This window comes from Lygodium microphyllum, chromosome 3, assembly GCF_053477565.2.
Source record: "Lygodium microphyllum isolate KBCC chromosome 3, Lygodium_microphyllum_v1.1.10, whole genome shotgun sequence".
In the NCBI taxonomy this organism is placed as follows: Eukaryota; Viridiplantae; Streptophyta; class Polypodiopsida; order Schizaeales; family Lygodiaceae; genus Lygodium; species Lygodium microphyllum.
This window is the reverse complement of record NC_141137.1, coordinates 110,379,694-110,451,782: the sequence shown is the minus strand read 5'-3', so window position 1 is coordinate 110,451,782 and position 72,089 is coordinate 110,379,694. Positions and strand designations below refer to the sequence as shown.

The window sequence follows — 72,089 nt, the reverse complement described above, 5'->3', positions numbered from 1 at the left end:
TAGACAAATGATGTATGCTCCAAGAAGAGTTGTCCTGAATCCCATATGCACAGTGAGGAGAGTGGAACAACTCAAAGTCTATAAAGCATTGTACTTGACTATGAAATGAACACAATGTCATGATGCTTTGTACTTTCAATTAAGTGTAGTGTCATTGTTGATCTTACACAAGATTGTGTTTATGAGTCCAAGCTAATCTATCTTGGAACCTAACTCACTTGCGTAATAGTTTGTCTCTACTTGTTCATGTCATTATGAGTTTGGTCTCCATCTTTCAACCACCATAGCTTGTGTCATGCCCTAGATCTGTAGCTTGTAACATGGTATCAGAGCCTAGTTAGGCATGGCACTGATTCTCCAACTTCATTTCACTCTTACCTAGCTCAACTTGAGCTCACATTAACTCACGACAAGTCTAGAACCCAGTTCCTACTCCTTCTTCTCAATGCCGTGCTTGGCAGCCATAGCCAAACTGCACCTACCTTCAGTTGAGCATTCAGATCTCACCATATAGGCTGTGTCAGCTCTTGCTTCCTTCACCAAAGTTACTCCTTAACTTAAGGCGCTCCCTGCTATCACATCGGACGGTGAGATTACCATCTACAGAAGGCAGCATTGCGTGATCTTCAAAAACTGCACAGTCTACAGCAGTGTGATGATTCATACAGGTGTGCTCATGATACATATCGCAATTCTTGCTGTCACCATAGGGATTTTGTAGCCCATGAGATAAGCTTCATTGCCATGTAAAAAGTTTTAAGAATGATCAAGTGTGTAGTCCACACAGAGAAAAAAACCATAAATCTCTTCTCTCTCAGGTCACTTAGGTGTTTGATAGTCTGATCTAAGTCTTCAACCAATTCCCAGCATTTTAAATCAGTAAGAAGGGGAGAAATCAAGCATAACAAACTACAAACAAAGTATCTCTTGATACTATTCTTCACTGCCAATGCTTGAGTTTGTTGACATATCAAATCAGCTCAATTCAGCTAGTTCTGAAAGTCCTTGGTACTGATTTACTGCTATACCTTCAATGCAATCCTCACTAAACATCAAGGAAATACTCGTGAATTTTAGAATAGCATCTTGAAATTGCTTCCATTGCTTAGTGGTTCATCTATAAAAGCCTTGTTAATCAAATTTCCTGTAAGCATCTTTACAAAAGGATAGACATTGCCCTGAGTATTCTCTTGGTAAGACCTCCTTTAAAAAAATGACTAAGCTTGAGCAAATAACTAAATTCAATAGTGAAGGATTTCATGCCTGGAAGGAGAAGACCATGTATCACTTGATGCGAAAGGACTTGTGGGACCTACTTGGAGATGATGCAGACAGCAAGGGGGAAGATGATGAAGATAGGTTCGTTGAAGAAGACCAGCTCAAATCCAAAGAATGGAAGAAAATGAATAACAAGGCACTAGGCATCATTGCTTGGGGACTAAGTGATGATGTACTACATCATATATCTGGCATTAAAAATGCTAGAACCGCTTGGGAGGAACTTGACAGAATGTTTGGTACCCAACCAAAGAACTCAAAGGTAAAACTACTCGTGTAGTTTTATAAACTGGATATCAAAGACAGTGCTTCTATGACCACACACATTAACAAGTTCAAGAGCCTAAAAACCCATCTTGCAACTATTAAGAAGAATATTGATGAAGATGAAGCAAAAGTCATACTGCTTGCAAGTGTAAACAAGGATCCATATGAGAACCTTGTGTCCACTCTAAGTAATGTTCCGAGTCTCTCACTCAAAGATATTGAGCACTCGCTGCTTGATGGAGAAAGCAAATTTAAAAGCAAAGATGTAAAAGAGACCAGCTCAAGGAAAAACCTCTTATACACTAGAGGAGCTACTGGACCTAAGGGAAGAGGTCAAGGATTCAACACCGACAATAGGAGTTGGATGACATGTCAGTATTGTGGTAAAACTGGCCATATTGTCAGTGAATGCTTCCAAAAGGAAAGAGCACAGCAGATGTAGAATGACCATCAGCAAAGTCAATTTATGAATGAAGAAGAAGAAAATAATACTTTTGCTACCATCAACAACTTTGACAGGTTGTTCTAAGGAATTTGTTCCCATAGTGGATCTCTATGTTTCCCTTAGTGGATTTGATTTGTAAAACCCTTGCCAAAGATGTAAAGTCTCAAGCTTTAACTTGACTAGGCTGCCTATGAGCTAGTCTTCCAGGCCATGTTATCATGTAGGGGGAGCAAAAGCTAGCAAGTGTAGGGACTCATCATTTGAGGGGGGTTTTTGAGAAATAGACAAATGATGTATGCTCCAAGAAGAGCTATCCTGAATCCCATATGCACAGTGAGGAGAGTGGAACAACTCAAAGTTTAAAAAGCATTGTACTTGACTATGAAATGAGCACAATGTCGTGATGCTTTGTACTTTCAATTAAGTGTAGTGTCATTGTTGATCTTACACAAGATTGTGTTTATGAGTCCAAGCTAATCTATCTTGGAACCTAATTCACTTGTGTAACAATTTGTCTCTACTTGTTCATGTCATTATGAATTTGGTCTCCATCTTTCAACCACCATAGCTTGTGTCATGCTCTAGATCCGCAGCTTGTAACACCCTACCTGCAATCAACATGTCATCCACATACAAAACCAAGATAATCAGGTTGCCATCATCTACTGTCTTCTTGGTATATAAGTAGTGATCCACTTGACTCCTATTAAATCCTTGAGACTACATGAGTGTATTAAACTTATGATACCATTCTCGTGGTGCCTATTTAAGTCCATATAAACTCCTGTTGAGTTTATATACCATCTTCTCTTTTATCATTTCCATAAAACCCTTAGGCTACTACATATAGATATCCTATTGCAAATCAACATGTAAAAAAGCAGTCTTTACATCCATTTGTATGAGTTCCATATCCTTAGATTTAACCAAACCCAAGATGATTTGCAAAGTAGTCATTTTGACTACAAGAGAGAAGATTTCATCAAAATCAATTCCAAATTCCTACTTGTACCCCTTTGCAATAAGTCATGCTTTGTACTTTGGCAAGAAACAAGAAGTGACTTTCATGTTACAAACCCATTTGTATGGTAGTACTTTCTACCATTTAGGCAAATGCACCAAATCTCAAGTGCCATTCTTCATTAGAGATTCCATCTCTAACAGCATAGCCTTATGCCACTTCTTGATGTCATGTCTTTTTTGTCCATTGCTTTCTTGAAGCATGATGGTTTACCATAGTCAATCAACACAACATAATCAACAGCATACTGAGCACCAGGGACAAACCTATCCAGCTACCTTAAGGTCGGGTCGACCTACGGATCAAAGATTCAACATTTGTGGGTTGTGGAGCCTACAAATCTGCATTTACAGCTTGCTATCCAAAAATTTTAACATGCTATCCTACCATTTTTAGCTATCCTAACTGCATGTTTTCCTACTAACACTATGGTACATCATGGGCAACTCCTTGCCAACCATTTTAGCATCACTCCTTGCATTTTTAGGGTCATTTATAGTAGCTATCTACTACTATCCAAAATGGGCATTCTCTGTTGTCCAATAGGTACATCTTCCCTAAATACAACCCTTCTAATCTCCTCTATCTTTTTGGGTTGTTTATGCATGCGATCTTCTCAAAAGATAACATCACTGTTGCATACTACTTTCTTTTTCTTGGGATGCCATAATCGATACCCATTTTCACCCTCGTCACCATGTCCTAGGAAAATGCATTTACAGGACTTTGGCTCAAGTTTGTTGTGTTCTTCCTTTGCGAATATGCACAAATGCCTCATTTAAACACTCTCAAGTGAGCATATGAAGGTGGCTTGGCTGACCACACTTCCTGAGGACTCCCCCCCCCCCCCCCAAGACATATTTGGTGATCGGTTTATCAAGTAAACAATTATCATAACAGCCTCTACCCAAAAACCATGAGGTAATGCAACATGAGACCGCATAGTATGGACCTTATCTTGAATAGTCCTATTCATACGCTCTGCAACTCCATTTTGGGGGGATGGATTATGAGGAGCAGTGAGCTCCCTCTTTATCCCTTTACTATCACAAAAGTCAAAAACGTATTCCCCACCATTGTCAAAGTGAAGACACTTGAGTGTCTTACTAGTCATATTTTCAGCCAATACTAAGAATTTCTTGAATTTATCCAAAGCCTTGTCCTTACAACGGATAGGATACACCCATACTTTGCATGTAGCATCATCAACAAAAGTGATAAAGTACTTCTTTTTCCCTAGAGATAACCCTGGCATTTGACATACATCTGAATGTACAAGGAAAATATTTCAATAAAAAGAGACTTTTTATGTGATGTTTGAGCATGGTTACCATAGACACAATAATCACAATGGTCAAAACCAACATACGTCAAACATGGAAAATAACTACTTTCAATCTAGTTTGAATCATGTGTCCCAATCGGCCATGCCGCAAAAAGAAATACTCGACTGCTCAGTAATGGAAACAACATGGTCATACACACTAGATACATGCAATGGATATAGAATATCACTCTTAGAGCCTCTATCAATGATTCTAGATCCCTTATATATCTTCAATTTGCTATCCCCAAAAGTGGTGTGATAGCCTTCATCATCTAGCTACCCTATGCTTATCAAGCTCTTCTTGAGCTAGGGTACATGCCTCACATGATGCAAGGTAAATACTAAACCATTTCCAACTATACACTGCCAATCCCTGCAATATCACATGCATAGTTGTCCCCCAAGTGGACAACACCATGTCTGCCATCACTATAATCAGTGAACCACTCACGTTGTGGGATTACATGAAATGAAGCACCTAAATCAAGGATCCAAGTGTTCATGTCATCATCGAAATCTACAATCAAAGAATGTATAGTAAAAGAAGAAGCAAAGAGAACATCACTACTACTATCACTCTCATGACTAACTACATTGACTTTCTCTATCTTGACATTGCTCTTCTTTGCAGGATGGCTACCCTTTTTCTCATCCTTGCTATCATAGGCCTTTTTATCCTTGCCTTTCTCTTTCTTCCACTTATAGTAGTCATGCTTAAAGTTTCCTTCCTTGCCACAATGATGGCACTCTACATCTTTCCCACGAGACTTGTTGCATTCTTTATTTTCAAATATTCCCTTCTGTTGGGATCTGCCTTTAGTATGCAATGCATTGGAAGACTTGTTGGCTACATTATGTTGTCAATTCAACTCTTCCATAAGCAAAGAGCTCTCCACATCAGAGCACATCAGCATCACGCTGGAGTTGCTCATGGATGTCCTAAATGTATCCCAACTTTCAAGCAAAGTGCATAGCAAGAAAGTGGCCTTGAACTCGTCGTCTCAATGTTAAATGTCAAAGCAACTAGCTAGCTAAAAATTGAGTTGAGATGTACAAACATGGTTGTACCTCCCTTCATGTGAAGTTCCATCAAATTCTTCAACCAGTAAACCTTGCTAGCATCATTCTTCTAAGCATACAACTCCTCAAGTCTAGTCCACATAGTGTAGGCATAGTCCAACTTCTTTATTTTAAACAACAAAGAGTCTGAAACTAAAAGCTCAATTGTGGAGCATCCAAGCTCATCCAAATCTTCCCAATCCTCTTTCTCAATGTCTTTTGGTCATACCTCCTTTGTCTTAATAGGCTTCACATGTTTCTTCTACACCAAGATATTGTATCACTACTTCTGCCATATGGCAAAGTTATATGCACCCTCAAGCTTATTGATATGCAAAAGAGTTATGCTATCACTGCTTAGCCATGATTATAGCCAAAGATGACTCAAAGGTCAACAAAGATAAGCCCAATCTGTCACACAAATGACCAAGAAGAGATAAAGTGTCAATCAACAAGATATTTCCAAAATCTTTGATTCAGTATTGACTATTGATCATATTCCAACATAGCCATGGCATATGGGGTCAATTGCATACATCAATGCATTACCAAATAGCATTTAACAACTCTATGGATAACCTATTTGCATATGAGCCCTGTTGTTCACAGTGTATAGCATCAAAATGTCTGCAAAAAACTGATTTTTTTATGCCAAATGAGGCATAAAGCATGTGCAATCACTATCCAAGAATATTCCAATGATTTAATACCAAATTAGTACCCAAAGACATCAATGGGAAGTGTAAATCTGTACCAAATGCTCTCCCAAATATGGTACTAGTAGATGAGTGTCTGTTGTAGCAAATGACATACAATGTCAATCAAGAATGAGCTTCAATCATGCTCAAATGCATTCTAGAGTCATGACAATGCATATGACATCAACTATAAGCATCAATGTATCAACCCAAGTGGTCGGGAAACACCCAAGAAATAATAGGCATAGTATAAGCCCTGTAAAGTATGTTTATCCATGTGTATTATAGCACATAAATCTCTATCCAAGCTAAGGAAATGAAGTGCTTGACATCTCACAGCATAGGCATAGCATCCCCAAAGTATCCAACATCAATCATAGCCATTTGGGCATCAAATGAGCATAGCCAAGGAGCATGAAGCATCAAGACAAGGGATTACCTTGTTTTACACAACTAGTAGACTATTGTTCACAGTCCAGAACCAAAGATATGGTGGTCAATCTCAATGCCAAGTGACAATAGTTGATGTCAGGGTTCATTGTGCCACTAACCAAGTGTGTATCCAAGGAGGATAAACTATCATTGAGCTAGAGTAGAAGCAGGAGAGGATTGATCCAAGAAAAAATAGGTATTGGCAACAATTGGCATGAATTTGTGTTTGTTGTTCTTAGGACTGAGCAACAACAAGTGATGGCTCATAAGCCTCAATCAAGGCTATAAGAAGTCTAAGATAAGCCTAGACCAAGTCTAGAGCAAGCCCCCATTGCAAGCCAAGGGAAAAAGGGTTGCCAATCTTCATGTGTAGAATAAGGTGAAATTGCCTTGTAAATTGAGCTGCAAGCTCACTATCCTGAGCTCAACACAAGCTCAAGGAAGCCCTACAAAGCACCCACAAATCCAAGGGACTCGTCCTCCATCTTTAATACTAGTTTGAAGTGCAAGATACACAATGGAGCTCCACTGTGCTTCAATAGAGATGCAAGTTTAAAAAGAGAAGAGCAAACATAGCATGTATGGGTACAATTGGTTGTACCACTTTAGGTTTTTCAAATAGATATATCAAACATGGTACAAGACCCCGAAGGATACGTTCACACCCATACACAAGTGTAGGCACGAAGCCCTTTATTCTCAACATGAGGCACTACATTCCTATTATTCATTCCACATAGATTAGGGGCTGCAACAATGCTTGTTATAAAGGCCATTCTTCTCACCATAAGAAGAATCCAACCCACAAAAAGACTCACTCCACAAAAAAAAGGGGAAACTCAAATGCTATATTTGCAAAAGCTCTCACCATCTAACCAACCAATGTCCTCATCACTGAAAGAAACTCAATGCTCATGAAGTTCACAAATCTAAAAGGCCTCTTTCTCACTCTTCTAATACTAAGGCCATAGCCACTCCAAGGATACTTCTTATGATTCAAATTCTGAATTAGAAGATCTTGAGTCTTCTTCTTCTTCTTCTCTTGGCAAATATCATCTCAATGCTCATCCTTTCTCTCACTCTAGAGGAGGTCATGGTTTCTCCTCTTCCTTCTCTCATTGAGGTGTGTCAACCTTATTCTCTAAAAAAAGATTTGGCCCCCAAGACCTTGGACCTTCTACTCCCCCCCCCCCCCCCAATCATTTGACGAATTAGACACTTCATCTAGTGATCCTACTTCATCCCATCTATCCAAAAGCCCTTATATGTTTTATGGTTGGTGTTTGATAAGATATCGATAAGAGAGAGAGAGAGAGAGAGAGAGAGAGAGAGAGAGAGAGAGAGAGAGAGAGAGAGAGAGAGAGAGAGAGAGAGAGAGAGAGAGAGAGAGAGAGAGAGAGAGGTCCTACACATAGGGAATATATGTAGATAGGCTAAGGTAAAGCTCAGGTAAAGTAGCCCATTGCCATGTGCAAGACATGGATATCCCTGTGCCTTGTAGGATTCCCTGACCTCTTACTACTTTGTATATGAGTGATGAAGTTTTCTCTTTTGCTGTAGATGCCTCCACCCCAAAATGCTAACCCTTCTTATTATCTAAAACCCTTGAGGTACATACTCACACATATTTTTTATTCACAAAATGGAGTCATATATTACAAAACACAAAAGATATTAACTTAACCCAAGACTTTTAGGTTTAACGCATGAGAAGGCTATCCACGCATACTTATGTGAGGGTAATTTTTTTACACCATCTCACTTTTGGGTTTCCAAATTGCTTATTAGTTCCTCTGCCCTTTAGGTCCATAAATAGTAAGATCTAAAATCGCCTTATTTTGAGAGAGAGGGAGAGAGAGAGAGAGAGAGAGGAAAAGAGAGAGAGAGCACTATAGATCCTTTACACCATATCACTTTTGGGTTTCCAGGTTGCTTATTAGGTCCCTTACCTTTTGCGTCCCTAAACATCAGCCTCTCAAGTCCCTTAACACACACATACATATGCACACAAACTCTGAGAGAGAGAGAGAGAGAGAGAGAGAGAGAGAGAGAGAGAGAGAGAGAGAGAGAGAGAGAGAGAGAGAGAGAGAGAGAGAGAGAGAGAGAGAGAGAGAGAGAGAGAGAGAGAGAGTGTGTGTGTGTGTGTGTGTGTGTGTGTGAGTGTGTGAGTGAGTGAGAGATCTTAGGATTATTTATTTAAAGAAAATCATAGAATTATTATTCTTGATGTTACCAACAAAATATACTCAATTATGTAATCATCTCTTGGTACCAGATTTTCTTAAATTGCAATCATTATGGGTTGTCATATTGAGCAATTGGTAGAGACAATGTGTTACATGTTCATAGGCATGTGCTCAACTCTACTAGGTATAAACGAAGACAAACTGCTAGACCTAGGTCTCAAACAATTCCACTACAAATAGAGCATGCATTTCTCAATCTACCAGATAGCAGAGGAATCATTCTGATGAGACATGGTGGTTTATTAGACGGGATGCCTTTGGTAGTTCCAAATATAATTACTCACCTACAAGTTGGTTGCCATAACATTTGACAAGGAAGAGAAGCCTTTGTAATGAGGCATAATACATTGGTTGATATGATGCCTTTTGTTATCCGAAATAGGACTTCTCATGTCGAAGTTTCTATTAGGAATGTTGGATCAATTGTTCTTATACATGAACCTTTGGAGTTAGTAGATGGTGGTAATTTTCAAAATGATCAAAGTCTAGAAAATCCAATGATAGGTAAATAACATGTTAATAATGTTTCCAATTTTAATCCCCAAGATGGAGGAATTTGCTCCATCCTACATACACTACCCACAATGGAAATTCATCCTACAACTACAATATTGCTATTTCAAGACCCATATATGCATTCAATTGGGAGTCTTTTTGAGATATATGAGCGATGTTTTACCAAACTATGGAGATGCACAACACAAATGCAATATTCAATTAAATTTGGTAAACATTGCTATTGAAATGGAAAAGTGATGCTACCACCATTGCAATGTCCAACACAACCATTGCATGATCTATTACATGGTGTGCATCCTAAGAGTAGAGAGTTCAAAACTAATATACAAGCTTATAATAGTGCTCTTGCATTTGTATCACTTGGTGCAAACATTGATGAGGTTTTATACAATTCTAGCAATGCTTATACTTTTAGAGTACATGGCTCAATTTATTATTGTATAGGTTCTCTCCCACCTAATATGCAACATTAAGAAAGACCAAGATTTGGTCAAGTTTATGTTTATGAATTGAGCACAAGTTGTCTAGTTGGCTAGGGGTTATGCCAAATCTCTTACTAGACTTACTTAGAGAGCTTCAATCAATGATGCATCACCACAATACGTATGCACAATCTTTTAGATCTATGGGTAGGCAATTGCAACAATCCTCTAATGGAATTGAGGATGACTATTTTTGGAGTTCAATAGAGTAATAAACAATATTCGACTCTAGCGGGAACTGAAGTGGAAGCTATAATGTAGGGTCAAGGTAATGAGGATACTCTCAATCATTGAGACATTCATGTTTATACTCAAGATGGTTGTTGTGTTGCTATTGCAAAATTGCATAGAGCTTACATGCTAATGTTATATATCCTTCTTTTTCCCAGAGGTGATGATGGCTAGCATATTAAAGTACCTTATAGTAATGTCAATGTTCCAATCAATACATATGGATTGCTCAATAAAGATTGTGCCACTCAAATACAATTTTATGTATTTCACCTCCAAGTGTGAGAAGACACCGAAGCAGGCATGTTGTGTGGTGGCCGTCTATTGTAACAATTTATTGTGGATGCCTATTGTATTAGAGAGAAATGTAGATTGGCTTGGTGTTTTCAAAATCAATCATTTTTATGTTCAGAAGTTTTAAAAGGATTGATAGATATGGTTGGAGCAATGGATAATAGATTAGCACAACTCACTAGTGTATTTTGTAGGTAAAAGGGTGGTTTTACCAACGTATTTTATTGGTGGACCAAGATGTATGTATAAATTGTATCACAATGCTATGGCCATAGTGCAAAGCAAGGAAAAACTTGATCTTTTTATAACAATGACATGCAATCCCAAGTGGCTTGAGATAGCCGACGCTTTGTTGCTTGAATAGAGTGCTCATGATTGTCCAGATTTTACAACTGTAGTGTTCCATAAAAAGCATGTTGATATGATGCATATGTCATTGAAGAAAGAATTGTTTGGAAGGATCATAGGTTATGTTAGTATTATTGAGTTTCAAAAGTGAGGGTTGCCACATTCCCAAACTTTGCTCATTTTGGAGTATCCTTTCAAGCCATCTAAGAAGTGAATCACTATGATAGATTGGTTTGTGTTGAGTTGTTGGACAAGTTGAAATTTCTAGTTTTATTTGAGACAATTCAAAAATGTAATATTCATGGTCCTTGTAGTCTAATGAATGCCAAAAGTCCTTGCATGTGAGATGGTTGATGTACTAAAAGATTTCCATGGAAGTTCACGTGTATGACAGTTGATGACAATGGATACCCTATCTATAGAAGCCAGGATGATGACAACACATTGACTATCAAGGGTAATGTTCTTAATATAATCAATGGGTAGTTCCATATATATATAAGGGGCATGATCATGAAACCATTAAATTCACTATTAAGGTACCACAGCACCCTCGTATAGATGTCCACAAGGTGGATGAGATTCAAAGCTACTTAGATGCACAATATATTTTTGTTTTTGAAGCGTGCTAGCAAATATTTGATTTTCCACTACATATGAAAAGCTAGATATACAACACTTGCAAGTGCACTTGGTTGGTGAGAATTGTGTGGTGTTTCAAGATATACACATAATATATCTGATGTCATGCAAAATGAAAATATCCAAAAAAACTACTCTTACCGAATGGTTTGTATGCAATAGAGTTCATGCGAAGGCTAGAATTGTCCCTTATCAAGACTTTCCAATGTTTTGGGTATAGAATGCACATCAAAATATTTGGACTAAGAGAAAGTGTGGAAATACTATTGGTTAGATATACTTTGTGGCGCCTACTACTACTAGTGAATGTTACTACTTACAAAAGCTTTTGAAAATATCTAGGGGGAACACACTTCCTTTGAGCATGTGTGCACTATTCACAATGTGGTGCATAGTACTTTTAAGGATGCTTGCATTGCAAAAGGGATGCTTGAAAGTGACAATGAGTGGACTTAGTGCTTAGAAAAAGTTACAACTATACAAGTTGGTATTCAGTTTTGATTGTTATTTGTTGATATTCTAGTTTTTTGTGAGCTTGCTTGACCTAGCTAGTTGTGGGAAAGGTTTATGTCACCAATAATAGATGAAATACATAAGTTACAACAAGAACATTGGGATTTTTTCCCATTATATTCTACAACAAGATGTATCTAATAGGGCCTTATTGCATCTTTGTGTTAAGATTGATATGTAGGGCTTTTAACAAAAAATTGATAGATGTAGAAATAATTTTAGGGACAAATATAGGTGAAAGGGTTTTATTCCAAGAATCACATTCATTCCAAGCAATGTGCATTTTACATTTACAATGAAACAAAGGCAGTTTCCTATATGACTAGCATTTGCTACGACAATCAATAAGTCACAAAGGCAGACTTTATCTATTGTTGGCCTTTTGAAAGCATTTGTCTTTACTCATGGCCAATTGTATGTGACATTTTCAAGGGTAAAATCATCATTTGGTGTGAAAGTCTTACTAAAGGAAAGTGTAGATTCCACAAATGACACTACCAACATTGTCTATAAGGATGTACTTCAAAAAGTACATTAAGATGAAATGCTTTATTTGTGAGGTTTATTTTGTCGATATCCCCTTACAACCACTTGCCTCATGTATTTTTTTAAAATATTCTATATGAAGTGTTTAAAAATGTTCTTTTGATTTTCCATCTCTATTTTTCTTAAGTTCTTGCTAGACTTTTGTAGATGCCTACTCCAAGTTATGGCTATTATCCAACTTATGAGCATCAAAGGCATCTACAATATACTTTGTGTGCTATTACTAACCATGTACTATTACTAACCATGCTATCATAACAAGGACTCTAGTTAGAGTCATACAACGTGTGGAGTTTGATCCCCACATAGACACTATGTTTCCCCTATTTGTTGAGATCTCACATGTAGGGTATACTTAATGTTTTTGTGTTCACTTGGCTGTCCATGACCAAAACCATAAGTATAAACAATCTCACATAGATAAGATACCCATGGGTTGATTGACGTATGAAACTAAGGATTTAGGTTGCACCATGCATCAAGGGCACATAGCTCCTACCGAGTGATCTAAGAATATTAGGCTATGCATTTTTATTTTGTAATGTGCATGCAATGTAATGATCTTTATTACTTTTATACTATCTTTTTGAATTGTAATGTAATTGTATCTATTCTACATTGTGTTTTTCTGTAATTATCAGTATAAGAACGAGGAAAGAGACAAGCACATCATTTGCCATACTAATGTAATAGCATATTATGGCTTCACTTTGCCCATGTTAGGCATGGAGATCAAAATGTCTCAAATCATTCCCATAGAAAAAAAACTTCACTTTGATTAGCTAAATTAGACAAAGTCTTCTTTTTTCAATGACATTGGAGATCTTTTTGTCGTTTGGACGTACTTTAATCTATGTTATTTTTTGTATCAAGAAATTGGCTATATGTTTTGTATTCTTTCTTTGCTTTTTTTTTTTTGTGTTTGATGACTTACATGCTTCAATTCTCATGTAAAGAAGTGTAAGGCACGCACAATTCTCATGTAAAGAAGTGTAAGGCAGGCACACACACACACACACACACACACACAGAATTGTCCTCATCCCATCTAAGATTTAAGATCTAATTGTAATGGGATTTTAATCCTTGGGCTTAGAAAATCTAACGATCTAGTTTTGTCTTCCTTGGTGGGGTCCTCGATAATAAAGATAGGTCTAGGATTTTTCCCTTCCCTAACTAAATTCACTGCTTTCACATTGGTAGGGTCTTCGATTGGCTCAACATTGTCTCATTCTCATTTAGCTCTTGGCAACATCGCAATACGATCTCCTTTCTTGAATTTTGCAAAGTATTTAATGAGATCTTACAAATTTTAATTGTTATTTCCTAGAGTCCTTTGCCTCCTTCATCTAGCTTTTCTTTTGCCACCTTAAGTTACATGGTAAATCTCTTTTGGTCCACTTGGCTTTGGCTAATTGTGGGATCTTTAGACCACTGCCTATTGTGATTTTTAACTTGAGTTTGACTTTGAAGAGTCGCTTGTAAATTCTTTGTAATTAGGAGCATCATGTGCTCCTACTCAATACAAGTGTTAGCTTTGGTAGCTCTAATTGTTAGAGATTTATTCATCCCTTGGATAGGCATTATTAGGCTATTGGTTCTCTTGGACATAATTATGCATCTCTTTTTTATCATGTCAGACATTTGTGTGCAGTCTACATGTGTTTATCGGCTTTATTGGGAAGTTGAGCAGGCATAGGATGTTGTGTAGAGTGCCAAATGGCAACTACAGAGTTACACAAAAATTTTATTATTAATTTATTCAATGATTACAATTTTGGTATAGTTACCTAGTTTAAAACTTTTTGACTTGATTATTATATTGTCTTTCTTGAGGCCTATTTTTAAGCTACATGCGACTGGTCACTTCACTTGTCTATTTCAAGTAGATAGAGAGTTTGGCTCAAGGAGATACTTCGATAACACATTTGTACATCTACCTTATTCATTTCAACATTCATTTATTGTAGATTTCTACATTCTACTATATGTTCTCTCTCTCTCTCTCTCTCTTCTCTCATGTTCATTGTCTTTCAGTCTTGTCCATATTCTTTCGCGTTCATTGCATTGGGATGATATCAAAGCAATGTCAAAAGGCTGCTTGATAGTAGTAGGGAGACCTAAATGGGAGATTTTAGCATGACAAAATTTTGCATTTTTAACATACGGAGGCTGAGGTGAACATGTGAAGAGCATGAAAGGAGAGAAGCTATTGTTTTTTGCAAGTTTTTGCTATTCATGAAGGAAAAAACGCTACATTTTTAGCCTTTTGGAGTAGATTTGGAGCTTTCATCCCCTTTAGTGATGATTGAAACACATTTGGGACAAATGGAGGAAGCCTTAGCAGGCACAGTTTGTGGAGTTAGAGAGTGCTACCCTTGTTTTTTGTAGGTTATTTAGGTGACAATGTCTTTTGAGATAGACTAGAGTTTCGTGCTATTTTGGACCATAAGGTCCCCTAATATTGATTCTTCCTTCAAATCAAAAGCTCGATGGGAAGAATTATAGCATTTGGTGGGTAATGATGTTTGGCATCCTAGAGTCCTATGATTTGGTGGAGCTCATGATCAAGGGCCATGATGCCTCCAAGCTTTCTACAGATGATAAAGCTGAGTTGCTCAAGGTATATGTACATTGGGATAAACAGAATGCCTACATTCACTCTTTCCTATTTTTATATTGTACTCCAACTATTATTGCTCACATCAAGAACTTAATTGTGGCTTGGGAGATATGGCTAGAGTTGGATCAAATATACAACCGAATGAGCATTATGAAGCAGGTCTTTGGAGGTTCAGATGCATACTTTGAGTCCCAACAAGTCTTCTTCTATGTGGGAGCATGTCAATAAGTTTTGACAATTGCAAATGTAGGTCCAAAATGCAGGGAGGGTGATTAGCTTCAAGAACATAGTGTTAACAATTCATTCAAAGTTACCATCCTGATTTAGTGCATTCTATATCCACCTTGATTGCTTTAGAATACCCTAAAGTGGGATGAGTTGGTTTCGATGGTCTTGGACAAAGAGGAGCAAGCAACAAGTCATTCTTCCCAGTAGAAGGGAAATAATAACAAGAAGAAGAAGAAGGATGAGAAGTCCAAGCAAGATAAAGCTAGGGAGTTTACTTGCCACATCCATGGCAAGATAGGTTATTGGAAGAAATATTGCCCTAACAAGGACAAGAATCAGCACCAAGAAGGAGAAGACTACAAAGGACTCAAGCATAGTGGTTGCTCCTTCATCAGTTGCCTTCCTCCATTTGGAGGTGATTGAGGATGTTCCTTTGGTTGATAAATATGACATATCCTAAGTCATATCCTATGGTTGTATGTATCTAAAGTAGAAGCATATGTAAAGTGTCCTTAAGTTGAGGGTATCTATCACTTTGAGGATATACAATTTGTAGAAGATCGGGAGAATGGAAGAATGAATAGAAAGAAGAAGATGAACATGAAATATGGTTGAGCCTCCATATCCTATGCCATCCACTCTCAGTTGCGCATCTCTCCACCTCTCTTTTTAGTTGGTGTCAAAGCTTGTTCAAGAATCCGTTGTTGTTGTTCGTCTTCTTTTACAGTGTCTTCCACATCCATGTCTAGAGCCAAGGTTATAGCACCTTGCTCCATATTGTCCAACATTAATAAGTGGGTGTAGACAACTGGTGCAAGTCCTCTCCCAATGCATGTGGTGCAATTTTTTCAAAAGGTACGAGTGGTGAAAGAGGATGCCATGTTTGCAGGGTGGACATATGGCACATACAAGGGCCTGTCTCTCGCTTTCTCACTCTATTTGTATCTACATAGGTTGCATAGATCTTTGCAGAAGGGCACATGGTAGTTGGGTTCGGGGCCAACAATAGGCGTGTAGGCATGTGTTGGCGATTGGTTGAACAAGAAGTTTCAGCGGAGCATTCAGGCGGAAAAAGGAAGGACCTTTTATCAAAGGGAGAGATGACAATCGAATGATAGGTGTATCTCTATGCTTGTGGTGTACTTTTGCTGCTGAGTTTCAAAGGAAACAGTGGACGTAAATGGTTCTCACCTCCATCTCTGGTGCATTGTCACAATAGTGAAAGGGTGGGAGCCTGGATGTTACTCAGATGTACGAGCTTCACTATAAAAGGGTATTCATTTGATGGCGATGGTTGTAGCTCTGTTTGACTAGATGATCTCTTCTCAAGATGCCTCATGTCCGGCTCTTGCCATGGCTTTGGTTATGGCTATATGGCTATCCAGTCTTGTTGCCAATCTTCCTCGTGAAATTTCTATGCAACTTATGGGAGGCTATTTGGAGCCCGTTTTTTGTTCAAAAGATTCTGGGAAATTTTCTATAGCATTAGCTTGATATGAACTTCCATCTTGGCACAAAAAACTATAGAAAATTTGTAGGAAAAATTGTCAATTTTAGACCCATGTTTTGATGCATTTTGGGTCATACAGAAATCATTTGGGATCCGATTTGGATGTTTCTTGTTGGAACTAAATGTATGGCATGTTGGCATCATGGATGGATGCATATGACAACTTTTGGACACATGTATGACAATCATATTGCTAGAAGCTATTTTTACATGCATTTTTTGGGCTATTTTTTATGCTTTTTGGTCTCGAATTGGACCATTGATGTTCTTGATTGGGGGGTGTTGCTGAATATCATTTGTGGATAGTTTATTGCTGGTTTTCCTGAATTTGTAGGAGCCATAATGTCTGACACGACACAGATCACTCTAATTGTGGGTGACAAATTGACCAAAGACAATTATAGTGTTTGGTCCTACAAGATGAAGAATTTTTTGATGGTGGGTAGAGGTCTATGGGACCTCATAACAAGTGATGATGAACGTCTCGAAGTTCCTAAACATCAAATTGAAGAGAAAAAGAAAGCGTACAAGGATTGGACAGGGAAGAACATGAAGGTTTTACATTGGATCTCCATACGTATTTTAGAAACCTTGATTCCTCATATAAAAAAGGCAAGTACTTGTAAGGAGGCATGGGAAATCATAGAAAAAATGTATGTAACATGTACACAGGCTCGTAAGATACAACTCAAGTAGAGATTACATGGTGCATGGAGAGGCAATTGCAGTATGAGTGACTATCTGGGAGAAATCAAGCAAATTGCAGAGTACCTTGTATCCATTAATGCACATGTTGATGATGATGATTTAGTGTCAGTGACACTAAATGGACTTGGACTAGCTTTCAAATCTTTGGATACCTCTATTTCAGTTAGAGGAGGCTCTATGTTTGACTTTGAGGAGCTTATTGGATTGCTACTTTTACAGAAGAAATCAAGTTGGGATTGAATGCATCTAGCAGTGGCAAAAATGCAAGTGGAGACAGTGTTTTCTATCACCAGAGAGGTTGTGGCAACTCATCTAGAGCTAGAGGCTCTTCACTTGGTCGTGGTAATGATGGTTTTGCTTGTGGAAGAGGTAACTTTGGTCGTGGTGACTTCATGCATAGAGGTAGGGGGAGATCTTTCCCTAGAGGTAGAAGACGGTCTAGTCCTTCACAGAGAGATGGCACTGGTCATTATTGTGGCTAGTTTGGTCATTTTGAGAGGGATTGTTATCACAAACAAAATGCCATGTCCAGGGGTCATGGAATGACTCAATATGGCCATTATGTAGGCACTTATGGTGGTATAGGTTATGGACCTAGAGGTGGATTACGTAGAGGTCACCTATTTGCTATGGAGCATGTGCTTAGGAGCATGACTCACCCTGCTCATGAGAATGACTAGTTTTTGGATTTAGAAGCTACAAACCACATGAACCATCATGCTGCATGGTTTGATGGTAAGGAGCAGATGCAGAATGAGGAATACGTTGCCACTGGTGATGATACTTTACATAAAATTACTCATATTGGTAGTGTGCCACTTGTTACTAAAGATGGGATCGAGAATACGCTTGGTGATGTATGTTACATGCCCACAATAACTAAGAATTTAGCATCGATTGGTCAAATGACAAATCAAGGATTGCAGGTGAGATTCAATAAGTTTGGATGTTTCATTGAGGAGTTCCATAATGGAAGACCTGGCAAGGTGATTGCTCATGGTAGAAAGAAAGGGAGATTATTTGCTTTGGATGTAGGTACTCCAGTGATTCAAAACTCTATGTATGTTGAGAGAGGACATGGGCAAGATAAGGATGTGGAATTATGGCCTAGAGGGATTGGTCATGTCAATTTGCAAAGATTGAAGCAAATGCAATCAAGATAGATAGTTCGTGGTCTACCGCATTTTGGATATGTGAATTTTGATCATGTATGTGAGGCTTGTCAATTTGGAAAGCAGTCTAGATTGCCATTTCCAAAGAAGGGGAGAATAAGCAGCTATCCTTTGGAAATGGTACACTCAGATATTTGGGACCCATGTCAGAATGTTTTCATGAGCGGAAGACATAGATTCTACTTCACATTATGAATAGAACACCTATAGCCTTGACTTACTTTAGTCTTTGGATGTGTTTATTATGTTCATGTTTCGGATGATTTGAGAAAGAAGATGGAACCAAAAGCTGTAAAATGCATTTTCCTTGGATATCCTGATGAGAAGAAGGGATACAAATGCTATGTTCCAGTGAATAAGGAAGTATACATAAGCAGGATGTCAGATTCAATGAATATGAATCATGGTACAAGCCCAAAATTGCAATGGATGTTGATTCCTATGAAAGCAATGATGATGATGGCTATGGAAGATGGAAACTTCATCAGTCTTTTCTTCTCTTCTTCTTTCTTCTCAAACACAAATTGAGCTATGGTATGCTTGGTTTGGCCACCTTAACTACAAGTACCTTCAAAAGGTAGCTCATAGTTAACTTGTGCATGGATTGCCAAAGATTGGGGTGAGCCACCCATCATGTGTATCTTACATCCATGGCAAGCAACATAGAGATGCTATTCCTAGCAAGGCTTCGCATAGGGCGGAAGCATTGGAGCTTATTTTTGATGGACTTATGTGGACAAATGAGGACAGAGTCCCTTAAGGAGAGCTTATTCTTTATGCTAATTGTTGATTATTTAGCAGGATGACTTGAGCAGATTTCTTGGAGAGCTAAAGTTATAAGCTTTCTCACACTTTAAGGATTGGTCGATTCTCAAGGAGAACAGGTTAGGCAAGAAACTCAAGGCCCTGCATTTTGACAAGGGAGGGGAGTTTGTCTCCCATAAGCTCACTCAGATTTTTGTAGATTATGGCATACACCAAAAGTCTGCCAACATGAATACACCTCGAGAGAATGGCATATTGGAGAGGAAGAATTGTAGGGTGATCAAATTGGCGTGGACTATGATGGAGTATAGACATACACCTTAGTGTTTATGGGTTGAAGCAATGGTCGCCAATGTCCACATCCTTAATCAATTCCCTGCATCAATTGGTTGGTATGACATCTTTTGAGGCTTACTTTGGTTAGAAGTAGAATGTGTCTTATTTTAGGGTGTTTGGGTGTGATGCTTATGTTCACATCTCAAAGAAAAATAAGGATAAGTTCGAGCCAACTTCTGAAAAATAGGTATTCATGGGTTATACCTCATAGTCCTAGGGATATCGGCTTTATGATCCCATTTGATAGGAGGTGTACACGAGTTGAGATGTTTGGTTCATGGAGTTTCTAGTTGCAGAGAGGGGTGTTGAGCATCCTGTAGTACTTAGAGATCTAGGTGACATTTGAGCACCTAATCTAGTGCCTTTGGAGCCTCTGCCTATTAAGGCCCCACCCTCACTGGAGGAGGATATTGCTTCACCACTAGCTTCAATTGTTTTGTTGACACTAGTGGACATTCTAGAGACTTCGGTAGTCACAAAGTAGTGAGGGGAGTATTAGCCTTCTCCTCATTAGGCGCTGACACAATTTGTGATTCAGGGATTGAGGGAGTCCCTAAGGAGTGGCAACCACAAGACGGCCTACAACAATCTTAGAGGAACTAGGCATAATCCATTGAGCTTGTTTATACTAACTATTGTTTGATGTCTCGTGCCATGCAGGATAGGGAGCTTGCCTCCATGAAGGAGGCTTTACATTCACAGCATTGGAAGAAGGTTATGGAGCAGAGCTGGATGCAATGAGTAGAATGGCACTTGGGATATTGTGCCTTAACCTACTCATAAGAAGGTGATTGGAGTCAAATGGGTCTTTAAGACCAAGTACCATAGTGACGGCACTCTGGATAAGCACAAGGCATAGCTCATTGTTGCAAAGGTCTTTAGGTAGTGGCCAAAGGTGGATTTCCATGACACCTTTGCACCTATAGCTCTGATGGCTACCATTAGGGCCATTTTTGCCTTAGCCAACCCTAGGAGATGGCTGGCTTATTAGCTTGAAGTAAAGTCTGCTTTTCTTAATGGAGATTTGAAGGACGAGATCTATGTTAAGCAACCTCCTAGATTTTCCTCATCCAATGGCAAGGTCTATAGGTTAAAGAAGGCCCTTTGTGGCCTTAAATAGGTTCATGTGCTTGGAGCGAGAAGATAAACTCATTTCTCCAAGGGAAGTTAGGGTATTGACATCTCTGTTTTGATCCCTAGTTGTATGTCCACACCTTAGTTGAAGGCTAGTCTTGTCTTGTCTTGCATTATACTCCTACTGTCTTGGCACATTGTAATCTCGTAGTACGAGATCTTGCCTAGTACTGTCTTGTATCTTGTTCATCCTCGTCAAGGGAGATCTTGTCATTCCGATATCTTGTATCCATACCTATAGTCCTGGGTTGTGGGATCCTTCATATCCTATCGAGTCGTATTGTCTATACCCACGGTCTCGGGTTGTGGGATTTTCTGTATCTTGTTAAGTTATCATTGTACTTTGTGCCCCTACGTGGAATTATCTCGAAATCAAAATTCTTGTAACATATCTTGCATCTAGTCTAGTCACTTGAGCATAGTCTAGTACTCCCATAACAATTCCCATGGAATGGCTATTGTTATGGTGGAAATTCCTCTTCCCTCAACGTTAGTATACAATTGCATTTGCAATCCTATTTTTCAAAACAAGTATGTATTTATTCATTGGAAAAACTCTCTCTAAATCAATATAGATTCACAGACTTTGACTGATGTCTTTTCAATCAATAAGCCTTCCATGCTTCAAACCGTCCTTCATGTCTTGTTGTAGCAACTTGCAAGAGGAGGTTGATTGTCATCTTTTGTTGACTTGGACCTTGATATTGATTTTTCCTAGGGACAACCATTGCTCCCTATGTGTATCCTTTTTACACCCAACAACATAGATGAGGGCACACTAGTAAGGGTAGAGTCACATTGGGTGGTAAGAGGCAATGTTCACAGAATTTTTTTTAATTCATGCATTGGTAGATGGGATGAAGATCGTGCATAATGCCAGTGTCATCCATTCAGATTTGCATGCTAACAATATGGTATTGGACTTTACTAGAGATAGCACCCCAAGAATTGGTATCATAGATTGGGGTCTAATGCTTATTTTTGGTATGACAAGACCAGCCCTCAACTGGAAGTGTGGAGGGGGTAGATGATCCCATGCACATTATAGATGAGCATAGACGGAAAGGAGCATTGGAGAGGAAAAGAAGGCCATGGATTGCACCTGAGATCTATGACCCACTATGCCAGTTTGCATATGATAAGGAGTCAGATGTGTATGCAATTGGATGGCTCATCATCTGCCTCATTGAGTTTTGGTGCTTAGGCCAATGCTTGTGGTTACATAGGGAGTCAAGAGATGCTCTACATAAAGAGATCATGCACCTGATAGAGTTCAAGGCAAGGAACCGCATGTTGGCAGATGATAGGGCCATGCGAGTATCATTTGCAGATCTTGATGACTTTTTGAAGACGAAGTGTGGCACTGATCCTACAAAGGCACAAAGACCGCTCATAGAGCTTGGCCCTATCCTAGCTCACCCTTACTAAATAATCCACATCTTGCAATCGCTTCCCATATTTTGTAAAACATCTAATCTAGTTTTACTAGTCTCTATGACTCATGTAAATGACAACCATTGGTCAAAGGCCAAGGGCATTAGATCCACACCTAAAATCACACCATCTACAGCTAAGGTGTGAAATGGAGAGTTCTAAACCTTCTTTTTGAAAATTTGAAGCTTTTATTGGGCAGATTTTGTATTTCATTTTACATCAAACCTTGGTTTTTTGCGAAGCGTAAAGGGGGCGTCTTTTGACTTAATGTGGGGCACACACGAGTCACACAGGTTGAATGGACCTGCCCGTGTCAAAGGCTAGAATCTAACGCACGGTTGTGACTTAACGTGGCGGAGTTGCACTAGTTGTTAGAACTTGACGCGCGATGATTGCCGTGACAACTACAGTCAACTTGCAAACTTTTGATGTTTGACAAGAGAACCCCAAAATTAAATGGAATATAATATTCTTTGGGAGAGCTCAGAGCACTGTAGCTTTTCAGTCTAATCATTTTCCTGTATATATATATATATATAGAGAGAGAGAGAGAGAGAGAGAGAGAGGCTTGCCAGCAGCCAGATTCGAGAGTTCTGCAACAATGCAGCTTGAAGGTGGCTCTCGCACTCATATGGGGTATCAGAATATGGCGTCTTCTTCCTCGGCACTATCTCCGCCTGTGCCCCGGACACCCCCTGATATCTGTGGTAGGCACCGCAAGCGTGCTGAGCTAAGGCGTTTACAGGACGAAATCCGCCTGCTCGAGGTATTCTTATAGCCCTCCTTGCCTAATTCTCAGAATTCCAGGGAAAAGCGAGTTGTGTGGTCCCTTCTTTTCTTGGCCCATCCAGGAATTTGGATAGGAAAAGCTTCAACATAAAAAAATGGCAGGTTTTTTCCAAGGCTCAGAATGGCGTTGCAGAATGAAATGGTCTAGTCTTCACGATTTTCATGCTAATGTCCGCTATGCGAGGATTGGTCATTTGCACCATCTCTTTCAATGTTTCAATATCAAATTTCTTCACATCAAGCGACTACCGAACCATATGGTGTAAGACTTGCTCGCTTGACACTGATACATAACAGTATGTCCCGCCTTCTGAAGATCTTCCATTACAGCATTGCATCTATTGACAATGCTTTGTCTGTCCGAATGCACATGTAAGCAGGATGAACTGGGATGGCAGTGAGGATAGTGAGGGTGAATATCATGCCGCTCCCAAGTTGAATTTCAAGTCCGGGTTGACTGAACAGCTTTCCACACTCATCCTGATCGGTGAGGAGCTTTTTCCAGGCAATCTGAACAATTCACAACGAGTGTGGAAAGCTGTTCAATTGGCTTGGACTTGAGATTCGACTTGGGAGCAGTGTAATAGTGAAGATTGGAAGGATGGATGGCTTAGTGAAAAAAAAAACTGCTTGCAATGACAAGTTGCTCTGATTAGACAAAAAGTCTCATTGACTCTTGGCAGGCACTTTCCTGACTCAAGATCCGCTCTTGAACATAATGGTATTGAATGTCAATGAATATGCACGTGGGATGCTGGAGAACTGTTGGCCACCATTGTGAGAAGCCTATATTTGCTTGCAGTTTGCTCAACTTTATAGCCTTCAGTGCTGTGTAGGTTGCTCCTTGCTCTACTATTGACACTTGATTCCAAAGCAAAACAAAAACATGTAGTGGAGCTTCTAGTGTTGATGTCATCCAATGCAACCCCCTCTTCATACAAAGACATCAGGGTGGTAGGTACATTTGGTTGGATATGTATGAGCTAAAATAGGGACCTTGTAGCCTTCAATACGTGGAGGCATATACCAATGCATTATGTGCTTGTTTTGGGACAACTTGGACTTTGTGTCCATAGGGCAAAGAGATAGCTAGGCACTCAACAAATCCAAAGGCTGAAAGCAACTTTGCAACGTATCATTGTTGTGAGATAGGTTTGCCCTCTAACAATTGAAATACTTCAAGGTGAAGGGAAAAATAAAAAAGCCATGATTGGTTATCTCAAACTTCCTACTTAGTTGCTTCCAAGTTTGAGCTATGTGCTTACTATGACTCCTTTAATGATCAAGTTATCCATATACACGATGAAAAGAGTGACATCCATTTGCCATTGTAATAGTGATTGGGTTTGTTATATGGCCTCTAGAGGGCATGCTCAAGATATCGGACATTGGATTTATTTTTCAATGTTTGGTCTACTTTGTAACTTCTCAACTATTTTTGGCTATTCAAAGCCACCTTTGCTCCCCTCAGTTAGTCAGTCAATTAGATATCATAGCCCTAAAAATCTTTATTTTAGCTCCTTGTGTACTCAATTCAACAAACAAGTCATTAACCATAAATTCATAGAGACATGCCAAAACTTGGGGATGGGGATAGGGAGTGGGAATGTGTGTACAAAATGCAATTTACATAAAATATGGATGTTAAGACAAATTGAAGTGCACTATGAATGGGCTGAAAGATGGACGAGAATGGGTCATGAATAGCAAAAATGGGCTTGACACATGCCATTGATGGGCCAAAAGTGTAATGAAGGAGACCCTCATTTGGTCTCTCAACACCCTAAATACCTCGTCTCAGTATTACCAGGTATTCCTCTGCTAATCCCGTGTCTTACCCATCTATCCCCACTCTTTTACATTCCATCCCAACTTCGAAGGTTTTTGTCCTCAAAAACAAAAAGAGGACTCATTGGTGGGTGTGGCTCATAGAGGGGGGGGGGATTTTGCAAAGTACTACTCTGTTTAACATTTCAAAGGATAATAGAGGTATGGGAAAGTACGATTTCATGTGGAATTGGGGTGTATAGATGTATGTAGGAGGTATGCAACATGTGCAAGTTGACAGCATATGAGTTTGGCCACTAATTCTTGACAATTAGGGGCTGACAAACAGTGAACAACATGCTGTCCCGAACAGGCCTGCTAGAGAAAACTGATCATAATTTTCTACAGGCAGCTCCGATTGAGGTGTGTGACATGTCAAAACGAAGCTCGCAAAGCATACTTTTAGCCCATATAGGTAACACTTAACTATCATTAATGTAGGGTAAAAACTGTTCTAAAACAGTGTACTATTTGCAAGTTGTTTACAGTCCAAACTAGGGCAAAGTTAGCTAATCCTTAGTCAAAATTGCATCCTTGAAATAGGGGAGACTGCATTGGTGAAATACTGATCGAGGTAGGGCTTTTCGAAACCATTCCTTCCGCGAGATCAAATGGATAACCTACATGGTAAGCTTCAGGAGCATAAGAGTCATCCATACAAGCATGGGTCTTTGCACTACCACTGGGGTTAAAAGGATAATTGTGATCCAATACATCCATTGTATCATAGAAGTGTTTCATGGTGTCATCCTCAAGCATTGATTGTGGCGCAAGATCCGCAATGACCCGCACGGAAGTACGCACTGACTCGTCCATAAACTCATTAGGGAACCACTGTGTCATGTAGGACTGGAGTAGATGAGGTTGCAATCACCATTGCATTCATTGCATCAACCCCTAGGCATTGTATGCCCATGAGTCCCACATTCGTGGCTACCACGGGGTAGTCAAAGTTGAGGGCCTTGGATTGAAGAGGCTCCTTCTCATTGTAACGTGTCCCCTCGTATCATCCAGGACACGTCTTAGCAGTCCATCGGAAAGGATGTCTAGAAAGCTCCGCCCGGCACTCCTATGGAATGTTACGGATTTTGCGATCTAGCTCTTTCCGCGTCTGCCACGTAGCGGAAGTATCCTGGCCGTTCCCACTTAGGATCGATCGGAATTAGGGTTTTCCTAATGGGTCACTAGCTAACAGCAACTAGTGTCAGACCCGAGCGAACTACTTTACGCAGAAACGCCAGGCCCGAAGCGGATTCACGCTGCACTTGGTTCAAGGAGAATGGGAAATGAGAGGGATGCAAAGCTTAACCTCTCTGCCATAAGGCATAGTCCCATTCCGTTCCCCTAAAACAACGTAAATCGGGTAAGACGTAACTCTAGATCATCGTTCTCGTTATTCTTTTTGATGATGATGATCATTTCGCTGTTCTTCGAGATTTTTGAGAAAAGTTCCCGGTTAACCGGGACCACCCAACCGTAGGACGGACCCATGGCCCATCCTCTGCACTTTCCTCGATTTGTTTTAGTTATGTAATTATCTAACATATTAATTTGACATATAACAATCAGCTTCATTAATTAGCCTTGTTAAGCACTGGTTCCTTTACGTAATCTTATCACGTGACATAGAAAAACAACATCAAGCAAGTTCTTTTAACATTTCATCATTTTATCTTTGAAATACAAGGAGTTCCACCCGTAGGCTTTTCCATAATCTGCCCGAAGGCTAACAAGTAATCTCCAGGGATCACTATTCCAAGCTTTCGCCCGTCAACTAGTATGCGGGTCTCGAGATCCAATCCCGAGTCACGTTAGCCTCTTGTGCAGGACCCGGAAGGCGAGGGATTTACGGCCAGAGCCCCCCTTGGCACCCAAGCATCCTCCTGCTCCAAGTAGAACTCAATGGAGGGACCTCTCGCGGCGGGTTCGGTCCACGTTCCCGGCGCGGTCAACAACCCCCTTGGTTAGGGTCAGGCAGGCAGTCGGGGGTAACTGAAGCTGCCTCTCCCTTCAGGCCTTTAACCTGAAGTATAGGTACTTATTTAATTTATAATTCATAATTCAAACAGAGCCCTAAAATCTCTAGCAAGCACAAACATTTCCATTAATCAACCCAGTTGTATGGCAAACTGCTAAGGAAGTGTTCTTTCCTTTTTGAGTGTATCAGCACTCGTTCCCAAGGTGTCTTGTAACTTGGCAAGATCTCTTACATTCCAATGTAGGGCATACTCAACTTGGTTAACCCTAAGGTACCTTAGATATGCTAGTTTCTATTATACAACTTTCCTTATTTAGAAGGATATCCAAAACTATGTTTTTTTGCAAGATAACTTGCGTAAGGATCTGCCGTCCTTGAAGAGGGTTTTTCCCTTTTCTCCTTGTGAATTGATCACAAAATGATTTCATACATGTTGCGCAAGTCCGGCGATGGAATAATCTGTTTAGATTCCTTAAGCTGACGTATGTCAGGCCTAGGGTTTCTTCATTTAAGAACCTTAGGGACAAACCCTAGTTTCTTATCTTTATGAATTTATTGTCCCTACGGTAAGGAAAGTAGTCAAGTGTTTAGGGTATGAATGTTTCTATGCTTAGATTGGTTCGGTTATCTTTTGGAAGGTAATCTTACTCGTCTTGTTACGGTTTTACTATCCTTGTGACAATTTACCTTCCTAATCAATACAGTTTAATTTGGCATATAGAATAATGCCAAGATGATACAAAGACGACAATACTCCTTGGGACAAATAGGCCAAGTTGAGAAATTGGTGTATACACACTTTATTAGTTCCAAGTCCTCAAATAGCAGGGCAAAAGTGTTAATAGAGTGTCATCCAAAAATTCCCCATTACATTTTCTTTCCAAATGAGTTCATATATTTAATTTTTATACTTGTTAATTCCTAACATTTAACTTCCGTTTTCTTTAAAGATGAACTCATGCCAAATAACAATAGTTGCCTTGCTAAGATGTGCAACTAGCAAAGATAACTCCCTAGTAATTTGAGCATCGAAAGAAACCTTTCATGAATTTAGCTATTTTACCATGATTCTTTGCGAAAGGAATAAGACTAATGGTGCAAGATATAATTTCTACACTTTAGGAATATATTACTATAGTAAATGGTTAATCTTGCTTATAATTTTATAATGCTTGATGCAATTTGAAGAAAGCTAATTTGTATACATTGTCGTTCATAAGCTAACTCCTTCGTTAAAAATAACTCGAACAAATATATCTTTCCTTAACAATTTTTCTTTGCATGATTGACTTAAAACCGAATTAACACCAAGAAGAAAAACCTGGCTTTGAGGTGAGATATCCACATGGATACCGGGAGATGACCCTCTCGCAGCTACACCTTGGATTTTCTTTGGCGGCATCGTAGTTCGAATGCGAGATAGCCTTTTCCCTTTTCTTCTTGGAATTCCACCGTCTTCTCCTTCCTTATCTTTTACCTTTTTCCCATTCTTCCTCCTTCACTCCCTCTTTTCACTCCCTCTACTTCCCTCCCTATCTTTTATCTCACGGCTATTTCTTCCTTACGGGATACCATACGAAGCCATGATGATGAATTGGATTTTTTTAGGACATGGGAGTGTGTGGACACCGGCCTGTTTGATAAGATTAAGAACACAAAGCTTAACTACGAGAGCACTTGCACAAAAAGATTTGAAAGTGAGTGAAGGGATTAATGCAAGAGAATGGAAGTCTGCAAGGTAGCCTAAGGACAAAGTAGGCCTATGGTTGTGACCTGAAAAATCTAAAGAGCTATGAGGAGAGCAAGGGCTTAGGGGGGAAATTAAAACCCGGGGGGAGTAATAAGGGCTTTGGAGGGATTAAAATCCGGAGGGAAAAACAAGGCGTATGGGGGGGGGATTAATACCGGGAGGGGGGGGGGAAACAAGGCCTTACGGGGGTTTAAAAATCAGGGGGGGTAGGGGGGGGGGATTTAAAACCTCGGGAGGGGGGGGAAGAACAAGGGCTTAGGAAGCCCACCTTGGAACCTTCCAAGGGGCTTCTGGAAGGGCCACGTGGGGGGGGAAGAAAAGCTAATTCAGCCAAAACGGCGGGACTGGACTGGAGCAGTCGATGGCGACGTGATGGAGGGCAGATGGTCGGCGTGGCAGTGGCGATTCGACTCCCTTTTTTCAGCTCGGAGCTATGGCAGCGTTCAGTTCTTCTCACGGCTCCCAGCCTTTCTGTCCAGCGGCCCCCCCCTCCCCTCGTTTAAATAGTGGAGGGAGGGGGATCTTTGCTTCTTGCGTGTCGACACGCATGTCCCCCCCTCCCTCCAAAGCTCCACCAAGGAGCTTAGTAGCTCCTTCTATTCCCCTGCCCCTCCAGCTCGTCAGTCGGCTGGAGGGATAAGGGGGGGGGGGATAAAAAAAATTCAAAAGTCCGATTTATTTTTTTCCCACGCAGAATTTTACATTCTCTCCCCCTTGGAGGAATCAAGATGTCCTCATCTCGAGATAAACTGGGGATATTGATGGTTGAGAGTGCCTTCATCCACCCAAGTGGTATCCTCTTCGGGATAATCTTTCCACTGGACAAGGCATTCTTTCAAGGTTCTAGATCTTAACTGTCTTTCCCTAACATCTAAGATCCTTTCTGGCCTTAGTTCAAGGACTCCTTGACTAGGCATTACAATTTGTTGGTCATTAAGTACATGATTAGGATTGGGTACATATTTTTTCAATAGGCTGATATGGAATACATTGTGAACCTTTAGGTTCTCAGGGAGTTGCAATCTATAAGCATTGGGTCCTAGGCATTTGAGGATTTTATACGGCCCATAATACCTTGGACTTAGCTTCTTGCATTCTCCTAGGGATAGAGAACTCTTTTTAGGGCGTACCCGAATGAAGACCATGTCTCCTTCTTCGAAGACTCTTTCTTGACGTTTCAAATCTGCATATGCCTTTTGTCTATCCTTGGCTGCTTGTATGTCTTGTCTTATTGACCTTATTTGATCATCCAAGTCCTCCAATATTTGTCTTGAAGCTTCAACTCTTAGGGTTGGGTCAGAAAAGTTTAGGGGACTTCGACAATCATGACCATACAATGCCTGAAAAGGGGTCATTTGAATGCTCTACTGGTAAGAAGCATTGTAGGCAAATTCAACTAATGGCAAGTATTGAATCCACCTCTTCGGCTCTCGATAGCAGTATGCCCTAAGCATATCCTCAATGATTTGATTCACTCGCTCTGTTTGTCCATCCGTTTGGGGATGGTAGGCGGTGCTAAAACAGAGTTGAGTCCCAATGGCTTCAAAGATAGCTCTTCAGAAGTGTGATGTGAAGAGAGAATCTCGATCACTAATGATTCTTTTAGGTAACCCATGTAGCTTGAATATCTCCTTGATAAACAATCTTGCAATGTCGGAGGCTTTATAGTTTGTCTTTACTGGAATCAGGTGTGCAACCTTGGTAAGCATGTCAACCACAACCATAATGGAGTTGTATCCTCCTTGGACTTGGGGTAAGCCCACAACAAAATCCATACTGATGAATTCCCATTTCATTTGGGGAATGTCAAGTGGTTGCAGTTTTCCTGGCATCATGACATGTTCGGCCTTGATACGTTGGCAAGACAAACATTCAGTGACATATTTGAGAACGTCACCTTTAAGCCTTTCCCAATGGTAGCTTTTCCTAACTGCATTAAGAGTTTTTGCATAGCCAGGATGTCCTATAAAGGGAGAATCATGAGCTTCCCATAATATCTTCTGCTTAAGTGACTGGCTTGCTGGTATACACAGCCTTGTTCTGTAGTAGACAAGTCCATTATCAATGGAAAATTCCTGATACTTAGCTTGCAACTTTTGATTCTGCTCCTTGGTAGATATTTCCTTTATCATTGTTTGGTAGGTCAAATCATGGCATGCTTTTTCTCTAGCTAGTTCAAGTATAGGGTTGTTTGGCATAGATACCTTTGTAGCCAGAGATCTAGCCGTTGATGGATTCTGCAAGATTAGGGAATTTAGGAATGCCTTGCGACTGAGTGCATCGGCAACTACATTCTCTTTCCCTGGTCGGTACTTAATTTCAAAATCATATTCCTCCAATACTTCGATCCACCGACGTTGCCTCATGTTGAGCTCGTTCTGGGTAAAAATCCATTTGAGACTCTTATGATCGGTTACCAGAGTAAACTTGTTACCCAACAGGTAGTGTCTCCAAAGCTTTAGAGCATGGATGACAGCTAATAATTCCAGATCATGCGTGGTATAATTCTTTTCATGACTCTTCAATTTCCTTAAAGAGTATGCTACTGGATGACCTTCCTGCATAAGTACACACCCCAAGGCAAGAATGCTGGCATCAGTTACTACCTCGAACTCCTTATTGAGGTCAGGAAGTTTTAGAATAGGTGCTGATACCAAACTTTGCTTCAATTTGTCGAAGCTATTTTGTTCGGGAGTTGACCATGTAATAGAAGTCTGCTTCTTTAGTAAGTCTGTAAGAGGTGCTGCAATCAAAGCATAGTTTTTGATAAAGACCCTATACCATCCTGTCAAGCCAAGAAAGCTACGTATTTCTTTGACAGATACTAGTATTGGCCATTCAAGCACATCCCTGACTTTGGCTGGGTCTACTGATATTCCCTCTGATGATACTATGAATCTCAGATATTCAATCTGACGCTTGAAGAATGCACACTTCTTCATTTTTGCATACAGCTTATGAGACCTCATTATCTCAAGGACAATCCATAGTTGAGGTTCATGATCTTCTTCCTGTTTAGAATAGACTAAAGTGTCATCGAAGAAGACAAGCACGAAATCATCAAGATATGGTCTAAAAATATCCTACATTAATCTATTAAAGGTGGCAGGTGCGTTTGTAAGCCCGAATGACATAACCAAGAACTCAAAGTGCCCGTATCTTGTATTGAAGGCCGTTTTTGGAATATCTTCTTCCTTGATCCTTATTTGATAGTAACCTGACCTGAGATCAATCTTGGAGAAGATCTTTGCACCTTGAAGACGATCAAGAAGCTCATCTATTCTAGGAATAGGATACTTGTTCTTGACTGTTAATTGATTCAACCCTCGGTAATCAATACATAGTCGAAGTGTCCCATCTTTCTTTTTCTGGAATAGTACTGGAGCTCCCCATGGTGAGTTGCTAGGCCGGATGTAACCCTGATCCAACAGTTGCTTGAGCTGTTCCTTCAACTCAATTGCTTCTGGTATGGACATTCTATAAGGTCTCTTTGCAATTGGTGCAGCTCCAGGCACTAGCCTAGTTTCATGATCTACTTCTCTTGGAGGCGGAAGTTTAATCAATTCCTCAGGGAATACGTCAGCGTATTCCTTTAGCCAAGAAGGTCCTTCATGAGACTCTTGCTTTTGATCTAACTTGTTGAGTTTGATCAGGTAAATGGGTAATCCTTTTCTGACTCCTTTTATGATTCGCGATACTTTGGCTAATTGGATTCTTGGCACTCCTGCCTCACCTTGAGTTGTGACAAACTCCCTTTCAGAGTTTCGAAAGGAAACTTGACCCTTTCCACAGTGGATGTGGGCGTCATTAGGCTTAAGCCAATCCATCCCGAGTAGACACTCATGGATACCTAAATTCATGACTCTGAATTTGACTGAGGTTTTCTTTCCTCCCAGAAAGAATTTTTCCTTAGCAGTTTGCCTGGTACAAGTTACCTCACGACCGTTTGCCAATTCCACAAGCAGGGTAGGTGCTTCTACTGTGGCTATTCCTACTCTTTTTGCACATGCTGGTGAGATAAAGGAATGTGTACTGCCACAATCAATCAAGGTTTTGAAACCTTTACCTTGATAGTCCGACGGTGTTTGAATCACCGAGAACTGGCGATTCGGCCCTTTCTTGTGTAAAGCGGCATGGACTGTCGCTCTTTCGAATTTTGCTTCCATAGTCGGATCTTCCTCCTCTTCTTCTTCGTATCTTTGCCTATTGGCAATGCAGACAGTTCTTCCTCTTCCACAGGTGGCGGCTCCTTGACCACGACCTGCACCTTGGAAAGGCGTTTGACGATGTCCCCCGCTGAGCTTGGGACATTGCCTCTTGAAGTGACCGAGTTCGTTGCAGTGGAAACATCGGAGGTTTCGGCCATTACTTTGAGTAGGAACAAAGTTGTTGATGTTATTTGTCCTTGCTTTCTTCCTTTGTCCCTGATTGTGACCTTGAACTCTCTTCACTTGAGGTCTGAATGCTCCTCTGTTCGGGTCACTATAGGACCAAGTTTTGTTACCCCTTGGTCTAGCTTGCACCTCCTGAATTATAGGTGCCGCTCGAATGAATGCATCCTGCAGATCTGATGGATGCATAGATTCGAGACGGGTATTTACGGGTGGATTTAAGCCTGCGCAAAATTTGGACACCTGCTACGTCATGTCCATCTGTGGTGCATACTTTAAAAGTGAGACGAATTTAGAGTAGTATGCGTCCAGAGTGAGTCCTAACTGTTTTAGCTCGTAGAACTCATTCATTTTCTGTGTACGATATGCAGGTGGCAAATATCTCCCCTGCACGGCTTTCTTTAACTTCTCCCAGGTAACGGACCCCTCTGAAGTCCCTTGATCCCTGCACCATTGTTTCCACCATAGTCTAGCTTCGCCGGTGAGTTTTAACTTGGCGAGCATGGCCTGATTGGTAGGTGCAGTATCAGCTGCTTCAAAGTAATCCTCCATAGATTCAATCCAAATTTCAGCATCAGACTGGACGAATCTGCCTCTCCCGTCAAACTCGGGTGGCTTTATCTGCTTGAGGAGGAACTTCTTCTCCTGGGTCACAGCAGTACTTGATGTAGGGGGCGAATTCGGAACCTGTACCTGGGGTTGTGCCTGGATAAAAGTTTTCTTAACGTTACTATATGATAATTGACGTTAGCTTATCTTTAGTTCAGCTATCTCATAAATCATGAAGCTACTTAACTTTTTAACAACTCTGATGCACAGCCAGATATTGATAAAAAAAGTCCTTATTTATATTTACATGGGCGTAGCCTTATACAACGTCTCGTGTGATGATAATTCAATCATTACATTCAGTTTGGGGAGAACAACGTTGTATTGCATTTGTCTACAGGAACTGTGTAATAGTAGGGTTTTGGGTCATGGATCTTTAGGAACCGATAATTCATTGGAAGTTCGGGATATCCTTTTCGTTGGAATCTATACTTCTCATGGCGGCCCAACACTTTAATCCTGTCGGTTGGGATTACACGGGTTACTTCCTCATATACATATGAGTTCATTTCAACCCTCCGACCTTGAATATGTAAAGTCGAATTTACGCGAGCTTCCACAAAAATGAACAGCTTCACGACTTTCAAGTCTTCCAACCACTTGATCCTCTTTAGGTTGGTTTGTAGATAAGCGAACCGGTGGGTAGCTATGTAGTAGATTCCTGAAGACCCCGTCCATCTTCGTTCTATGTATAAAGGTGATGGATTATAAATCTGCTTCAGGATGTTCATCATCCCAATTCTTTGTCTATAAAGCGGAGAATGCATTGCAGTCATAAACATGACCCGAAACACCAAAAACTTGTTCCACGCTTCATAGTTCTGCAAGACAGCATTGAAGATGAGGAAATGTTTGGACAGCAACAATTTCTTTATTTCATTTTATTGAGATCTCATAAAACAATTCCGTTGTTGGTCGGCTCTGATACCAACTGTAACGTGTCCCCTAGTATCATCTAGGACACGTCTTAGCAGTCCATCGGAAAGGATGTCTAGAAAGCTCCGCCCGGCACTCCCATGGAATGTTACGGGTTTTGCGATCTAGCTCTTTCTGCGTCTGCCATGTAGCGGAAGTATCCTGGCCGTTCCCACTTAGGATCGACCAGAATTAGGGTTTTCCTAATGGGTCACTAGCTAACAGCAACTAGCATCAGACCCGAGCGAACTACTTTACGCAGAAACGCCAGGTCTGAAGCGGATTTACGCTGCACTTGGTTCAAGGAGAATGGGAAACGAGAGGGATGCAAAGTTAAACCTCTCTGCCATAAGGCATAGTCCCATTCCGTTCCCCTAAAACAACGTAAATCGGGTAAGACGTAACTCTAGGTCATCGTTCTCGTTATTCTGTTTGATGATGATGATCATTTCGCTGTTCTTCGAGATTTTTGAGAAAAGTTCCCGGTTAACCGGGACCACCCAACCGTAGGACGGACCCATGGCCCATCCTCCGCACTTTCCTCGGTTTGTTTCAGTTATGTAATTATCTAACACATTAATTTGACATATAACAATCAGCTTTATTAATTAACCTTGTTAAGCACTGGTTTCTTCACGTAATCTTATCACGTGACATAGAAAAACAACATCAAGCAAGTTCTTTTAACATTTCATCATTTTATCTTTGAAATACAAGGAGTTCCGCCGGTAGGCTTTTCTATAATCTGCCCGAAGGCTAACAAGTAATCTCCAGGGATCACTATTCCAAGCTTTTGCCCATCAACTAGTATGCGTGCCTCGAGATCCAATCCCGAGTCACGTTAGCCTCTTGTGCAGGACCCGGAAGGCGAGGGATTTACGGCCAGAGCCCCCCCTGGCACTCAAGCGTCCTCCTGCTCCAAGTAGAACTCAACGGAGGGACCTCTCGCGGCAGGTTCGGTCCACGTTCCCGGCGCGGTCAACAACCCCCTTGGTTAGGGTCAGGCAGGCAGTCGGGGGTAATTGAAGCTGCCTCTCCCTTCAGGCCTTTAACCTGAAGTATAGGTACTTATTTAATTTGTAATTCATAATTCAAACAGAGCCCTAAAATCTCTAGCAAGCACAAACATTTCCATTAATCAACCCAGTTGTATGGCAAACTGCTAAGGAAGTGTTCTTTCCTTTTTGAGTGTATCAGCACTCGTTCCCAAGGTGTCTTGTAACTTGGCAAGATCTCTTACATTCCAATGTAGGGCATACTCAACTTGGTTAACCCTAAGGTACCTTAGATATGCTAGTTTCTATTTTACAACTTTCCTTATTTAGAAGGATATCCAAAACTATGTTTTTTTGCAAGATAACTTGCGTAAGGATCTGCCGTCCTTGAAGAGGGTTTTTCCCTTTTCTCCTTGTGAATTGATCACAAAATGATTTCATACATGTTGCGCAAGTCCGGCGATGGAATAATCTGTTTAGATTCCTTAAGCTGACGTATGTCAGGCCTAGGGTTTCTTCATTTAAGAACCTTAGGGACAAACCCTAGTTTCTTATCTTTATGAATTTATTGTCCCTACGGTAAGGAAAGTAGTCAAGTGTTTAGGGTATGAATGTTTCTATGTTTAGATTGGTTCGGTTATCTTTTGGAAGGTAATCTTACTCGTCTTGTTACGGTTTTACTATCCTTGTGACAATTTACCTTCCTAATCAATACAGTTTAATTTGGCATATAGCATAATGCCAAGATGATACAAAGATGACAATACTCCTTGGGACAAATAGGCCAAGTTGAGAAATTGGTGTATACACACTTTATTAGTTCCAAGTCCTCAAATAGCAGGGCAAAAGTGTTAATAGAGTGTCATCCAAAAATTCCCCATTACATTTTCTTTCCAAATGAGTTCGTATATTTAATTTTTATACTTGTTAATTCCTAACATTTAACTTCCATTTTCTTTAAAGATGAACTCATGCCAAATAACAATAGTTGCCTTGCTAAGATGTGCAACTAGCAAAGATAACTCCCTAGTAATTTGAGCATCGAAAGAAACCTTTCATGAATTTAGCTATTTTACCATGATTCTTTGCGAAAGGAATAAGACTAATGGTGCAAGATATAATTTCTACACTTTAGGAATATATTACTATAGTAAATGGTTAATCTTGCTTATAATTTTATAATGCTTGATGCAATTTGAAGAAAGCTAATTTGTATACATTGTCGTTCATAAGCTAACTCCTTCGTTAAAAATAACTCGAACAAATATATCTTTCCTTAACAATTTTTCTTTGCATGATTGACTTAAAACCGAATTAACACCAAGAAGAAAAACCTGGCTTTGAGGTGAGATATCCACATGGATACCGGGAGATGACCCTCTCGCAGCTACACCTTGGATTTTCTTTGGCGGCATCGTAGTTCGAATGCGAGATAGCCTTTTCCCTTTTCTTCTTGGAATTCCACCGTCTTCTCCTTCCTTATCTTTTACCTTTTTCCCATTCTTCCTCCTTCACTCCCTCTTTTCACTCCCTCTACTTCCCTCCCTATCTTTTATCTCACGGCTATTTCTTCCTTACGGGATACCATACGAAGCCATGATGATGAATTGGATTTTTTTAGGACATGGGAGTGTGTGGACACCGGCTTGTTTGATAAGATTAAGAACACAAAGCTCAACTACGAGAGCACTTGCACAAAAAGATTTGAAAGTGAGTGAAGGGATTAACGCAAGAGAATGGAAGTCTGCAAGGTAGCCTAAGGACAAAGTCGGCCTATGGTTGTGACCTGAAAAATCTAAAGAGCTATGAGGAGAGCAAGGGCTTAGGGGGGAAATTAAAACCCGGGGGGAGTAATAAGGGCTTTGGAGGGATTAAAATCCGGAGGGAAAAACGAGGCTTGGGGGGGGGGGGGATTTAAAACCCCGGGAGGGGGGAAAAGAACAAGGGCTTAGGAAGCCCACCTTGGAACCTTCCAAGGGGCTTCTAGAAGGGCCACGTGGGGGGGGAAGAAAAGCTAATTCAGCCAAAACGGCGGGACTGGACTGCAGCAGTCGATGGCGACGTGATGGAGGGCAGATGGTCGGCGTGGCAGTGGCGATTCGACTCCCTTTCTTCAGCTCGGAGCTATGGCGGCGTTCAGTTCTTCTCACGGCTCCCAGCCTTTCTGTCCAGCGGCCCCCCCCCTCCCCTCGTTTAAATAGTGGAGGGAGGGGGATCTTTGCTTCTTGCGTGTCGACACGCATGTCCCCCCTCCCTCCAAAGCTCCACCAAGGAGCTTAGTAGCTCCTTCTATTCCCCTCCCCTCCAGCTCGTCAGTCGGCTGGAGGGATAAGGGGGGGGGGGGGGGGGAATAAAAAAATTTCAAAAGTCCGATTTATTTTTTTCCCACGCGGAATTTTACACTCATGAAGCTGTAGTGAGATGATCTCATCATGGCATCATCTGTGAGAAGCATCATGTTGCTTATAGTAATGATCAAGTGGATGATGATATCGAGTAGTGCGATGCTGATAGTGGTGTTGCTCCCCATGTACATACTCATATACATTTGCATGATGCTGCTCATGTACATAAGGCTGCCTAGATGGCTGTCCATGCTCGTGACCATAATGCGGCTCATATGAATGTGCATAGTTATTAGATGCATATTTCTACTTGTAATATGTACAATCATCATATGCATGTTGACCATAAGTAGGCACATGCTGTTGCCTTTGCTCATCAAACCCATACCAATGATTATGGGTACTCCTGATTTCCATGAGGATTACCATGTTGCTGCTCATAATCACAGTGATCCATCCTTTTAAGCGCAACTTGAGTCGTAAGGGCTGCAAGTTTGTCATTGATTGCCTTGTCTTGTGTGTTGGTGACTGAGATGGTTGAGTTCACTTGGTCTATCTTAGACATGAACTGACTATGTTGCTCAATTAGTTGATTGTGGCTCTCAGCCCAGAGAGTTTCTTGTAGCCATAGAGTAGCATTCAATGCATTCATTTGGGGATGCCAAGAGTGAAAAAAGGAGCTGGAAGTAGGAGTCACGACTTAGTTTGTGTAGCGGTTGCTCACTGCCTAATGGACCTCTCAGATACTCATGAACAACTTGCTTCAATGTTTGCAAATTTTAGTGTTATAAGCTTTGGAATCCCCCACAATACAGTTTCCTTCACTGTGTATAACAATGCAAGTGCTTGCACTATGTAGTGCTGGAATAACTATTACATCCACTACACAATCAAGAGCCACTATATCTGGTGCTCCTCTTGATGAAAAGTGATTAGTCTTTGCATAAATAATAGACTACACCTCAGACCCGTTGCTTGGATAGTTTTTAATGATGCATACTTATGGCAATAGCAAATTTGAGGATGACAAGCTACAATAGTCTAAAATCCATGGGTCTTAAAGGGTCTTTTTCCACAAGTCTTGCGACGTGTGTAGAGATCCTTCCCAGACATATAATCTCACAATATCACAAGTGCTGAAGGTTTAAGTGTGCCCATGGAGACTGGAGTACAATGCCCTGCTGCTCATGATGAAGATGTGTTTGAACATCACCACACTGCACAAGATTCTTTTGATGGAGGGCTTGGTGAGTCTGTTTCATTTGGGAGATTCACTATTGATTCATTTTCTTGGTTAAGGCGATCTTCCTTCATAAGTAATCACTATCTTGAAGAACTTGGGAACTGCTTGCCCTTGGTTCAATGGACATGAATGAAAATACTTGCATAGCGAGTCCAGTACTTGTCTGTGGGTTTGCCTGCCAAAGGAACCTCTAATGGATCTCTAAGTTACTGACTCTCTGTATCCTTTCTGGGCAGTAACCAATGCAGCAACAAATCTTTACTCTATGAAACCTAGCAATTTAAATGCAGCACTATCTTCTGGTGTTTTTGGGAGTGGTATGTGTTGGGATGTAAAGGTCCTTTATTCACCTCCGTGTATTTTACACGTGTATTGTTATGTTGTACATGTGAATGCACCCTTACGGGCCCTAAGTATAAATACATTTTATTCTTTGTGTACCAACACATTGTTGGTACACCCAAATCTGTTCGTCACTCTTACTCTCACTCTCACTCGCCCGTTCACTTCCTCTGTTGCAAATCTTCACGCTTCCGCTACCCGCGCACTCCAACAACTGGTATCAGAGCTGAGGTTAAGGTGCTCGCGCTCCTCGAAGTCCGTGTGAGACAACACCAGCTCTTCGCTCGCGAGAAATCAGTAAGTCGTCACTCATACAGGTTAGGTCGTCACTGTTTTAGGCACGTGTATGTGCTGGACAGTCAGGCGACAGTGTTGCAGGTCACGTTTTGTGCAGCGACAGCCTGATAGACAGGCGACAGGTCGTTTTTGACCTGGCAGGCAGGGACAGGTCGATTTTTGATCAGGCGGCAGTCAAACAGGTCATGAGCAGCCAGGACAGGTTGTTTTTTGATCAGGCGGCAGTCGAACAGGTCACGAGCATCACGCGCAGGCTGGACAGGTCACGCGATGCTGTTTTCGTCACGTTTTTGAGCAGGCGACAGCTCACGCAAGGCTGCCGCAGGCAGCGCAGGTCAACGGCTGCAGTTCGACACGCTTTTTTTTCTTCCAGAAAATTTTTAAATTTTTTTTCTAAGGTTTACTGCAAGCAACCTCTTTGCCACTGACGGGAGTTCGCACGCGCAAGCACAGTTCTCAGATTTGGTCAAATTTGAACCTGGAAATTTGGGGCTTTTCCCAGATTTGATGCTGTTTATGCTTGACAGTGACATCTGTGTCAGAAATTGCAGACATTGTGTGCATTGACCTCAATTAATTTGGGGATTTTTCAAAATTTGTTGGAATTTTGCTCATCCGAGTAAAATTTCTTGGCATTGGACCAAGGAAAATTGGGGCTTTTCATGTATTGATGCAATTTTGCTCAGCTGAGTCAGTTTGGGTGACATTTGCGCACATTTGGACCTGGAAATTTGGGATTTTGTGCAGAATTTGATAAATTTCTGCATTATTTGCCTGTGCAGTGGCTGGTTTATGTCAAAACAGCAGAGGATTATTGCTGGTTATGCAAGAACAGCAGTGTATTTGCTGATTTAGCTTGTGCTCTTGCAGTTCAGTGCTTTTACACTTGTACTTGTGAAAAATGGCTGTAACTTCTTCCAGTTCTGACATTAAAAGTTTGATGGAAATCAAGCGATTTGATGGTCAGGCTTTTGATCTTTGGAAAGATCGTATGCAGGGCATACTGTTCTTAAAGGATTGTGAGGATGCTTTGCAAATAGATAAACCCGCACAAATGTCTGAGGCAGATTGGGCCAAAGTCAATAAAAGGGCTGTGGCTTATATAAAGATGGGTGTCACTGATGACATTTTGACAGACATTAAGGGTTTAGACACTTGTCATGCAATATGGGAGAAGTTGAAGACTACCTATGAGATCACCACACCTGTTAATCAGGTGCATTTAATGCGTAAGTTGGTGTATGCGGCTGGATGAGTCCAAGCCTGCAACTGAGCACTTGAGTGCATTTACTGGCATTTTAAATCAGCTCAAGGATGCAAGTTTGGATTTTGATGATAAGTTGAGGGCGATCTTTTTGATCATGACATTGCCTGACTCTTGGGAGACTTTGGTTGTTTCTCTCAGCAATAACCCCAATCTCACATATGATGGTGTGAGGGGTTCCATCTTGAATGAAGAAATTAAACGTAAGTCTAGTGGAGAAGGCAGCAACTCAGCTTATAATGTTAGAGGCAGGGCTGAAAAGAAAAATGCAAATGCTGGACAGAGAAGCAGGAGCAAGAGCAAAGGAAAAGAAAAGAGTGATGTTACATGCTATCAGTGTGGTCGGAAGGGCCACAAGAAGCCTGATTGCAAGTATTACAAGAAGGAACAAGAGAGAAAGAAGAATGGAGGAGACAAAAAGAAGAAAGAGGAAAAGGCAGATGCATCTGAGGCAGGTAAAGGCAAGGAAAAGGCCAATGTGGCCTCTAGTGTTGTCATAGAGGAGCTCTCAGATGCAAAGGCTGATGTATTATGTGCAGTGGATTATGATGCCCTTGTATGTCACATGCAGGATATGCAGATCACCAAGGCTGATGTGATTGATGCACTTTTGTCAGTTGATGATTGTGTCACTCAGACTTGGATTGTAGACTCAGGTGCCTCTTTCCATGTGACTCCATGCTTAGAGTGTTTTGCTACTTTTGATGCAGGCTGTTATGGCAAGGTTTACCTTGGAAATAATCGTGCTTGCAGTATTGATGGGATTGGCACCATACACTTGACTTTGGATAATGGGCAAGAACTTGTGTTGAAAGATGTTAGATATGTGCCTGGCATCAAGAAGAGTTTACTATCTGTTGGACAGCTTGACTTGCATGGTTACACCACACTGTTTGGTGGTGGTTTGTGGAAATTAAAAAGGGGTTCCATGCTGATTGCTAAAGGAACCAAGAAGGGTACTTTGTATTGTCTGCACTGTAAAGCCTTGAATGGCAAGTTTCTTGCAGTTGCTGAAATTGGCTGTCATTTGGAGTTATGGCATAAGAGATTAGGCCATATGAGCCAGAAAGGTCTTGATGTTCTTACCTCTTTGAAGAGGGTTGATGGAAAAGGCTCTAAACTTGATTTTTGTAATGACTGTCAGTTTGGAAAGCAAATGAAAAATTCCTTTTACTCTGGTGTCTCCCGTAAGTCAAATGTATTGGACTTGGTGCATTCTGATGTATGTAGCATGCCTTTAAAATCGTTGGGTGGTGCTGCATACTTTGCCTCTTTTATTGATGATTGTTCCAGGAAGATTTGGGTTTATTTGTTGAAAAAGAAAAGTGAAGTGTTTGTTGTTTTTAAAACTTTTCATGCATTCGTGACCACTCAGACAGGTAGAAAGTTGAAATGCTTGAGAACTGATAATGGGGGTGAGTTCATGTCTAATGAATTTAAGTCCTTTTGTGACTTGCATGGGATCAAGAGGGAGCTTACAGCCCCTTACAGCCCTTCTTCAAATGGTGTGGCTGAAAGATACAATAGGACTCTATGTGAGAGAGTGCGGTGCATGCTGTCCACTGCTAATCTCTCTCATGAATTTTGGGGAGAGGCACTTAAAACTGCGGTTCACATTTGCAACCGCTCTCCAAACAGGTCCCTAAATAATGGCATTCCTGAGGAGGTTTGGTTTGGCAAACCGGCCTCATATGACCATTTACGAATATTTGGCTGTGATGCTTTTGTGCATGTTAGAAATGAGCTGAGGAATAAACTTGACCCGAAATCCACCAAAGGCATTTTCATGGGCTATGGTGATGAGGGTGAATTTGGCTATAGAGTGTGGCTACCTCAGTCCAAGAAAATTGTTCGCAGCCGTAATGTTGTGTTTAATGAGGCAAAGTTGCTGAAAAGTACTTTAGCCTCTGATGAAGACATGAAAAAGGTCAAATTTCAGAATTCGCAGCCACCTATTACTTCAAATGATGAGCCTCATGGTGCTGTACCACAGGCTGAAACTGATGATCAGCTGGTTATCTTTGAGCCAGATGATGATGGACAGCAAACAAAAGCACAGGGAGGTCATGGACAGCAAGATAGACTTGCTGATTATGAAAATGCAGGTGCTGGAAATGAAAATGAAGGTGCTGTACAGCATGAACAGCATGCTGAAAATGGCTTACAGCAGCCAATAAATGCTGAAAATAACATGCCTCCAAATGTAGATCCGATTCCTGAGAATGTAGATCATTGGGTACGCAGGTCTACACGCCTAAGAAGGCAGCCACATAGGTATGACCCCTCTCTTTGCATTATGTGATGCTTATTGATGAGGGTGAGCCTCTGACATATAAAGAGGCTAAGTCATGCAAATTCAGCAATAAGTGGGAGCTAGCTATGCAGGAAGAGATTAAATCTCTGTATGCTAATGATACTTGGGATCTTGTGTCGTTGCCCAAAGGAAGAAAGCCTCTTCCAAACAAATGGGTTTACAAAGTAAAGACGGTTGATGGGAAACCCAAGTACAAGGCAAGATTGGTTGCCAAAGGGTATGCACAGAAGGAAGGGATTGACTTCCAGGAGGTCTTCTCACCTGTCGTGAAGATGACCACACTACGTGTACTTTTTGCTCTCACTGCTGTATTGGATTTAGAGCTGTACCAAATGGATGTGAAAACAGCTTTTCTGCATGGTGACATTGATGAGGAGATCTACATGAAACAACCCGAGGGTTTTGTAGTTCCTAGAAAAGAGCAGTTGGTGTGTAAACTAAAACGCAGCTTATATGGGCTGAAACAAGCACCACGGCAGTGGTACAAAAAGTTTGACACTTTTATGCTCTCTCATGGGTTTACGCGCAGCCATGCAGATCATTGTTTGTATATGAAAAAGGATACAGATGGCAGCCCTATCATACTTGTTTTGTATGTGGATGATATGTTGCTAGCTGGGAAGAGAAAGACTAGCTTGGATGCTCTCAAAGATCAGCTGAAATGAGCTTTTTTCATGAAAGATTTGGGGAATGCAGAGCATATATTGGGCACGAGGATTCGTAGGGATAGAACACAGAAATTGCTGTTCTTATCTCAAGAAAAGTACATTGAAAAGGTACTGGACAGATTTAACATGGCTGAAGCTAAGCCTCTCGGAGTACCCTTACCTCCATACCTTAAGCTTAGTAAAGCCAACAGCCCAAAAGATGACATGGAAGCCAATGCTATGAAGGGAGTCCCTTATGCATCAGCTTGTGGCTCTCTTATGTATGCTATGGTGGCTACTCGTCCAGACATTGCTCATGCAGTGGGAGTTGTTAGCAGGTTTATGTCAAATCCTGGCAAACCACATTGGGAGGCTGTCAAGAGTATTCTTAGATATCTGAAGGGTACACAAAGAAAGTGTATTTGCTATGGGCAGGGTGCACTTAATTTGCAGGGTTATTGTGATGTAGACATGGCAGGTGACTTAGACACTCGCAGGTCCACTAGCGGGTATGTCTTTACAGTTGCTGGAGGGGCCGTCTCTTGGTGCTCCAGGTTGCAGAACATCGTCGCACTGAGTACTACTGAAGCTGAATACATAACTGAAGCTTCTAGGGAAGCTATATGGTTGAGCAGACTCGCAGAGGATCTCGGCATGTCTGTGAGTACTCCAGTGTTGGGATGTGATAGCCAGAGTGTTGTGTATCTGGCTAAAAATGCCATGTATCATTTACGCACAAAGCATATTGATGTGCGATATCATTTTATTAGACAGACTCTGGAGGATGGTCCAAAACACAGGACAACCCTGCAGATGTTCTCACTAAAAGTCTAGGCAAGGCTCAGCATGAGCATTGCATATGACTAGTGGGAGTTGGTTAAAGGTTCACTCCGGACCTTTAAGTGGGAGGTTGTTGGGATGTAAAGGTCCTTTATTCACCTCCGTGTATTTTACACGTGTATTGTTATGTTGTACATGTGAATGCATCCTTACGGGCCCTAACTATAAATACATTTTATTCTTTGTGTACCAACACATTGTTGGTACACCCAAATCTGTTCGTCACTCTTACTCTCACTCTCACTCACCTGTTCACTTCCTCTGCTGCAAATCTTCACGCTTCCGCTACCCGCGCGCTCCAACAGTATGGATGGGTTGATAGGCATGCTTGTAAGTAATTACACCTCTAGTAAAGTTGGAGATCCAGCCTTAGGATCTCACAATGAGAGGGTTCCTTCTGTGCACTCTTATGAACATATATCAACAAAATCAATTTTCCATCGACATAGAAAATGGTTACATCATGCAAAAACTGGTAGTGCTCAACATAAGATCACCAAGTTTTTGTGGAACCAAGATGCTTTGTTTGTAGATGAGCTGACAGTAGATACTGTCAAAAATTTTGTATATGAGTCAATGAAATTGACTAGATGCTTGAGAATGACTAGGAAAGCCAGTCAAGGAATTGCATATTGAGATTGCTGAAGAAGCCAAGCAAGCCTGCCACAACAAAGGCACCTGATGCAACTATACTCAAACCTGAAGTGAGCGATGTGCAGTGGCGATGCAATGTCCGACGATGAAAATGTCAGGTAGAGAGCAAAATGTGAGTAAGAGTAGCGAGTGAGAGTCAGAGATAGAGATGCACGATGTTCTTGGGTACAAATCTTGTGTGTACCTCTTTAGGTTTTAGATAAAAGTACAAATCTTGTGTGTACCTCTTTAGGTTTTAGATAGATGTATATGAAAGTACAAATGTGCTAAGGGTGTGTTCACACCCGTGCACATATAAAAGGCATGATGGCCCTTTATTCCCAACAACCTCCCACCTAAAGGCAATGTGCCTTAAGAGGAGAAAAGAATCAGCTAAGTCTAGGTATGTACAAAGTTGAAATATATATACCTATCCAACTCCCATCATCTGTTGGCAATGAGCAAACTGCTCTGCTGGAAGACCCTTCGTGAGAATATCTGCAGGATTATCATCTGTATGCACTTTGACAAGCTCAATGCTCTTGCTATCAAGTACATCTCTAATGAAGTGATACTTCACCTGTATGTGCTTCATCTTTGTATGAAAGACGAGATTCCATGCTAGCATGATAGCACTCTGACTATCACAATGGAGAATAGGTAACTCTGTAATGCTAAGCTCTCCCACTAGACATGAAAGCCATAAAGCCTCCTTGCATGTCTCAGTGTGGCAGCCACATACTCTGCCTCTGCAGTAGACAATGCAACACACTTTTGTAGGTTGGAGATCCAAGAGATTGCTCCTTCTGTGAAGGTAAACACAAACCCAGAAGTGGACTTTCTGCAGTTGGCATGACCAGCATAGTTTGTATCGGTAAAGCCAATGACAGATGTCTTCTGCTTTCCAAAGCAGATGTATAAATCCTTTGTGCCTTTGAGATATCTCATAATATCTTTCGCTGCTTCCCAATGCTTTTTACTGGGGTTTGCCATGTATCTGTTAACCACTCCCATTGTAAAGGCAATGTCAGGGTGTGTAGCAACCATAGCATACATGAAACTGCCAATAGCTGAAGCGTATGGTATCTTAGCCATTTTAGCCTTCTCATCATTAGATGTAGGGCTGTCCTCTGCACTGATTTTCACATATGGAGGCAATGGAACCCCAATTCTTTTCCCCCCTCCATATTGAAACGCTGCAAAACCTTGGAGATATACTCCTGCTGAGATAGATAGAGTAATCCTTTTGACCTATCTCTGAGTATTCACATGTCAAGAATATGATTTGCATCACCAAGATCCTTCATGTTAAAGCTGCATGAAGACTTTGCTTCAGTGAGTCCAAGGCATGAGTATCCATGCCAGCAATCAATATGTCATCAACATACAGAACCAAGATAATCAGACTGCCATCTGTTGCCTTCTTGGTGTACAAGCAATGATCCACTTGACTTCTATGAAAACCTTGAGATTGCATAAATGTATCAAACTTATGATATCATTCTCTTGGTGCTTGTTTTAGCCCATACAAACTCCTTTTGAGTTTACATACCATCTTCTCTTTTCCTTTTGCCACAAATCCTTTGGACTGCTGCATATATATGTCTTCATGTAGATCACTATGTAAGAATGTAGTCTTTACATCCATCTGCATGAGCTCCATATCTTCAGTTGCAATCAGGCCCAGAATGGTTCTCAATGTAGTCATCTTGACTACAGGAGAGAAGATCTTATCAAAGTCAACTCCATGTTCCTGCTTGTATCCCTTTGCAACCAATCTTGCTTTGTACTTTGGCGAGGAACGAGAAGTGACCTTCATCTTGTAAACCCATTTGCATGGAAGGGTTTTTTCCCCTTTAGGCAACTGCACCAAGTCCCAAGTGTCATTTTTCTCAAGAGAGTCCATCTCGGACAACATGGCTTTATACAATTTCTTGCTGTCTTGTCTGTCCATTGCTTCCTTGAAGCAAGACAGTTCACCACAGTTTGTCAACATGACATAATCAGCCACATTGTTTGCACGAGGAACGAATCTGTTAGGTTGTCTAGTAGCCTTAGACGATCTCCTAACCCAATGATCATTGTTTGCTGGCTGTTGAGCCTACAGATTTTCATTTTCAGCTTGCTGTCCTAGCATTTAAGCTTGCAAATCAGCATTAACAGCTTGCTGTCCTGGCTATTCTTGCACATCCAGTGGCTCATCATTATGGGCAATGACTGGCTGATCATTTCCAGCATTATTTTGTGCATTTGCAGGTTCATTTACAGCAGGTATTTGTTGCTGTACAATGGGCACATTTTGTTGTCCAAAAGGTATTTCTTCTTGGAATACAACCCTACAGACTTCCTTTGTTCTTTTGGGCTGTTTGTGCATGTGATCTTCTCGGAAGATAACATCATTGCTGTGTACTACTTTTCTTTTCTCGGGATCCCATAATCTATACCCCATTTCACCTTCATCACCATATCCTAGGAAAATACATTTACAGGACTTTGGCTCAAGTTTGCTGCATTCTTCCTTACGTATGTGCACAAATGCTTCGCAGCCAAACACTTTCAAGTGTGCATACGAAGGTGGCTTGCCCGACCATGCTTCTTGGGAAACTCCCTCCCTCCCCAAAAGACTTGTTCGGGGACTGATTAATCAAGTGAACAGTTGTCATAACAACCTCTGCCTAAAAGCCGTGGGGTAATGTAGCATGAGACAGCATCGTACGGACCTTATCCTGTATGGTCCGATTCATACGCTCTGCAACTCCATTTTGGGGTGAATTATGAGGGGCAGTGAGCTCCCTCTTTATCGCTTTGCTATCACAAAATGCCTGAAAGGCCTTGGACACATATTCCTCACCATTGTCAAAGCGAAGATACTTAAGTGTCTTGTCAATCTGATTTTCAACCAATGCCAAGAATTTTTGAAACTTGTTAAGCACTTCGTTCTTGCTATGAATAGGGTAAACCCATGCCTTCTGTGTAGCATCATCGACAAAGGTGACAAAGTATTTCTTTCCCTCTAAAGATAACCCTGGCATCTGACATACATTGGAATGTACTAACTCTAGAGGAGAAGATTTCAGCAAAAGAGACTTCTTATGAGAGGTCTGTGCATGTTTACCATAAACACAATGATCACAATGCTCAAAATCAGCATAACGAAGACAAGGCAAGTAACCCAAACGAGAAAGCACTTTCATTTTAGTTTTACTCATGTGTCCCAATTGGCCATGCCACAAAGAAACACTTGGCTCCTTGGTCACGGCAACAACATGGTTACGCACACTAGATATATGGAGAGGATACAAGGTTTCACTTGCTGTTTAACATTGAAGGTTTGGATTCTTCCTATGCTATTTGGACTCGACTGGAAGAACTGTATACCCAAAAGAGTGCCGCAAGCAAAGTTTATTGGCTGAAAAAGCTTATGGGTTTGCGTATGAAAGAGGGTACAACAATATCTACTCACTTGAGTGAGTTTAACTTCATTTTCAGCTAGCTGGTTGACTTGAAGTTCATGATTGATAAAGAATTTAAGGCTACGTTCTTGCTTTGCACTATATCAGAGAGTTGGGATACATTCAGGACTGCTATGAGCAATTCTAATGCAATACTTTTGTATGTTGATATAGAGAGTGCTCTACTCATGGAAGAAATGAATCAACAAAACAATGCATCGAGTAAATCTTCTAGTGCTTTGCATACTAGGGGCATATCACAGCAAAAGGGAAATTTAATAGCAAGGAACGCAATAAATCACACGATAAGGATATTGAATACTATCATTGTGGCAAGAAGGGTCACTTTAAACGTGACTGCTATAAATGGAAGGAAGAGAAAGGAAAGGGCAAGAAGACAGATGATAGCAAGGAAGAGAAGAAAGAGAGTCAACCTAAGAAGAGCAGTGTCAAAATTGAAGAGGTGAATGTAGTCACTCATGATAGTGACAGTGGGAATGACGTACTCTTTGTCTCTTCACACTTTCGTATACATGCTTTACTTGCAGATACGGATAATGACATGCACACTTGGATTTTAGATTCAAGTGCTTCCTTTCATCTTACTTCTCGTCGTGAGTGGTTTTCTGACTATATAGGGGGGTTGACATGGTGTTGTCCATCTTGGGGACAACTATGCATATACCATTGCAGGTATTGGCAGTGTGCAATTGTAGTTTCACCATGGTTCTGTCTTCACACTTCAACATGTACGACATGTACCTCAGCTCAAGAAAAGCTTAATTAGCACAAGGCAACTAGATAACGATGGATTTCATACCACCTTTGGTGATGGAAAATGGAAGATTTGTAAGGGATCTAGAGTGATTGCCAGAGGTTGTACCAAGGTCCCGGACGGTCATCCCTCGTGCCTGTTTCCCCGTAATTTACCTTATAAATATAACATTTCCTTCCCCTTAAGAATCGGTTTCGTCCTCGAAAATGATACTTGGAAGGTCTAACTGTAAATTGGGAAACCTTTTCCTTAGGGTACTTACTCGCTCCCATGTTGAGCTTTCTTCTGAAGAATCTTTTCACTTAACCAAACATTCTTGATAAATAGTATTTCTTGTTCGTCTGTTACGAACACTTAATATTCTTTCTGGTTCATGTGGATTAGATTGGTCATCTAATAGCTCCTCAATGTTATCATTTAAGATTAGATTATCCAAATCACCCAGCTTCTTCCTTAACTTACTTACATGAAAAACTGGATGTATTTTACTACCAGCAAGTAGTTGGAGCTTGTAAGCTAGTTTTCCCACCTTTTTAAGTATTGTGAAAGGACCATAATATTTGGGTGAAAGCTTTGGACATTGTCCCGTTTTTATGGTTTTGGTTTATTCAGGTACCTTAAGATAGACTAATTCTTCTTCTTCAAAGGAGATGTCTCTTCGGTGAGGATCTGCATAAGCTCTAGCTCGATTTTGAGCTTTTTCAATATTTTCTTGAGCAAATTTTAACATACTATTCATATCCTCCAAAAAATCCTTAGCTGCCTGAACCTTTTCCTTATGCAGTCCTACTGCATGAGGAGCTCTGGGCTGAAACCCATACATTAACATAAATGGACTATATCCAGTGGAAGAGTGCTTGGCACTATTATATGCAAACTCTGCTATCGGTAGATACTCTTCCCAATTAGTTTGCCTTTTACTTACATATGCCCTAAGCATATCTTCAAGGATTTGGTTAACCCTTTCAGTTTGCCCATCAGTTTGCGGGTGATCCGCCGTACTCATGCTAAGTTTAGTATCCAACTTCCTAAATACCGCACGCCAAAATTAACTATCAAATTTTCTATCCCGATCAGAAACTATATTTGCCGGAAGGCCATACAATCGGTATATGTTCTCTACGAACAATCTAGTCAATTCTGGTGTTTTAACATCAGTTGAAGTTGGAATAAACCTAGCCATTTTGGTTAACCTATCCACAATCACCCACACAGAGTCGTGCTCCCTCTGTGTTCTGGGTAATGCAACAATAAAATCCATGGAGATACTCTCCCATTTTCCTGAAGGAATCTCTAGTGGATGGAGAAATCCTCCCATTTTCAATCTTTCAGCTTTATTAACCTGGCATTTATTACATTTGACCACATAGTCAAGGACATCCTTATTCATTCCAGGCCAATAGAACTGCCTTTTAATGAGACTATAAGTCTTATTAACTCCTGATGTCTCGCGCTAGGGGTATCATGGCACTCAAAGAGTATCTGGTGCCTTATTTCTATATCTTTCAGGACACATACCCTACCCTTGTAGAGTAAATAACCATTATCAATGGTAAAATTCTTCCACTTGAATCCGGTTTGAGCAACCCCTAATGCTCCATTTCCTTGTTGAACATCCTCAGATATTCCTTTCTCAGTAAAAGCACTTTCATTTGGATCCCCATTTTTTATTGCTTCCCATATGTTGGAATATGCCGGATCAACCTGGCATTTCCCTTTTAAAGATTCAAGCAAGTCGGAAGTGAACTGAGTAAAACTCAATTCATTTATGATGGGCATTCTGCTGAGTGCATCAACTACTATATTATACTTTTCTTTTCTATATCTTATCTCATAGTCGAACTCTTGGAGAAGTTCGGCCCATCTGGCTTTACGCCCTTGTAGATCCAGTTGATCATTGAGCTACTTAATGCTTTCATGATCCGACAGGATCAAAAGTTTGGCACGGTACAGATAGTGCCTCCATTTCTTCATTGCATGTACTATTGCATACAACTCCCTCTCATAAACAGAATAATTCTGTTTTGCACAATCTAATTTCTTGCTTTCAAAAGCAACTGGTCGACCCTCTTGTAATAAGACCGCGCCCATCGCCTTATCACTAGTATCAGCTTTAACCACAAATGGTTTATTGGGATCCACAATTAATAGTACTGGAGCTGTAGCAATAGCTACCTCAAGTTTTTTAAAACTTTCATTTTGGTCTGTTCCCCAATTAAAGCTCTTTCCTTTCCCTTTAAGTTGGTCTGTCATTGGAACAACTATTTTGGCATAATCTCGAATGAATCTACGATAAAATCCAGATAAACCTAGGAAGATCTACAGCTCTTCCAGGTTCCTTGGAGATGGCCATTCAATAATTGCCCTTACTTTTTCTGGATCCATCTTGATTTCCTCTTTCGAGGTAATATGTCCCAAATATTTGACCTCTTGTGCGAAGAATTCACATTTAGTTTTCTTCGCATAAAGGAAATGTGTTCTTAACAGTTGGAATACCAATTGTAAGTGTTCCAAATGTTCTTCTTTTGATTTGCTTAAGATCAAGATATCATCCAAGAAGACTACTACAAAATGTCCTAGATAGGGTCGTAAGACACTATTCATCAGCTTCATAAAGGTAGCTGGTGCATTAGTGAGGCCAAAAGGCATCACCAAAAAATCATAATGCCCGTATCTAGTACGAAATGCTGTCTTAGGAACATCTTGTGCCTTAATTCTTACTTGGTGATAGCCTGATCTTAAATCTATTTTTGTGAATAATTTTACCCCTTGTAATTGATCAAAAAAATCTTCCATTCTGGGCATAGGAAATTTATTCTTCACCGTTATTTTAAGTGCTCTATAATCAACACAAAGTCGCATAGAACCATCTTTTTTCTTTACTAATAAAATTGGCAAAGCCCAAGGTGAATTACTGGGTTGCATAAACCCTTTATCAAGGTAATCCTTAATTTGTCTTTCAACTTCTTGGTGCTGTGTTTCACTTAACTTATACGGTGGTTTAGAAATAGGGTGTGTATCCTTATTTGTGTCAATTGGGTGATTTATATCACCCCTATTTGGTGGAAGGCCACTAGGTAAATCAGAAGGAAACACATCTTTAAATTCATCTAACAAACTACTTAATTCATTATTTACATTCAACTCACAAACATAAGAAAATTGTTGCTTTATATTACGGAAAGTAAAAGTGTTTTGTACAGGAAGAGACCATAACATGTATACCTCACAAACTTCTTTCTTTATCAGCTTCTGAACCTCAGTGGAACACAACAAAGGATTATCAGATACTTCATGTTCACCTTGAATGACAAAAGTCTTACCATCCCTTTCAAATTCCAGTGTATTATGATGATAACTACGTTTTAAGGATGGTTCCAATTCCCATAGCCACTCCCTCCCTAGAGCAATATCGGCTCTTTTCATGTTCATAATTTGGAAATCAAGTTTATCTTTATATCCTTGAATCTCAATTTCCAAATTGGATACCATTGTATCCCATATTTTATTATCTTGACCTTGCATCATATGAACAACATATTGATGCCCACTCTTTTGTTGGGGAAGTTTCAATTTTTTGACAAGTATATAATTTATGAAATTGTGGGTAGCAGAGTCATCAATCATGACTCTAACCCTCTTTCCAGCTATCAATCCATGCACTCTAACTAAATCATGTGGCCCAAAGGTAGGCTGGCACATAGAAGTTGACATACAACACTTGTGTTGTACATCCATGTGCAAGATCTCTAAAGATTTATACCTTTCATGCCCCTTTAATTCTAAGGTCTGCACTACATGGATTTGTTTTTCCTTTCCCTTGCCCTTGTCCTTATTCTTTCCTTTGTCTTCCCTCTTTTTCCTTTGAGGGCAATTCCAAGGAGCATGGTTAGGGGATAGGCAATTGAAACACAGCTTTTCTTTTTTGGCCTTATCAAAGTCATCTGAACTTAACTTTGGCCTTACATATTGTTTCTTTTCAAAAGGTTGTTTTTTACCCTTAAAAAATGGCATTTCTTTTAAATTTGCCCACAAATTTTGAGGTTTCCAATTCCTTAGACTTGGGCTCCATATCAGTGAGATAGTGAGTGTACTTGGATGCGTACTATCTTCATTGATTAATGCAAATTTAATTGCCTCTTCCAGCGTCTTAGGTGAACTCCTTTTTACTTCCTTTTTACAGGCCTTATCTAGTCCCCTAATGAATCCTCTTGTCTTTTGAAATTCATCTATTCCTTCCAATTTGAGGATTATCTCACGATATTCCTCCAAATATGTCAGCAAGGGTCTTCCCTTTTGTCTGACATAATCCCAATCTTCCCAATTTCTTTCCATTTCATTTTCAGGAAGGAATTCTTTCAAAAAGACGGATTCAAATTGAGCCCAAGTTTCAGGTATTTTATTTGCCTCCTTTAAAGTTCGCCACCATTTATACGCTTTTGGCCCCAAAGTTAAACTAGCCTCCAGTGCTTGGAGATGTGGTGGAGTATTTTTAAGTTTATGTAAATCTTTCCATTTTTGGAGAAAATTAAAGATTGTGTCTTTATTTCTATCTTTTTCCTCCCCGTGAAACTGAGGGGGTTTTATATCTTTTAGAATTGGATTATCCCTCAACTTGTGGTGGGGTTCCTTAGGATCTCGCATAGTCACATCTAAATCTTTCGATGAAGATGGGATATCCGAGGTTTCTATCTTATTTTTATCCCTGCACATGAGCAGTAAGATCATCAAATTGTTCTCGTGTAGCAAAGAATTCTTCCCACTGTTCTTCTTGCATCTCCGTTTCATGGGGATCTACCATAGGGTAGTCCCCAGAATTAGAACCTTCCATTACTCCTTCTTTCCCTTTTTCTGCCATTAATACACTGTAATTGGAAAGCAAAGATAAGAAATTTGCATACAAAGTAAAGTACTTCCTTGGTTATAATGACAGGGCAACTGTTGCTGGTTTTATTAATAAACCGGAAGAGTGAGGAATAATTTTTATCTTTCCGAACTAAGCCAGTCACGCCGGAAATGAAGTTCTTTGGTAGAAAACGGGACTATCACGTGAACCACCAGTATGTCTTTTATGTGTAGGACGAGTCTGACTGATTTCAGTCAGCTGATAACGGATTTGGCTTCTAACGTCAGTTGGCTGGTGACGAACCGTTGAATGATTGCTCTCCCAAGACAATTGGTGTGACGTGAGGCACGTGAAGTACTATCTCACGCTTTTGATCTCCCTGCGGCGTCTCATGCGAAGAGACATCTCCTTGCAGCGTCTCACGCTTTTCACCTCCCCATGCGATGTCTCTTCGCTTTTCGTCTCCACACGGCCAGTTTTAACATATGACGGGTGACGTGTCCGTCAAACGCCTGGCCCTCGCCTGTAATCACTTGAAAAAGACTTCACGAATGACTAACAAAATCAGGACCCGACGGCTCCAGCAGGATGGGATGGCAGCTCTGATACCAATGTCAAAAATCGACTGATAAAAATGAAGAGAACGGAAGGGAACATAGTCCGACTTTCAAATGGCACGAGCTACTTTTTTGCCTCCCAGCCTTGCCTAGTTATTGCTAGCCACTCGCATCGTAATCCGATTGCCAGCCGCGTCATTAGTTGGTGAGTCCTACTATTCCTGGACTCTCTTTAATTCTAGGCTCCCCTAAACCCCGTTCGGGCGGCCAAGGCCCCGGACGGTCATCCCTCGTGCCTGTTTCCCGTAATTTACCTTATAAATATAACAGAAGGAGACCTAGGAGAGAGGAGAGAAGGAAGAGATTGCAGAGAGGAGAGAGAAAGAGGGAGAAGATGAGAGAAGAGAGAGAAAGATAGGAAAAGGGAGAGAAGGAGAAGGGAAGCCATGAAAGCTGGAAGGAAGGGTAAAAAGAGACTTGATTATTGATAGTTGATACCCTCATTTGGTCTCTCAACACCTTAAATACCTTGTCAGTGCAATTGGATATTCCTGTGCTGACCTTGTGTCCTACTCATCTATCCCCACTCTTTTACAAAAAGCAAGTAAAAAATGTTTATAAAATAGTAAAACCAGGAAAGTGCCCCATTTGACTTGTTCTTACAAAGTGTCTAACATTTAACAACTCTACAATTGTCATGGATGGGTGGGATGTCCTTGTGAGAGTGTGCAATGGAAGAGGAACACAAACATGGAGAGAGAAGGGAAGATAAAGATTGCAATGAAAGAAGAGAATGGAAGAAGAAAATCAACACTGAACTCCAAAAGAAACTTGAATACAAAGATGGATTGATCGGTCTTGGCATGTAGCCCAAGGCGTTAGTGAGGACATCGGATTAGGCTGATGACAAATGGCAGCACTGGGGCTAGAAGAGTGTCCTGAATATTGGAGTATGCTCAAAACTTACAATGGATGATTGATAACCACCCAATTGAGGAATGGCTATATATAGCCACAAATCCCAAAATCTGGCCAATTGTTGTCTCAACATGCTAAAAAATTGGCTGAACTGCAAGTATTAAATAAAATAATGCAGGCCACTCATAAAAATACAAATCGCCACATAATAATGCTGATTACCATCTCTTTGGTGTGAACATACCCTCTAGCCATTGGAAAGAAATGCAAATGCTGGAAATTAACCATCAGCCAGCATGAATGCACATAATACTGATGAAAAAAGAAATATATGATCTTAATAGAGTTGCTTCTTACATCAAAACACATGACATGATAGATTAACAAAATGTCCGAGCTCCTAATGTTTGTCTGATTAGATAGAGGCTCATAGACAGCACATGATTGTGCAAGATACACATGACTACTAAGACCCCCCCTTAGATCCTAGATATGATTGAAGGCGAAAGAAGATGGAATGTATGGTAGAAGAAGTGCTAATGCTGATGAAGCCCATCAATGAAGTGTGTTGATGGAGAAACTCCTTATGATCTTGGGAACCCCCTTTCGAAACACAGAGCCTAGGAATTCACATTTGCATCACCGATATCATCCCCCTCGATAACCACATGTTGTCCTTACTATCAATAGCTACATGTTGTCCTTATTGTCCATGTTGTAAGCTTGTTCCAAGATTAGACATTGCATTTTTGCCTTCATTATGTGCATTTTCAAAATGAGATGCATCATCACTAGTTGATCCCATCTCATTGTAAGAAGACATTCTTGCTATAAATGCTTACCAGAACACAATTTCAGCACTTGAGCAAACCTTTTGACCTTCAATCAGGTGCCTTGAGCCCACCAAGTCAAATGAATTGATGGGCAATGGAACCATGAACCAGCCTTCCTCTTTTGAGAGAGTGGTAATAACATGATTAATCAATGATTATGGCAAGTAATTAAAGCTCATAAACAGAAATGCACAATTGACCACTCAATCTTGGACAATAGATAGCCTATTTCAAAACTGGTACCCTTCATAGTATTTCTTTATCTTTTATTGCAAATGATGGAGTACATTGAGATTCTTAATCTCCTCTGCTAATCCAAGTGGCTCTTGCTATCATTAGTGACCAACAAGCTCTGATACCATGTGAAGAAATACCCTAACACAAAAACACAAATAACACCATATGACAATGCACAGATTGATAGAACACAGTTAGGGTTAGGGTAACTCAGAGACAATAAACACAGAGAATGAATGAAGTGATATGACTATTGAATATACAATGCTCATGCAGCAAACACACTATGCAGTGAATGAATACTAAACCCCAAACTCCTATATCTCAAGGATTAGGGCAGGGGTAATGAGCTAGAGAGTGTTTTGTACTCTAAACGGATCGCATATTGGAGCAAGGCAGCCTCCAAGTGTCGAACAACAGTAAACGCAGCCTGTGTGTGGTTGAACTTGACGCAGACGACAGTCAAGAGAGAGAGAGAGAAAATCTGCAAATGCAAGCTGAGATGATGATGGCGACAGCTAGAGGAGAGAAAACTGCAAAACGCACTAGGGAGGAGAGAGAAAACAACAGGGACAACTAAGAGGAGAGAGAAAAACTGGTAGGGCAGCTGCTAGGGCTTGTAAATGTAGCAGTATGCTGACTTGGTAGATTGTATGATAGTTGGATGGGGAACAACAGTAGTCACCTGGCTGGAAACAACAGCAAAATGATGATGGAGGGTTGGAAATAGGGGCTAGATGAGTGAAGATTGCAATGGATAGCTTGGATTGTGATGTCCTTTGTGAACGGGGTGTGGGCAGCAAGCTGAAAACACCTGAAACTTGCAAAAACGAGATTAAGGCTGATTGGAGGGTAGCATACCTATTTTTAGAAAGTTTGGGCCCTCCCAACTAGGTTTGTGTTTATGGGATATAGACACTCTCTAGGAATGCATTTCTTTTAAATAAACAAGGTTTCTTCCTTAATTAAACATGTTTTGGGGCTGTTTAAGTGAAGCTAATGCATTTCTAGATCAACAACTACCATTGCTTCGAATCTTGTGGCTAACAATGAAGAGGAAATGGTTTCTTGTTTTGAAGAAATGGTACCTCGTCCACATAATCAATTGGTAGGCAAACATCCTAAACATGCCTCAGATGAAGCTATGGCATCCATGGAGGCTTCTACTACGGTCCATGCTCCTGCCGGCTCGTGTGCAAGTGGCCATCGTCCTTGAAGATTCCCAAGAGTTGGCTTGGGAGCACTTGCTTGAATTTATGAACACTCTGCTGGGTGATTCTGTTTACCAAAATCTTTTTAGTCCATTGAACAAGGTGGAGGAGGATGTTGTGGATACTAAGGTTGTGTTATGCTCCTTTTCGGGCTTTTATGAAAAGGAAGTTATATTGTTTTTTATAGGCAAAATTTCGATAGTTGCCCAAATTTGTCAATGGTTGGTCTCTTTGATGCAGGCTAACTGTGTGGATGAAATCTTTGTAGGCCCTAGGGGCTTTTATGAGGTACTGTTGCATTCTTCTCGGGTGTGGGATGCTCTACTAGCGAAGTTTCCTTTGTTCTTTGATTGTCGTTTGGTCCATGTTGTGGCTTGGAGGCCCTTGGGAGATTTTCAATGTTTGCTTCAAGATGAATGTCCCATATGGGTTGAGGTTGAAGGCTGCCTAGTAGTATATTGGCCTTTGTTGAAGGCTGCCATGGCTGCCATTGGCACGATTTTGGTGCCAGCAACCTTGCTTGCTCCTAATCGGAACAGACTATGTATGTTGTGGGACATCGGCGGCTAGAGGCCTAACTAGCTGTGCATAAATCGCTTTGGTACGTGTCTGTTGCTTTTTCGGCTCAAATGGGGCACCTTTACAGGTCACTGCTTTTCTTGTAGACAGCTATGTCACTTTATGTTCGAGTGTTTGGAAAAAGCGGATAGAAATGTTGAGCATGTGGGGGATGCAAACATGTTAGTTGAGGAGTTGAAGGATAGTGAAACCCCTCTATAGAGGACTATGGATAAGAGTAAGCTATCTGTGCACTCATGTGAGCAGTCAACACTTGCTTGGATAGAGATTCATTCCGAAAAGACAAAGCGTGGTCATCCAGCCTTCATAGGTTCAACGCTCGAGGCCCTAGACTCCTTGCGCACATATGTGCGAAGGAAGGGTGTATCCCCTTCCGATAATGTTCCTTCGAATGTACCAAGCAGAGTGGGAGGTGCTAATGTATCTAATGAACATCCCAAGGACCCACCAGCATGTCTTGCCTTTGATCATACAAGTAAGGTCATCACCTTGTGGGATCATAGATATCCTCATTCAGCTGGGTGAATGGATTTGGCCCTTCCTCATTGAAGTCTTCCTCTAGGGCAGAATGCTTTTACCATTTTGGTAGATTTCTTGGATGATGGAATTCTTGAGGCATTGGTGGTTAAAGTCCAAGCGAGAGCAGCCTCATCCTTGATTCTGATTTCAGTCATGTAGATTGCCACTTGGAATGTTCATGTGATTTATTTTCGTAGTAAGCAGCATGATATGTGGTGCATTTTGCACGAGAATCGTTGGTATGTGTTGTGTGCTATTGAGCACAAAAGTCATGATAAGGCAGGTCACATTTTGGATTGTCATGGTTTTTTCCTTTTTTATGCTAGTAGCAAAATGATGTACTACTCGGCTGTTCTTATGGTGGTGCATGAGAAACTTCAGCTAGTACTTATTAAAAATGATGTCCATGGGAGCTTTATAGTGGTGGAATTTTTTTTTGAAGGAGTCTCATAGTTTTTGTGGCTGGTTGGACTTTACGCGCACAATGCCATGTCACATCGTCAGGCCTTATGGAACTAGCTCCATGATTCCTTGTCTCTGGGTAGGCCAGGCTTGCTTATGGGCGACTTTAACATGTGCGTTGACGCTTCCAGTCTACTTCGGAGCATTCTCTAATGGATATGCAAGAAAACTAGACTTGGAATGCCTTCGCAATGGATGTTTTGAAGCAGGATCTTTGGTCATGGCTTTCTCCATTGGCTGTAGGGTTTACATTTCACACAACACAATATTCGGCCATGTGGTCTCACTTGGATCGTATTTATGCCATGCATGAGGATTCCTTTTTACTAGAAATATTGGAGATGCAAGTGTTGCAGCGATATGCCTTATTAGGTCATTTTTCTTTGCAACTTTATATGATTAGGTAGCTTGTGGATACTTTCCAAGGTCTCTTGGGCAGGCTGCCCTTGTGCTTTAACTCCTCCTTTCTAAGTCATGTTATCTTCAAAGGATATATGAGCCAGCTGCTGGAAATATTTATTTGTGATTTCCATTGGAAGGCTTGGCCTCGTTTGATAGACTGCTTTTAACATGCAAACGCTGGCAACATAGTATGGGATTTATCATGCTTCCCTCACAAGGCAGTGTTTGCATGCTGCGGAGGATATCTTGAGCTTGGTTTGCCTACTCTTGCTAGATTCTCCACATGATACTTTCTTGGTCTTGTTATCAACAAAGTTGGCCGGTCTTATACAATGTTTTCAGTTGTGGTCTTATTAGTAGGCTAAGCTTTGGGATTTGACTCTGATGTCCTTTGGGATAGTTCTTACTAGACTCATAAAAATTTTCGAGCTTTGCATGCTTCCCCTACTCAAGAAAATATGGTGAGATTGTGGAATGTAGAGGGGCATATGGTTACCTCCAATCTATTGTATTTATGTGCTAGGACTTATTTACAAGTCTCTTGGGCTCCTAGCAAGTATGCTCTCTTGAAGTCTTTAGCATGCTGATACTTTGTCTGCAGAGGATTTAGTACCTTTGCATCAGGTGGTCTCCTCGGTTGACCTTGCCCTGATTTTTGTATTCCTTTCTGTTCTTTTCTTGTGTGACTTTTGTGCTTCTTCAAAAATGAAATGCATAATGGTTTAGAGCCATGCTGCATCTTGTAATCTTGTACTGTTCTTGTAATTAATACAATTACCTATTATGAGAGAGAGAGGGGCTTGAGCTTCCAACATGGCATAAAACCCTTTTCAATTGCATTAGGGCTCCATGCAAAGGCTATCCTTCCACTAAATCATAAGTGTCTGTCCAAACTAAGGCTAGACTTTCAAATTATGGTTCTAAAACCACCTTTTTTGGAAGTTTCACATTTGGCCTTAGAAACTCACGGTTTTAAAGGTTTTGAGCTGATTCTTTAGCCTTGTCCTTGTGCCCAAGGCTTAGACTCTGCCCACTGCAGGTCCAATGCCCTCGTCCTTCACTAGCAGTGCCATGGCCACCATCCCTAGAGCTACGGGTACCAAAATTAGAGTGTTTCTAATTAAAATTCTTAGGTCAAGTTCTGAAATGTTAAGAATTCTTTCCTGTTTTACATTCTGGTGATAATTCCTCTTTTGCTTTTGTATACGTTCAACGTGTTTTATTCATGTAAACAGGTTCATCCTTGCATCATTCAGCAGGTGTAGTCCTTGCCAATTGCATGTTGGGCTACACCTTGTGATGGGAGTTGATGCAAATAGCCATATCAATGGTACTTATCTGAGCTTTTGGCTCAAATACCTCCACATAGTCCACCTTGGGTTGTTGGGCAAAACCCTTGGCAATAAACTTGGTTGCTTGTCCAAGGTCCCATTAGCCCTATACTTTGTCCTATAGATCCATGTAACATAATGATAATCCTCCTTGTGAGGAGGTCCAGAACTGGTTTATAGCACATCACATTCCAAGTGACATATGCATCTCCGTGTATCCAGGTCTAATCATGAAGCCGTCCTCTGAAAGATGAAGAAGATGGTTGGCCTTTGTGCCAAGTGATGCATTTGGCAAAATCCATGTCCTCTAAGTGTCTCTCTTGGTGATGTCCGTCCTGATGGTGAGGTTCAGTTCAGGATAGCTACCAATTGTGCTCTGGACTATATTAGACATCTCACTTGGATACTGTACCTTACATGTGATAATGCATAAAGTAGATGGATCGTTTTGGTACAACGCTATTGGGCTGTATTTAACATCTGTGCCAGCAAGGGACGCTTGGGAGACAATTTAGTTGGATGGAGTTCTGTGGAGAGTGCAGTTGAGCAGGCAGGAATAGCATTAATACGAACCTTACTAACAAATGCTTGTTCAACATATTTGTACCAGCAACAAGTGCTGGACAGTTCTGCTATGCTTGCAGCAGCAGGACAAGGCAAATGACGAATATTAAGTCCATGCTGATGTTCGATGAAGTAGACAGCAGTGCATGAACAATGACAAGCCTGAGCTTTGCAGCCGTGTCAAGACCCTCACAGATGCATATTGCTACTTTTAGAGCACTGGGATGTAAGTGCATGAACAATGACAAGCCTGAGCTTTGCAGCTGTCCAAGACCCCCACAGATGTATATTGCTACCTTTAGAGCACTGGTATGTGTGATCTAAATGTGAATGGTTGAAATCTGCTCAAAACAACCACTTAAAAAAAGCATTCTCGAAACAAGTAAAGAAGCTTTTCAAGGGAAAGCTCAACTTCAAGGATGTAATACTCAAAGGGTTATGATGGGCCTTTCCATTTGGTTGAAATTTGTAGCAGCCTGACATCCTTAGGGTAATTTTTAATATCTTGAATGTGCTTTATGTTTTGATTGAATGATGACAGTGACGGCACTGCAGGTAAGGGAGTGAATGATTAGTCTTTCTGTTGACGTAAGGTTAAGGGATGTATAGAATAAAAGAGAAGGACCTCTCTTTTAGTAGCATTTGTTCCAGTATCATCATTAAATTGACAATCATACAGTCTGCTGGGTTCCAAGCCTGCAGCATTACCATGTTGTTGCTAACAGCGTTTGAAACTTTGATGCAGGAAGAGTTGCACGTACTTGGAGATTATCCATTGGCATCAAATATTTGTCGAGAGTAAGTATGCCACAACGTTGGAAAGATCAACTGGTAGTTATTGATTGCTACTTTCATGCACGATTCTGTTTTGTGGCCTATTGAAACCTTAAATTTGGTGAAAGAAGGAATCTCGTCTCTGTAATATATATTAACTTTGATTATGAGCCCTGATGGTTCCAACTTGTTTTCCTGTTTTCTGTCAGGTTTGTTCACTTTTCAAATGCTACCCCAGATCCCCTTCTTTCTGGGTAAGGCTGAATTTCATTTCGCATTTGCTTGTCGTCAGGTACCATGCCTCCTGACAATGGGTGTGTTGGAATCATGATTATGTGCACATTTTTTTCTTCTTTGGGTTGTTCTCAGGAGTCAAGAATTGAGAAACCCTGAATGGGATAGGTGGTTTCAGGACCTTGCAAAGGCTGGTGAAGGTGTCTGCTGTTGGGGCATTTGAGCACTTCTAGAAAGTACATCAATTTTTTTAATTTTAGGAGGGCCAAAGCTCTCATTGGGTTTGTTTGTTGCTCATATCTAGTAATGATAAAATTGTTGCTGTTGATTGTCTGTCCCTTGGTAAGGTGTAATTATTGCCATTAGTGGTTCCATGGTGGGGCCAAATTCAAGTTTTAAGCTTCTAAATCCAGTAGAGCAGTTGTCCTGTTGGCTGCAGTTCAGTTACCATTTGAATGCAAATTTAAGAAGGCAAGGGAGTGCAGCTCTCTTATCAAGTATCCTCTCGCCAGTTAGTTCTTGACTCGTTGGGTGTTGCCACAATCCAATACCTATAATACCTGTATATATTGGTGCGTGATTCAATACCCTCTAGGGATGTGAGTATAGACTATCTACCACAAAATTGATAGGGACGTAAGTGTAGCTAGAGTCTTCCAAGGGGGTAAGTGTTGCCTCTCTATGATCAAAATGATTTGTGGATCTCCATCGAAGTTGTTTCTTTGCCTTTCTTTGTCTAAATGAATGTATAATATCAACTTCAGTTCATGAATCCCAACTGAATTCCCAAATAGTCCTCACAATCCTAGAGCTTTCCCCTCACACAAGTATATTTTTCTTTGTAATACCTTGTATTAACGTGGGAAAATTGCAAACCATTGTAATATGTAATGATATGCAATTGAAAGATATCGAGCCTTAATATTCTCAAAGGCCATGCAAAACTTGATCCACTCAAAAGTGTCGATAGATGTTTCTTTTTGGGAATTTTGTGAGCGTGATTTTATATGCTTCTAGGGGACATTATAAATGTAAAAGTCAATGCCATGAATATTAAAATTTAAGGATTCGAATAGGGACTTAGTTTCATTTGTTTCTATTTATTGTTGGGAAGGTTTCTAAAAAGGCATGGGTTTGGCCTTGCCATCTTCCTCAATTTGCTTAACAAGAGGGAATTGCTTGAATCAGATAATCCACATCTACTGCTAGTAGGGCTCTTATTCAAAGTACTACTTTACTTACATGAGCAATTCGTTATTTATACTCATTTATGCTTTCTTTTAAAGCCATTTAAACGTTTAAATCTAACAAAGATTGTAAAGTCAAACAAATATCTATTTTATAATAGTGATTGGATAAGTTATGTCATGGTTGCTACATGTTATTGCCCACTTAAAATGTTCACCAAAAGAGATTCGAATGCTTAACCATTAGCAGGTGCTCTCTTTATTAAGCTATTGGTATGGATGGAGAGATAAGTGTAAATAGTTATTTAGTTTTCTTCCATGGTAAAGAAGTTTTCAAAGAGTTATTATGTGATCATTTCAATGGTCCTCATGGTGGACTTTACATTCAACTTTGACACAAAGAAAGACTCACTGAGACCTTTTGTTGAACTATTTGATTGAGAGTTTTGTATTTTCACTTTGAGTCATTCTTCACATAGTATCTAATTGTTTGTTGTATAGCAAGGGTCTCTTGTAAAAACTAAGTGATTAATGGTTAGTTTCAAGTATGTTAATGTAGTGTGAGGGATGATTTTGGAAGAAGGCTTCAAATGTGTATATATAAAGGTTGGGCCAATCTTCATTAATTTTATGGCTTTTTTGATTTACGAGAGAGGTGTAGAGAGAACGCCAATGTCTTAAAATTCCTCTATTATATAATGGATTTTTGAAGTTCCAAGTTGCATTTTCCTATTTTGATGCTATAGCTTATTAATTTTGTTAAAATGCCAAGATGAATGTTTTATTGGAGTATACTATTATGGTTAGCAACTTCGAAGACTATAAGTTAAATAATGTATTTGAAAGTTATGTCATGTTAGTCTTGTAAGGTTTGCAGATAGGCATCTTTTCAAAAGTTGTTATGCAAAGGTGGCATCTTGTATATTTTGAGTGATTCATTTGTTTGAGGGCAACGACTCGTAATGAAAATAATGTCACATTCTAGGAGATTAAGATAGACACTAGTAGCATTGGTTAGTGGTTTTAGAGCGACCTAATGTGATTGCACTAGAGACATTTTAGGGTTAGGGTAGTTAGGGCCTATTGATAAGACTTACAGAACTACTATGCACATCATTCTGTGATAATCATTATTGGACTTTAGACTTGCTCTTAGACTTTGGGCTTCTTGGATGGGTGAATAGGTTGGCAAGCATGTTGAGCAAGTGGATAAGTGCTGGTAAGGGACTTATCAGATATATATGCAAACATTTCACTAGCATTTGTGGTTAATGTACTTTCATTATTTGAAACCTTAATGCCTAGGTATTTAGTGTGTACTAGTACGTGGTGTCATCATTATTTGTATTGAGAGAGAGAGAGAGAGAGAGAGAGAGAGAGAGAGAGAGAGAGAGAGAGAGGTTACATTCTAAGACCAACACAATAGCCTCTTGTACATATTTGCCAATATTATTCAATATTTGACTTTTTTTTGAGTTCTCTCTCTCTCTCTCTCTCTCTCTCTCTCTCTCTCTCTCTCTCTCTCTCTCTGTGTCAATATTCATCGCTTTGACATAGCCCATGCATTTGCTTTTGCAATGCTCCATATAATCCATGTGTTCACACATTGGGATGGGGTGTGTTGGTGGTATGGGATGCCAACTCTTAGAACACAATTGTAATTAGATATGTTGTTGGCTCCAAGGCTTGAGGGTGAACTTGTTTGGTTGTAAAGATGGGAGTCTGACATGAATGTTCCCTTAGAGCACAACTTGGATAAGAGACATGATACAAGTCATATCCATGACATGAAACATAAAGGGGTCATTAAACACAAAATAGACATCAAACTCACATTTGAGTTGTAGAGATAAAACAACTTAGTCTCAAGCCTAGGATTCCTTACCATATTGGGTCACGATCATGTTTCAAGAAGCACCCATTTGTCAATGTTGATTCATAAACTTCTCTACTTATCTTAGTTGATCTAAACAAAGTGAACGTAAAAAATCTCATACACTTATTCCTTTGCTAGCCATGTTCTTCCTAGTAATAATCAACTCTTCTCTTATAGTAATAAACCTTTAAAGAAAGGTTGAACCATGGATACCTCATCCACCTTTGCTCTTTCCTTTAAAGAATGGTTGAACTTAATAGTGATAAACCTTTAAAGAAGGGTTGAACCATGGATACCTCATCCACCTTTGCTCTTTCCTTTTATTAAGTCATCTCCTTTTCTTCTTATCTTTAGATATAGGTACAACGATTGATGAGGAGGTTCTTGAGCAAGTAGCATTAAGTTGTTTCCTTTGCATTGTATTGAAAAGTGTCATAATTGCATCAGGCATTTGGATAAAGAAAAAAAAAAGTATTAAAAATGCATGATCGTATTAGATGATAGTAATCAACATGAAAATAGACACAGGAAGGGTGGGTCACTTACAAAGCAAAGTGGCTAGGTTACCTTAGGAAGGTTCCTTACAAGCTACCTTAATAATATGGGATTAGAATGCTTTTCTTAATCTTTTCATACATAGCAAAAGCACCTCCTAGTGGAGGAGAATAAAACCATCCATAGAAATTTTATAGTTTTCTTTGTGTGGTGGATTTTGGTACCTTGAGATAGTGTGTGAATCTAATGTTGACACCTATAATTAGGTCTCATAACTTGGTGATTTTTAAATATGTTTATTGTGATCACCAAAAAGGGCAGTTTACATGTTTATGCTATAATCAAAGCCTACCTTCTCTAGCCATTTGTTGGCTTTAGACCAAACAACAACATGCTTAAAAGGGATGAGGGAGTGATTCCTCCTCTTTTCCACAAAATGTGTATAAGGGAGAAATATTCAAAATTTTGGAGAGTTTATCCTTAGGGGGTTCATTGTATGTAAATCCAGTTTATCACGTATGTTTAAGGACTATTTAAAAATATCATTATCTATGAAAATCTCTCTCATTTTGAGATGCTACGAGCTCTCTTTGAGAGGCGTCCTATACGTGTACACTCTTTATTTATTTATTTACTTACTTATTCTCTCTATCTTTGTGTTCAATAGGCTCTTGTGGGAGTTGAAGCACTCTCCTTTCTCTTAGCTTTCTCTTTGACATCACTTTATCTGAGACATATCTAAGCTCCTTGTCTCCTCCCCTTCCTCCCTCTTCCTCTCCCTCCTTTTCTCCCCCCCTCTCCTTGTTTCTCAGTCAGTTAGTCACTTAGTTAGCCTCTCTCTCTCTCTCTCTCTCTCTCTCTCTCTCGTCCCCTATGGAAGCCATGCATGTGAGAAGCATGTGGAAGCACCATGATCCACACACACATAAACACACTTTTGAATCTATTTTGGGATACACTCTTCCATGTCCTTTTCTATGTTCTCCTTGGGATACAATTGCCTCAATGTTTCAATGAAAAGTGAGCATCTACTAATTATTCGTCTTGTTGGTCTTATAGAGAAACTCCTCGCAACAATGGAACACTCCATGAGCTCTCCATCACTAAATACAGAGGTGAAGCTTTAGTGTAGAAAAATGAAGAGAAAACGTTGGGTTTTGTAAAAGTGGAAGCAACAAGTGGCAATGGTTAACTCTATAATGGAATGCAATAATGGGATGTTGGATGAGTAAAAGAAATATAGAAAATCTAGGGTAGAATAATTTTAGAAATTAACCATTGGAATGGATGCACATGCTTACGAAGGAAATCTTTGATGAAGTTCTTGAAGATCCTTGCTTCCATGCCATGTCGAGTAAGTCAAAAGAGGTGGATGAAATTATGCTGAGAAGCACCCATACCACTTTGAATCATGTGAAGATCCCAAGGTCTTTAGATAAGTTTTTTATAAAGAAATAGCAATGTTGATGTTGAAGAATGGAGAAAGTGGTGGGAAAAGCACTAGCAATTAGCATTCTACAAGCTGGTAAGCTCATGGGAATCCACAAAAGAAACCTATATAGATCCACACATCACTTAGCAATGGCAAGTAAAGCTAATGGTTTGTTTCCTACATTTGCATGTCATAAACATGATGTATGAAGAATCCATATCACTTGAATGGCCAAAGGCTTAGCCTTTTAGTTTTAGATGGATAAGACAAGGTGTCCTCCAACAAAAAGGATGTTCATAGTAAAAGTTTCAATAGATGTTCATATGTAAAACATCCAATCCACGTTCTAGAGGAGCATTAGGTAGTGACTTATTTTATATATACCATTCATTATTAGTACTACAACAACTTGGTTAGGGTGTTTTGCACCACTTGCTAGTCATGTTGCAATGTTAACAAGTTTTGTAACATTTACTATACTAGTCTCTAGAAATTCAAAATGTAATTCTTGCTTCAATATATCTCTATTTTGAAAGTAATGATATTGGTGAACGGTGAAATCTAAGGGTGAAGCTTTATCATGATCATAGCGCAAGCTACCAAGCTTGTGGGAATCTACTAAAGAAACTTATATACATCCAAACATCACTCAATAACGGCAAAAGAAGTTGATGGTTTATAACTTAATTTGATAATTTAGTTTATTGGTTTGTAATAATTTACAGTACTGATTTGATTTAGTATTTCTAAATATTTCTAAGGCATTTTAACTGATATTTTACATTATTCACCATTCTCTTTTGTCTTTGAACCAATTTTTCATTTTATTAGAGCTAGTGGTGCATGATAACTTATAGGTGATTGCAACTTTAACTTACATTATATCTCTATTGTGGTTGAAGACACTTTTCCCTCTTTGTGTCTAGCTATGGTTGCTTCCCTTACACTTTACTTCCTCAAGCTATCACCACCTAGTAGGGATTGGATTGAGAGCAGAAGGCTTAAGAAGGGCTTCTAATGGTTAGAGGAGAGAATGAGTATGAGATGATGGCTCATAGAGAAGAAGCTTCCAATTATCCACAAACATTGAAACAAAGGATGTACAAATGGATGGAAGGCTATGTAGCATACCTCTTTGCTTGATGGGATCGATTCATTTGGATGTCGATATTGATTTGAATTCTAATCTTGATCCAATCTACCTTATTTCTCCTCCTCCAAGGCTTCTAAGCTAAAATCAATCACTTTCTCTTCTCTCTTCTCTCTTCTCTCTTGCTTCCTTGTGTTACTTGTTGACAAGCCTGCATTAGAAAATGTCACTCTGCCTCTTTTTGTTTACAAGTTATGGTGGATTCCTTCAATAAGATGGATTGTGGAATAGTAATTATAAAGGGGTTAGATAGAGATAACATATAGATTCTAAGATATATGTTGATTGAAAATAAATTTATGCCTACATTTTCTTACTCAATAGCATTGTTTTGATCACATTAAGTACTTGAACATCCCAATGGAGTTCGAAAAAAATCTTATAGATAATTTAAGCTACAAGAATTTCCAAGTCAAGAACTATGGGCAGATAGATTGAGTCTTTGCTTGTTAATTGTATGCTCCAAAAACTACCCTATCCATTCCTCAGCTCCTTCTCAAGCTCATAATCATGTCAAACATGAAGCATAGCTAGCCTTATATAAGCAATCAATAAATTGAAATGCCTAACATGGTTCATACATGAAGCATAACTAGTCTTATGTAAGCAATCAATAAATTGAAATGCCTAAAGATTGAGAAGTTGATTTTTTAAACATTTTAAAATAAATAACATAAAGATCTAATCAAAATATAATCTCTATCAATTCTCATTCATCATATCCTCCTAAAATGAGCATATTCTATCATATTCTAGCAATGTGTGCTTCTCACATTAACGTTTACAATCTGGCTGCTCTATGGCTTTTTAATGAGATCCTCTATTTAGCACATGGGTATGAGTTTGACCAAAGCTCAAGAGAGTGAATTTCATCCCTATCCTAAAAATGGAGCCAAAAATGTTAAGCTCTATTAGATCTAACAATAGCACTTGGATGGACATACATTCTTTCGTGTGTTTCCTCTTTATCTCTTGCTCAAGCTACCTCTTATCAGTCACACTCATACTTTTTCTCCAAACCAAGTAGATCTCTCCTCTCAATATCATGAAAAGAAAGAAGATAAATGAGTAAAGAATGGATATAGTAAGAATTACTATAGTCCTCTACACACTTATAGTCCGATCTTCCACATGGTTTTCCAACAAGCTCTATGATTTGATGTGGCTCCTCTCAATCAACCACCATTTCTCTCCTTTGATTTGTCTACTGCTACCAATCCAATGTCAAGAGAATTAAAAAAATGACAAACAAGAAGGAGAAGAGAATGGAGCCTCTTCCAAACTAGTCCCTCACTCTCAATATTTCACACTTTCCATCACTCTCAAGCTACAATGAAGTAGTACGAGGATAGAGAAGAAGAGACCCTCAACAATTTCCATATAAGAATTTTCCATTCCATTTTACACATTATATATATTAGGTTTAGATTTTCCACTTTAGGTTTGACACCCTCTACTCCTTTCCACTTGTGACCAATCCTTCTTTACATTCCACTTTGTGCATTACCGACATAGTCTTAAGGTAAAAGCAAATAGAGTTGCCCATTACCTCCTCATCTACTATAGGTCTTCTCATATAACCCCAAGTGACATTAGAACTTACTCAGGGAGTGAGCTTGACCCTCACTTTGGTTTTTAAAAAGATGTAAGAGTGTATTATTTGTAAGTATTGTGGATATAAAATTTACATATTCACCTTGCAAACATATGATGTTGAAAGTAACACATCCAAGCTCTTATAATTTGCACCTTTTTCCATTACTTTTGGTACAACCATTAACCTTTGCTAGTTTTGGACGCTTATATTGTTATATTTAGCAATTTTTTTGATACTTCATGAATTAGGTTAATTGGGGAAGTCCCTTGCTCAATGGAAGTCCCTTGCTCAATAGAATCATAGGCATGTAAAATGAAGTAACTAGAGATGGAAAAGGGGTCAAGAGTTGAGGCTAACCACCTAGGAAACCCTATGTATATAATATGTAAACATAATAGAATCTTGAAAGTTCTTATCGATATAGTTTTTTGAGTTCAAACCTTAGACTTATCTATACAGTTTTTTGAGTTAGCCTTATTCTCCTTCTTCTTGCTTCCACCACTTTGTGTGTGTGAGAGAGAGAGAGAGAGAGAGAGAGAGAGAGAGAGAGAGAGAGAGAGAGAGAGAGAGAGAGAGAGAGAGAGAGAGAGAGAGAGAGAGAGAGAGAGAGAGAGAGAGAGAGAGAGAGAGAGAGAGAGAGAGAGAGAGAGAGAGAGAGAGAGAGAGAGAGAGAGAGAGAGAGAGAGAGAGAAAGTTATATTAACGTCTACAACAGGCCAAGTTGGCCTATGAGACCAAAATGTTGCATACAAATGTCTGGGAGATTTCAAAAGTCCCAGTGAAGCTAACATTTATGCAATGTTGAACTAAATTGAGTAGGTACAAAATGATATGTGGACTAGATACAATCTAGAGGTACTCCCAGTGCGGTGTGGAACTGCTCCTAGGGTGTTCATCCTAAGATGTCCCGCATGGGTCGGTCTAGCACGACTCTCTCTTTTTTCTCTTTATCTTCTTCTCTTCTTGCAATGTGAGTGACTTTGAGAGTGAAGATCCCTCTTTTTTTCTCTTCATCTTCTTCTCTTCTTATTAACTGCAAGAAGAAGATCAAGAAAAAAGCCTACACATTTTGGGGTGTAACACTTGGTGCTGTTATTTTTATGAGAGCTGTTATATTTATGAGAGTGGGGCTCCCTCCCATGCAAACATCCCATGTTTGGTTAATTCTTTCATCAAGACTTAATTATGATTGCATGTGAAGGAAGCCATGAACAGGTGAAG

The 72,089-nt window shown here is 40.2% G+C and overlaps 1 protein-coding gene across 1 annotated transcript; it reads left to right on the top strand.

Annotated features, from left to right (window-relative positions):
- Positions 1-22,796: 22,796 nt before the first annotated feature.
- Positions 22,797-64,063, top strand: LOC148038744 (guanine nucleotide-binding protein subunit gamma 2-like). Its single transcript, XM_087674595.1, has 4 exons — positions 22,797-23,024; positions 62,869-62,921; positions 63,107-63,151; positions 63,267-64,063. Exons 1-4 carry the CDS (start codon positions 22,860-22,862, stop codon positions 63,352-63,354), a joined length of 351 nt encoding a protein of 116 aa, XP_087530721.1. The 5' UTR covers positions 22,797-22,859; the 3' UTR covers positions 63,355-64,063.
- The last annotated feature ends 8,026 nt before the right edge of the window (positions 64,064-72,089 follow it).

What these genes read in the sequence shown, in the direction of transcription:
- LOC148038744 (XM_087674595.1), top strand. Translation starts at nt 22,860, where the DNA reads ATGCAGCTTGAAGGTGGCTCTCGCACTCATATGGGGTATCAGAATATG. An exon ending in GCATCAAATATTTGTCGAGA is followed by an intron (nt 62,922 to 63,106) that starts GTAAGTATGCCA and finishes GTTTTCTGTCAG; the next exon opens with GTTTGTTCACTTTTCAAATG. An exon ending in CCAGATCCCCTTCTTTCTGG is followed by an intron (nt 63,152 to 63,266) that starts GTAAGGCTGAAT and finishes GGTTGTTCTCAG; the next exon opens with GAGTCAAGAATTGAGAAACC.